This window comes from Salminus brasiliensis, chromosome 9, assembly GCF_030463535.1.
Source record: "Salminus brasiliensis chromosome 9, fSalBra1.hap2, whole genome shotgun sequence".
Lineage (NCBI taxonomy): Eukaryota > Metazoa > Chordata > Actinopteri > Characiformes > Bryconidae > Salminus > Salminus brasiliensis.
Window position 1 is genome coordinate 21,624,217 of NC_132886.1, and position 71,364 is coordinate 21,695,580.

General features: G+C 41.1%; 5 protein-coding genes across 5 annotated transcripts in view; 1 reads left to right on the forward strand and 4 right to left on the reverse strand.

The window, feature by feature from the left end:
- The first annotated feature begins 7,265 nt into the window (after positions 1–7,265).
- Positions 7,266–9,349, forward strand: LOC140562294 (stabilizer of axonemal microtubules 1-like). The gene is made up of 4 exons (XM_072687823.1): positions 7,266–7,382; positions 7,553–7,712; positions 7,797–7,999; positions 8,259–9,349. Exons 2-4 carry the CDS (start codon positions 7,690–7,692, stop codon positions 9,257–9,259), a joined length of 1,227 nt encoding a protein of 408 aa, XP_072543924.1. The 5' UTR covers positions 7,266–7,382; positions 7,553–7,689; the 3' UTR covers positions 9,260–9,349.
- Positions 9,350–9,776: 427 nt separating this feature from the next.
- larp7 (La ribonucleoprotein 7, transcriptional regulator) lies at positions 9,777–15,982 on the reverse strand. Its single transcript, XM_072686848.1, has 13 exons — positions 15,692–15,982; positions 13,937–14,146; positions 13,649–13,749; positions 13,472–13,555; positions 13,207–13,371; positions 12,996–13,101; positions 12,565–12,873; positions 12,035–12,191; positions 11,302–11,441; positions 11,066–11,172; positions 10,791–10,950; positions 10,481–10,572; positions 9,777–10,347 (listed from the first exon to the last, which is right to left on the reverse strand). Exons 2-13 carry the CDS (start codon positions 14,142–14,144, stop codon positions 10,273–10,275), a joined length of 1,704 nt encoding a protein of 567 aa, XP_072542949.1. The 5' UTR covers positions 14,145–14,146; positions 15,692–15,982; the 3' UTR covers positions 9,777–10,272.
- Positions 15,983–17,048: 1,066 nt separating this feature from the next.
- Positions 17,049–23,557, reverse strand: LOC140562295 (protein NLRC3-like). Its single transcript, XM_072687824.1, has 6 exons — positions 23,227–23,557; positions 21,330–23,043; positions 18,642–18,725; positions 18,451–18,534; positions 17,939–18,016; positions 17,049–17,824 (listed from the first exon to the last, which is right to left on the reverse strand). Exons 1-6 carry the CDS (start codon positions 23,528–23,530, stop codon positions 17,497–17,499), a joined length of 2,592 nt encoding a protein of 863 aa, XP_072543925.1. The 5' UTR covers positions 23,531–23,557; the 3' UTR covers positions 17,049–17,496.
- A 2,608-nt stretch (positions 23,558–26,165) lies between these two features.
- LOC140562297 (ADAMTS-like protein 1) lies at positions 26,166–40,526 on the reverse strand. The gene is made up of 12 exons (XM_072687825.1): positions 40,187–40,526; positions 36,858–36,987; positions 34,836–35,046; positions 33,553–33,732; positions 32,768–32,921; positions 31,193–32,231; positions 30,936–31,063; positions 29,144–29,240; positions 28,367–28,553; positions 27,333–27,442; positions 26,994–27,214; positions 26,166–26,287 (listed from the first exon to the last, which is right to left on the reverse strand). The coding sequence occupies exons 2-12, from the start codon at positions 36,983–36,985 to the stop codon at positions 26,181–26,183; spliced, it is 2,562 nt and encodes an 853-aa protein (XP_072543926.1). The 5' UTR covers positions 36,986–36,987; positions 40,187–40,526; the 3' UTR covers positions 26,166–26,180.
- Positions 40,527–45,461: 4,935 nt separating this feature from the next.
- LOC140562298 (ADAMTS-like protein 1) overlaps positions 45,462–71,364 on the reverse strand; it is a 32,635-nt gene continuing 6,732 nt past the window's right edge. Inside the window, exons 3-13 of the mRNA XM_072687826.1 lie at positions 62,411–62,456; positions 62,037–62,273; positions 60,753–60,879; positions 59,217–59,291; positions 56,960–57,117; positions 52,395–52,506; positions 52,115–52,253; positions 51,119–51,169; positions 48,840–49,044; positions 46,193–46,340; positions 45,462–45,550 (exon numbers count right to left, since the gene is read on the reverse strand). Of these exons, the coding sequence (XP_072543927.1) occupies positions 45,462–45,550; positions 46,193–46,340; positions 48,840–49,044; positions 51,119–51,169; positions 52,115–52,253; positions 52,395–52,506; positions 56,960–57,117; positions 59,217–59,291; positions 60,753–60,879; positions 62,037–62,273; positions 62,411–62,456 (1,387 nt within the window). The remainder of the gene's footprint in view (positions 45,551–46,192; positions 46,341–48,839; positions 49,045–51,118; positions 51,170–52,114; positions 52,254–52,394; positions 52,507–56,959; positions 57,118–59,216; positions 59,292–60,752; positions 60,880–62,036; positions 62,274–62,410; positions 62,457–71,364) is intronic.

Genomic DNA, 71,364 nt, shown 5'->3' on the forward strand with positions numbered 1-71,364 from the left:
TTTTACTCTATTGTATCACCACATAGATGTTACTCAAGATTTTATGGGCCACACCATTCAGAGTGGATAGTGAATACTACAAGCTGGAATTCTACCAAGTTACACTGCCAAGCAAAGAGCTTGGAGCTCTGAACGTCCCAGGAGCAACATGGGCCTTGCTCAAGAGTCCAACAGTGGTCATGGAGAGGGTGCAGTGACCTTCCATTGTAATGATATTCTATTTCATCACAGCCGCCTTTAGACTATGATCACATGATGTGGACTATGATCCTATGCACACGTTTTTTATTGAGTCATTAAATCGCTAGTGTCATTTCCATGAGTATAAGGATGACATAATATCATATTGCTCTTCTAAGAATAAAGAAGAAGCAAAAAAGGAGTCATTTGCAGAAAGAGATCAAAAGATTAGATCAGCTGGCGACTCAAATGCCTACAGACCAGACTTTTTAAACATCGTAGTCTAGAACATTTAAATTCTGTAATTAATCAGGGTCGTTTTTAGCAAAAAAATGTATTATCTCTGTATTAACCAACGTTTTAGGAAAGAATGCTCAAGACTCAAGAAAACAAACCAAGTTTTTAGATCTTTTTATTCAAACCTTTATGCTCCACAAAACAATGTCACAGTAGACTATACATGTAGTATTGACACTTTCTAAAGACTTTATACATTGCTTATAGGTTCAGGCCAACCATATCTCCTTTACTTATGCAAATAATATCAGAAAAATGTAATAGTGCATCTACGCTGCAACAATTTAAGTATACAACCCTCTTTACTGTAATCTTAAAATCAAACAAAGAGCCTATCAAATACAGACACTATACAGACACTGTTTCCTTCGCTAGCTTATTTTGACCAAACTGGCTTTATTATAGGAAGACATTCTTCAGAGAAAATGCTAAGTGATACACCTTTGTAACAATACTGCTTCTCCTCCTACAGATCTCTTACTATAATTGTATTCTTGATGCTCGATGTCTGATCTGATGGAGTATACTGACCTGGATTTAGTGAGTATTTCATCAATTAGATTAAATTACTCTACAGCTCACGTTCTGGTCAGTAACAAATGAGGGTTATACCTGTCTTTGCAGCTACACATTGGTGCAAGACAACACTTTTTTACATTGTTTATTGAACCACTTTCTGCCTCAGTTTGAGAAAAGTGTATCATTAAAGGAATCAAGACTAAACCCCACCACCACAGAGTAAATCTTCATGATATACTGAATTATTGTTCATAACCAATCCTTCAACCAACTGATTTGACTACAACTTTAGCTACTTGTCAGACTACTCCATACATTTGTCATTTTTCTGCTTAATTGTGTGTGATATAAAACTAGCAACACAATCTCCAGATACCAAAGACTTACTATAACTAGTAAGTAGTAGAGTATAACATACCTGTACACTTGGTCCCATTTTTTGACTCCTCTTAATAATTTCAAAGATAATTTAATAATGTAATATTCAAAGATAATAATAAACATCACTTTTGTGAATATACCATACAGTACTGCATACAACTGCAGTTAACATATTCTGTTTACCTTAACTATTATTGCCCTACAATATTACTATGCACCCATGTAACCCAGTGAGGTAAGCCCTGTATTGAACCTTGTCAGAAAAGGACAAAGAACAGAGCAAAGTGCGCTCTGACAGCTTCATCATGACATCATGCTTTATTGCATGATGTCATCTAAATGTAATGAGGAGTTATGCATGTTTTAAGCGAAGCTCATTCAATTTGAGTTCCATTTTGATTGTTCAGTGTTTCATCCATTATTTAGTCAAATGATAGATAATAATCGTTGATCGAGCAAACAGTGTCATTGTCAAAACTGGTCCTTGTATGTACTACAGCGTGAGGAGATCCAAATTCTGATCCTCCTCATTTGCTAACTTATTTTAAGATACTCTCAAGCCATTAAATCTTTATATAAATATTTGCTCTCTTTGCAGTTCGACTGACACTGCTGATAAGCAACAATGGCATTTTATTGGTTGCACCACATAGGCTGTTGCAGCTGCTAGGGTTCAGTGTCCACAAGTGAACTTTCTGTCCTTATGCAGAACCTTCCTGTTTTAAATCTTCACACACCATACACACAGGAACACACTGCCCTGTCTGGAGTCAGTAGATAATGCTACCATACTTTACAGTCAAATGCAATATTTGTTAAATCTGTTTACATAAAAGCTGCAAGGGTCCAAGGTACGTATGAATTAAATCAATAAATGATAGACAACAGAGTGTTCACCACCACTACAGAACTCTACATACAGAACTATTCATGTGTAAAAGTTAGGACACCTCATGAAAACCTTCATCTTTTAAAAAAGATTTATTTTAACATATTCAGATATGGTGCATTCAGATATAATAAGATAATAAGATATAATAAGATAAATAAAAATAAATAATAAATAAAACAGAAATGTCTTCCAAAAATAATTTGTAACATATAACCAATTTTCTTGTGAGGATAGTTGGGATACCCCCACAGCTACTTAAAACGCCTAAAATTAGAATAAGATAAAAAGGCACCACCCTGTAACATGACATGTATTACAAGTCAATAATAATTCTGTAACAAAAATATCATTGACACGCTTTTTTTTCTTCAATCCTAAAGACATAAAGCATTAGAATTAGATGTGTAGTCATCCTGCCCTAGACCAGTTTGTATGTGAGATTTGCAGCTTAGCAGAATCCACAGCTCATTTATTCTGTCATGTGCAAGAACTGTTTTTAGAGAAATGCGTTAAAGAATCTCAAACATGCTTTGTACTCAAACAGGATAAGCTAGTATAATAGCCTGGAATCCTTCATTGTTCAATCCCAGACAGCCAAACAGTTTATCTGGTATAAAGAACTGAGGTTCTCAACTTTTTGCAGCCAAGAAGGTTTATTTTATTAATACATTTCCACACCAACCGGCACATCTTAGAGCAGTCAGCACACCAACCGGCACATCTTAGAGCAGTCAGCACACCAACCGGCACATCTTAGAGCAGTCAGCACACCAACTGGCACATCTTAGAGCAGTCAGCACACCACCCGGCACATCTTAGAGCAGTCAGCACACCACCCGGCACATCTTAGAGCAGCCAGCACACCAACTGGCACATCTTAGAGCAGTCAGCACACCACCCGGCACATCTTAGAGCAGTCAGCACACCAACTGGCACATCTTAGATCAGTCAGCACACCAACTGGCACATCTTAGAGCAGTCAGCACACCACCCGGCACATCTTAGAGCAGTCAGCACACCACCCGGCACATCTTAGAGCAGCCAGCACACCAACTGGCACATCTTAGAGCAGTCAGCACACCACCCGGCACATCTTAGAGCAGCCAGCACACCAACTGGCACATCTTAGATCAGTCAGCACACCACCCGGCACATCTTAGAGCAGTCAGCACACCACCCGGCACATCTTAGAGCAGTCAGCACACCAACTGGCACATCTTGAAGCAACTGGAACACCACCCAACATGTTCTAAATCTGCCGGCACACCACCTGGCAAAATTTAGAGAAGTCAGCACACCAGCCAGCACATCCTAAAGCAGCCAGCACACCAACCGGCACATCTTAGAGCAGCCAGCACACCAACCGGCACATCTTAGAGCAGCCAGCACACCAACCGGCCCATCTTAGATCAGTCAGCACACCAACCGGCACATCTTAGAGCAGTCAGCACATCAACCGGCACATCTTAGAGCAGTCAGCACACCAACTGGCACATCTTAGAGCAGTCAGCACACCACCCGGCACATCTTAGAGCAGTCAGCACACCAACCGGCACATCTTAGAGCAGTCAGCACACCACCCGGCACATCTTAGAGCAGTCAGCACACCACCCGGCACATCTTAGAGCAGTCAGCACATCAACTGGCACATCTTAGAGCAGTCAGCACACCAACCGGCACATCTTAGAGCAGTCAGCACACCACCCGGCACATCTTAGAGAAGTCAACACACCAGCCAGCACATCCTAAAGCAGCCAGCACACCTACCGGCACATCTTGAAGAAACTGGAACACCACCCAACATGTCCTAAATCTGCCGGCACACCACCTGGCACAATTTCGAGCAGCCAGCACACCAACCAGCACATCAGAAAACAGCCGGCAGACCATGTAGCACACAGATGTACGCACGGTGCTGAGTATTAAACTTGAGCTTTACGCACGGCGCGCGTTTTAACAAAGCTTGTGTCTGGTGCGTATTTACGCGGGTTTATCCATCTGGATCTGGTTTGGATATGAGGAATTTGCCGCGGAGCTGAGCTGCACGCAAACCAAAGTATTGAAATAACTCTAACAAGCCAAACTCTCTAACGCTAATATGTCACCCATTAGTACGGAGTCTTAACAGTGTGCCGGATGGTGTGTGGGCTGTTTTAGGACACCTCTTCACTCTTCGCAACTCTTTGCTGTTTTGGCTCTGATTATTTCCCTGACTTTTCTCAGCTTCGGCTTAGTTTTCTCCCATAAAACCAAGAGTAGACATTCAGAGTCAACAACTGTTCAAACAGTCAGTCTATCAGAGCACACCTGGGCAACGACAATCACCTTTCAATCACATGTTCTGATCCTTTTGCTAACTTTAAAATGGGTTAGTTTAAACAAGAGGTGTCATGTCCCAACTGGTTGAACTCATCTGGAGGTAAAAATCAGGGACAAAAGCTGATCTGTCGTCTCATATTCATATTTTAATCTCAAACCCAAACGCGGTCAGTGTTTACGCGATCAGGCTTTACACTCCCCCACCACACACACACACACACACACACACACACACACAACCTGAGCTGAGCCTACAGTTAAAGGCATCCCTGTTAACAGGAGGGAAAACGTGGACGCTGCGGCTAAGCCAGCCAGCCCACAACACGGTAAACTAGCCACAGGTCAGATTTGTGATGCGCGGCTAATAGTGACTCACTGGTAAGAGTCACAGCACATGAAGACCTGAAGAAAAAGCCTCAGTTACAAAACATAATTTACCTTCATCATCATCATCATCATCATCATCATCATCATCATCATCATTTGTCATGTCAAATAAGTTGTCTAAAAAGTGTTTATCATACGATGCTCATATGAATTATTAAGTGATAACACCGCAGGTTTTGAGTAAATGACATCAAACCTCCCCACATCAATTATGAGTGAAATTAAACACAGTGAAATGGCCATTTCTAACCAAAAGACCAAAAGACATCAGTCAAAAGACCAAAAGATTTAAATCAGTGTTTAGCATACTGTGTATATATGAATTATGAGAGATTCTACTGCATACTTTTCAATAAATGTCATCATTAACATAACACTACCAGTAAAACAATAGTCATTTATAGTTAACCTTTAATCTAAATTGGAAGATTGAGAGTGTATTGAACAATAACAGGACGTTAAGGGGTTGAGGAACTTTATGAGAGAAAGCTGGATTTATGAACCATATATATATATATTTATTAGAAATGAACATGTAATGTGTCCCTGTATAAACTGTACAGTAGAATCACTACATAATAAGAAACACGTTTAGCACGAGTTCTAATGCTGATGGTGCCATCTTGTGGAGAAACCTCAGTGGAACACTCCCAGTATTCACTTGAAGGATTTCTGACCTTCCAGCGTCTTGGTAACAGAGCATTATGGCGTCACAGTTCCGTCTCGACTATGACTCGTTATGAATGGATGTTCTGTAATAGCTGCGTCAATACAGTCTATACTGAACACAGCAGAAACGATTCATCACACCGGGGAAACTAGAAGCGCTGTCAAAGCGTACAGAAAGTCTGAGGATGGCACATATGCCACGCAAGGACACTAAAGAGGATTGGACTTTTTAATTGAACCGGCAAAGAATGATTTACCCTGTGATTGAAGTTTCCCCTGTAGCGCAGTACTGAATACTGGAGATTCAGGATGATGTACTTTAGCAGGTGCCGGTTGGTGTGCCAGCTGCTTTTGGATTTGCCGGAAGGTGTGCCGGCTCCTTCCAGATGAGCCGCATGGGGTGCCGGCTCCTTCCAGATGAGCTGCCTGGTGTGCCGGCTCCTTCCAGAGGAGCCGCCTGGTGTGCCGGCTCCTTCCAGATGAGCCGCCTGGGGTGCCGGCTCCTTCCAGATGAGCCGCCTGGTGTGCCGGCTCCTTCCAGATGAGCCGCCTGGGGTGCCGGCTCCTTCCAGATGAGCCGCATGGGGTGCCGGCTCCTTCCAGATGAGCCGCCTGGTGTGCCGGCTCCTTCCAGATGAGCCGCCTGGTGTGCCGGCTCCTTCCAGATGAGCCGTCAGGTGTGCCGGCTCCTTCCAGAGGAGCCGCCTGGTGTGCCGGCTCCTTCTAGATGAGCCGCCTGGTGTGCCGGCTCCTTCCAGATGAGCCGCCTGGTGTGCCGGCTCCTTCCAGATGAGCCGCCTGGTGTGCCGGCTCCTTCCAGATGAGCCGTCTGGTGTGCCAGCTGCTTCAGGATTTGCCAATTGATGTGCTGACTGATATCAAATATTCTGGTTGACGTGCAGGCCCCTTTAGCATGTGCTGGTTGGTGTGCCTGCTGCTTCTGGATTTTCATGTTGGTGTCCCAGCTAGTTTTGTGTGTGCCGTTCAGTGTGCCAGATGATGTGCCAGCTGGTGTATCGGCTGCTTTAAGATGTTCTGGTTGGTGTGCTGCCTGCTTTAAAATATTTCAGTTTGTGTGCTGCCTGCATTAAGATGTGCCATTTGATGTGTTTGTCATTAATAATTTATAAGTGGTTTTGTCCAGAGGAGACTGGGTCCCCCATGTGAGTCTTTGTTCTTTTTTGGTTCTTTAAGGTGTTTCCTTGCCACTGTTGCCTTTGGCTTGCTCACCGGGTGTTCATGTTACATTGATCTTTTGTTTGTGTTGAGTAATTAAATAATTCATAATAGGTTCATAATAAGGTTGACTTTGAACTAGGATTAGATTTTTTAGAACTTGGTTGATGTCAAATTCTATAGAACTAATTATATATTACATCAGATTACATTTCTGATATCAGCTAAAGAAGGGTTCCGTTGCTTCCCATTGTTTCAATCACAACAACTATGTGTAGCTTATCACAGTGTGTGTTTGCTGCTCTTTCATACTCCCTCACTTTTACATCTCTCTAGAGAAGTGAGTGCCACACGGGTTTATTTTTAGCCAGCCACCTCCGCTGCCGTACTGCTCCAGTACAGACGTAAATGCTATCTGTTCAATTATTCAGTCTGTGGTGGGAAAGAAGGCTACTACTCAGTGCAGAGCTGCAGCTCCGGGTGCATCTGTAGTTATATATGTCATATATAATAGCATGTGATACAAATGGGACTAATTTGCCCTTTTGGCTCGTTAAATGAGGTAAGAGTTATTTGATTTTTTTTATATTTGTGTGCGTGGGCACTGACAACAGGCCATAAATCATCATACAGCATTCCTCCTCCACTAGTTTGTGGGCATGTATTTTGAATGTTTCGTATGAACGTTCTTATTTCATATGAGTAAAATATCTGAAACTATGCAAACTTCAGCCTCCAAATGTAGAGGCAGCCTACACTGGCTGTCTGCTAACTGAATAGCAGGAGAATTTCCTTGCTGGCTGTACAACAGCAACCGGTGCTGCTATAAAACCACAGAATAAGCAGACAGGCAGCCGCTGGAAGGCAAGATGGAAAACACAACCACGTTCAGGTAAGAGGGGCTACATATATAAATGGAAAGTGAAATTAGGCTAAAACCACTGTTTGTAAAGCAGAAGTGAACTGTATCTTTCAGACTGGACTTCATGCCCCATGATGTGATCAGAAGAACCCCCAAAGCGGCAATGAGTTACATTCCTCCTGATGGCACCATGATGTTGACTAGCACATATGCAGAGGACTACAAACAACATCCCATGCGGAACTTACCGGTGCACAAACCAACAGAGAAAAACTGCCTCCAAACTACAAAGATGGTTCCTATGTCTCTATATAAAGGTTGGTACTTTGTGTTCAAGACAGTTGGATATTTGGATCCATTGCAGATTTCCTTTTTGGTTGTTGTTTTTGTTAGTGATTGTACTTGTCTTTAAAACAACATACTTGGCCTAATCATTCCCAAACACATCTTTTTGTAAACTCTGCCTAAGCTCATAATATTCTGCAGCCTATTTCCTGTATTGTTAAAATGTATAAATGGTCTGACCATCATTTGGAGCTAGCTGATTGGACTACCATCTCTCTTTCCCAATCACAGCTGAATTTAAGCCATGGTGTGTAGAAAGACATCAGCCTTTTAAAACTACTGCTAACCTAAAATTGAGTCTAGGCAAGTTTGCGAACACCACAACTTTCAAAGAAGATTATTATCCCAAGAGTTTAACCTCACCTAAAAGGAACTTCAAACCAATTCCACAAAAAACGAAGTCTATGCCCTTCGATGGAACCACCAACTACAAACTGCACTTTGTTACTCACCCTCTACAGTCAAGGCAGCTTAGGACAGAGAAGTACACACCTCCCAGTGCCTCCTTCTGTGGAATGTCCACCTACAAACAGGATTTCAAGGGCCTTCCCTCAAAGGAACCTGTGCCTATAAAAGCAAATGTGGCTTGGAAGAGCAACTGTACCTCCTTTCAAGATAGCACAGAATTTCGTGACCAGTACAAGCCCTGGTCTCTGCAACCAAATCAGTCACACAGAGCAGAGAATTACAGAGCACCAGTAGGTAACACAGCCTTCCTCTCCACTACACATGCAGATTACGTGGCACACAAGTACCAACACATTCAACGTGTTCGGCCGCCTATCCATGTCTGGGTCAAAGACAAGGAACCATTTAAAGGAATGTCTGTCATGAAAGAGGATTACCAGCCATGGGATGTGGCACATCAGCCATCCATAATGCATGTCCCGAAAACTGCCAAGCCACTAGAACCTTATGAGAAGACCACTTTCAGCTACCACTACAGGCACAAGGCAAGAGACCATCTCAAAGCCTGCATGAGTCGGTGTATACAGAACATTGAGCCAATGTTAAAAGACTCCATCACGGACACAGGGAAGCCACTAAACCTCTGCCCTGCACTTGTTGCACAGTCACCAGGTTTTGAACACCCTTGCACTAAAGCAGGCCATAAACCAGCTCACTCTTTGGGAGAGGTCTCTTTGGATCAAGAAACTTTTAGCAAAGAGTTGATGTTTTCTCTGAGGCAGAAGAACTGTCCAAGCAGTATCAAAGACAGGAGAGGACATTAGACTCAAAGTCTGCAGCGATTCACCTCATTATTCTGCACTGATGCTTGAATAAATGTAGATTTGATAACACTCTGGTTTTCTGACCTCAGTCTGTGCATTAATAAAGGATTAAGATTAAACAGACTTTGTTAAAGTAATCGCACAGCAGTACACTGAATCTTAACCTCTGCACTCTGTGGCAGTGAACACACACACACTCACTCACTCACTAGTGAGTAAAAAAAAAAAAAAAACATTTACCCAACCAAAAACCAAAAAACTCTTTCTGAAATCACTAGGTAATCAATGGCCACCCCTGGCAATTAGGATTTTCAGAAAAACAAGTGTTTGTGATTTTGTAATTTTGGTTAAAAATACAACACTTCAATGGATGTTCAACCAGGCCCAAAGACTGAAATTTCCTCAACTGTTAAGCACCTATTCTTAAGTTACTAAACAAGAAGTTAAAAAAAGTTGTAGTAAAAATGTGCAATGAAATTAAACATTACAGTGAACCATCAGTGTCATAAAACCCATGTATTATCAATAATAATTTACAGTATTCAAACACAGATCCAATCCTGAGAAACCTACTTATGTATTGTGCGTGTATAAAAATCACATTAATGGTAAATTACAAATGCCAGGACTAGAAAAAATAATTTATTAAAAAAAAAAGGACCAATCTATATTTGCATTTAATTTGGAAATTTTTAGTAATCCAAACATGTTCACTCTTGCTTGCCGAACTATATGGAAAACAGTGCAGCACACGTTATGTACAGTACCATCACAACTGCATATTTACAGAAATAATTTCATTTGAACCTAAAAATTGTTTTTAAAACATTTGAAGAAAATAAATGAACACAAAAAAACCTGTGAACATCATTTACTAGTCCTAATATTAAAACCTAATCCTAATAACTGAAGAACGTCATTAAATCCAGTAGGCAATGAACAAAATGTTTACACACAGACAGGAAAAAAAAAAATGTATCAGTTGAACGCTTATTAAACAGTCACTCAGACCATTAGTCATCAAAAAAGATGTGCTTATTCGCTTCTTTGGCCCGAGCAATGATGATTTTCTCAGCCTTAGAAATAAGCTGGTGAAAAGAGAAGCATCAGAGGCAAAGTTAATGTGATCAATTAAATACTGAATGAGTTCAAGAACATAACCATTCATATCCTGATTTTAGACCATTATTCAATATTTCAGTGGTCTAAAACTTAGCTTACCTTCTCAGTGCCTCGTCTTTTGTCCCTCGACCGATTTAGTTTTGCCTGTCGATCCACCAATATCTTCTGCCAGTACCTTTGCTCATGGTCACCTTTTAAAAGAAACATCAACTCAGTTACTACCTCAGACAGAAAGAACAGTAGTATATTCCACTGCCACACAGATGGTGTGGCACCTTTTTTTTTTTTTTAAATCTTGCTTGGTTACAGTATCATTTTGTTTAGTCACTTGCAACAACTGTACCAAAAACAGGGTAAAAACCAAGAGACTGGGATTTTAGTGTTTCTAGCATTTATTTAGCATCCTAACCAGTCAAGATCTCCAGTTTCCAGTTGTGCTTCTTCTGGAGTTCAGAACGAACTGCAATCACAGCTTTCGCATCCTCAGGTGTACTGAAGCGGATATAACCCTCAGCGTCTCCTTCCAGAATGTCCACATAGGTCACTGTAGACACTTCAGACAGGGTGTCCTGTAGAGTTGAAAAGAACTTCATCTAATCAAATAACTCATGACACCAGAATATCTTTAAACTCCAAAAGATTTAGAACAACCTCACCAATGAATACAGTGTTCTAATGCTGTACCTTGACACATTTCCTGCTAGGCAAAGGCTGGCTGTGGGTGATTTTGACAATGACTCCACTCTCAAACTTGGGGCCAGATGTTACTGTTTTAGGTTCATTTTCATCCCCTTCATTAAAAAAATAAAGCGAATGCAAGTACACTCTTAGTAGCACATCACGACATACATTAATGGGGTAGCTAAAGGCTACTGTTCTTACAGTGGAAAATGGCAATTAACCCTCAGTGGGATACTTACAGGTTTTCTCATTGTTTTCAGCAACTGGGTTGTCACATTCCATTGTTTTCTGATTGATATTAGAGATGTTTTTCTTCAGTGTTCCCATGCAATGCTTCTGCAGTGTCAAATACTCATGCTTCAGGTCCAACCATTCTTTCCTTCGTTAACGAACATAAAAAAACAAAGCAACAATACTGAACAAATAACATTATAAAACAATAGGTCATCTACCAACAGAAGAACTAATAATAATAATAATAATAATAATAATAATAATAATTCGGTGAAGACCACAAGCACTAGATGTGCCACATCCTTTAGCCTGCATGGACTTTAAATCAGTTCCATCCCCTCTCAGTCTACAATAATACGGAGCACTAACTCCCATTTTCATAACCCACAGCTTGCTCTCACACCAGTCATTGTTCTCCGTTATTTTATTTTTTAACCCAACAGCCTCCTTGTAATTAGACTTGCTTTCTTATATTTTTGTTGTGCTTGTTTCCCCATGGTCTTTGTTTCTCAAAGTACCTTCATTCACACAGCATCCCACTTTGCAGTACTGCCTTAACTGGACTGCAGTGCATGGAGTGATACCACATACTGTGCAGAGGAAAAGGTGGTTTCCAGTCCTTCACCTTCCAGTTTTCATTTATACAATGTTTGTGATTTAGGCACTTGAGCAATACCGTACTGCTGTTCCTTGCAGTTTCTAGTGAAAGCCAATTATTAGGCACTCTTAATAACTTACTTTGAGAGCACTCGGAGAGGAATGACCTCTTCCTCAATCTTCAGTCTCTCCTTATGCTTTTTCTTTCTCTTCCTCTTGGCCTTCAGTAAGGCATCATCCTTCTCTGCCTTTTTTTCATCTTCCTCCTGTTTTTCTTTACTGCTCTCAGACAATCTCTCTGAAACACAGATAAAGACTTATTAGTGCCAACTTTATGTAATATAAGCAGAAAAGCGGTCACTGCAAAACATCACTGCAATGTCAGTGATGCCAATAGATTTGACCAACTCCTTTTCCCCAGACAAATTTATAATTATTATCATCATCATCAGTTACAAAAACCCTTAAATGAATGAGAACAGTTTTGGTTTTGGTTAACCAAAACGTTTACTATAGTAGCACTAGAACCTATTGCCAAGCCATGCAGTTGCAGAGTAAAGGAGATGTGCATGCATGACTGTGATTCCCTTTTTCCACCCCCTTACTGGTAATAAGTAAGCATACATGATACCATCATCATCATCACTTCTGTCACCTGTAAGAGTTCTTACCCTTCTTGTCACTTTTCTCTTCATCCATTTTCCTTATTTTGGCTGGCATCTCTACTTGCCCTTCTAACCCAGACATTTCTGAGCCGTGTGATCGTCGTCTTTTCTTCTCTGCTCTCTTGGCCTCCTTGGTACTCTCTTTCTCAGTGCCCTCTGAAGAAGGTTTCCTTTTCTTACTGGCCACCTCGGCTTCAGCAACGTGCTCTTTGTCTTTTCCCTTCTCAGTCACCATTTCCTCAATGGGCTCGTCTTTCAATTCACTGCGCGATTTCTTTTTCTTCTTCTTCTTTTTCTTTCCATCCTCATCTTCATCTAAAGGAGGAGAAATGAATTAAACATTCAGAACATTCAGTGAGTAGGAGGCAAGTATGTAGAGTAGGGAAAAGTGTAGAAATAATAAAGGCAGGCAGTTTGTGTTTTGTATGGAAGGGTACCTTGTGTGCCATCCTGGACTGTATTTAAAGGGATAGACTTTCCTGCAAATGATGCTGGGAAAATGCCTGCCTTCCTAGGAGCATCCTCTGGGGGGTTATTCAACATCTGTGACATGGTACACATGTGTAAATGAATGGAATGCACAAAAAAAAGCAACCAAGAAATACAAGTGTAACCCAATAATTCATCATTGCAAGTGGAATCAGATACCTCGATGGCTTTTTGTGCTTGGGCTTCGGTCTCAAACTCCACAAAGGCAAAACCCTTCGGAACCTCTGACAACTTGTACCTGGGTATACTGATGTACACCACATTCCCACACTTGTTAAACACTCGTTCTATCCAAACATGGGTCACATCTTTTGGTAGGAGTTCCTAAACAGACAAACAAGGAAAAAAAAAACAATTTTAAACCATTCCAGCAGAACATTTAAAGGCCAACAAATAAACCAAGATAATTTCAAGCAATGTTTACCACATATACTGTTCGGCTGTCTACATCTTTGGGCGTCTCCCCCAGTCGTTTCTTTCGCCTTATTTGAGTTCCTTCGAGATTAACCTGACAAATAAAAAAGCAAAAAAAATTATCAAGTGATGGCAGAAGCATTACCCTTACTCTTACTGTTACCTCAACACACACAGTAAATCTTACCTCCACCACTGATGAATTTTTGAGGGCTCTAGCTATTAGTTTAACATCTGTGGTCAACTTTTTCATTCGGTTGAAGGATGTTAGAAGAGATATATCAACATCTACAAAACAAGAACAAAAGGTGCAGTTAATCCATTTTTTACCAATCAAAGATTTGAGCATGTGATCTTGTCAATGCTACGGATACAGAGAAAGACACTGCATAGATACACGTTTTCATTAATACTGCATTATATAAAAAATAAAAAAGAAAGCAGCTGATGCCAGCCTGAAGTAATCTCAACTTACAGCCATCTCTTGACTGAGTAATGACATTCTTCAAAAATTTGTCCTTGTGAAGGTTCACATCATCAAACCAGAATTCCACTTGTTTCTTCACATCTGCCAGCAACTGTTTCACCCGAGATCTCTTCTTTTTCTCACTGTCTTGCTTCTTCTCACTGAGCTCCTTGGCTTGCAGATTACCTCTAGACGACATATTTTCCCTGGCAGTCATATCTGTAATAGGGAACAGACACACTGTAAGCCTAAACAAGAGCTATTTCCCCAGATCTGGTGGTGATCACTACACACCATTCAAAAGGGTTGATTGCATTCAGTCACAAGAGAATGCGCACCTGCAGTGAGGTCAGGTAAGTATGTTGGCTGATTAGTTCTGAATCACAAGCAGCACTGATACACATCTCAACGTTACTGGACAGAGACTGCTTTACTGCTTACTTTACTGCTAAAACTGCTTTAAAGGCCTTTATTTAGAGTTTGGCAATGTGATAATACTTGTTACTGTAATAAATTACATCATGGTAGAGCTGGGCAATATGACAATATCTTATCGTATTGTGATCAATTTTGTTATCCTGGTACACAATATGCTTTAATGAGTGTATCATGGATATCATCAGTGCTTAAAGAGCACTGATTAACTGAACGCTTCATTACAAAGAGTGTAATCAGTCTTCTTTAACTGAATGGAGTGCAGCATATTTTGGGTAAAAAAAAATCAAAAAAAAATCACAGTACTCAGTATGGGAGTGTATTTGGATAGCAGTTGCCTTTTTTTTTTTTATTTTTTATATCATGATATACATTTTTTCCATATCGCCCAGCTCTACGTCACAGTATGCTTTTCTGAGCGTGTTGTGGATTTCCTCAGGTCACGGACTATGCTTGTTTCTGTAATAAATTTAGTTAGTCCTGCTTGACTAATAAGTAATAAATAATTGAAGCTCATACTTTGAACAATAATTTAACCCCATAAACCCTAAAAGTTGCCATATGGGTCCACATTATACATCCAAATGTTTCTCCTCTAGTGTTTGTTCTGAAATTAAGAGTTTTAGCAGGGAGTTTCTCCTCGTTTGCTGCAGGACTTGGTTGCGGGAGTATTACTGAGGTCAGGTACTAATGTTGGATTCTCAGTTCTTCCATTCCCATTCCCATTCCTCCCAAAGGTACTGGATGGAGCTCCACCACTCTAATCCATGCTCAGCATTGGGCACCGTGAACTTAGGTAGTCAGTGTTTTTCTATAGAGATTACACAAGGGTGCTCTTTAAACAACCATCAGCGAGAGATAGTCCTAAATGGGGAACCATTCAACCAGGCAGATTTATTGCAGGATATAAATATTTCTGGACGCAGTGTGATCTGACATTTATGAATCTTAACCAAGCTCTACTTTAGACCTCGACACCTGGCTCAGGACATACTGGACATGACTGTAGGCTCGTTTACGGCGGCGTCCCGTTGGACTGGACATGGTTTTCTATGGTAGTTAGTTACTCACTAAACACATGGATACAATACAAAGCGTGTCTGGACACACGGTCGACTTCCGGACGCGGATTATAGCTAAGCCTTCCCCACTGGAATATCCGTGCAGTCCAGGACGGACTTCCCTGTCCAGGAAACCCCACGATAGTCTTCTGGTGTTTTCTCTGCAACGCGCCCTCCTGAACGGGGTGTGTGAGAGCACTAACACAGTACAGAGTGCAGTGCAGGGGCTGCTGCAGGACCACGGCTAGGAAACACTGCTTTTTCTTACCTGTCTGTGGAGGAGAAGCGCGAAACTCAAACCACCACCACCATCATCATCATCATCATCTTCATCATCATCATCATCATCAACACGACAGAGAGCCTCTGCTCACCGGAGACGTTTCAGTCTAAGCGCTGAGTACAAACACTCAAACTGGCCCTAAACCCGATTTTCTGTTGGGCTGGGGTTATCCTGTCTGCTGCTGAGTGCTCGAGTGCTCAAACGACCTCTGTTTTCTTCTCCACTTCAATAAAAACAAACCCCAAACTTCAGCAAGTTAGCTAAGCGTGCAGGAGTCCGGGCGCACACAGATGACGTAGCACAGAGGTTCCCTGTTTTACCCTCCTTTTTCACTTAAACACTTTTTTTTTCTCGACAGATCTGCAGCTGTTCTTCACAAGCAGCTAGCCGACGTTTACTTTAACGTTTTGTGGGCAAACAGGGAAAGAATAGGTGACTGGCTACGTGTTTGTTTACATACATGCAACGTTACACATCTCTATTAATTTGTGAGCATTTCTAATTCATTTAGCTACCAGAAAACTGACACAATGTAGAAATGTAGAAAGAAAAAAAAAAGTGTATTATATATATATATATATATATATATATATATATATATATATATATATATATATATATAACAATAATAAATAATAATAAACAGTAATAAAATAGTGTTAAATATGCTACGTTGAGGACTAGGATATTTTTCTGGCTAAACCGCATCATGATCAGCACAAATATAACAAAAATGAAAAAGTGACTGACTTCTATTCCAGAAGCCTCTAATACCGCTATCACTAATCTATAATCCAAAAATATAGTTTTTAATAGTTTAATAAAGTTTTTTTTGTAGTTAGAACTAAGAAGTAAGCAGTAATAAGACAAATAAGATCAGTGCTTTACTTTTTCATTAAATGTATAGCAATATATTGCAGCAAATTGATGTTTTTATAATTATGTAATAGTATATAATATAACTATGATTTTATATATGGCAGAAATGTTCTCTCTTTATGTCTATTTTGCCAGTAGAATAAAGGTTTGTAGAACTGTTTTTAAACACAGGCATCGTGGGGCACAGTAGAACATCTAGAGAAATGTTTAGGGCAACTTTAAAATACATAAAATATAATACTTTAAGTCAAATTTGCCTAACACATATAATAATAATAATAATAATAATAATCTGACACTTGGTCTGGAGAGGGTGGAGAACATGCAGAGAAACTATAAAAGGGAAGGCAGTACAATACTGGAGTAAAAAAGAAAATTAGGAAAATTCAGAAAAGTCCCTGATGTGAATGAGGAAGGACTGTCCTGAATGCACAGTAAAGCCAGTCTGAAAGTTTTGCTTTGAAATGTGACTTTTATTTTCACAGAAAGTCAGGAAAATACACTGAATAAAGTGATACAGGTCAGATGTTTATTTATAAGCCATGAGAAGCAGCATACTCTGACACTGGGTTTTATGTGGTGCGTAACTACTACCACATCCCTTGGTGTTGTTATAGAACAGATCAAAAACCAAACGGATCTTACCTTTAGCAGATAAGTGAATCTTCTATAGCTAAAATGTTTGCACACAGAATAACACGACTACAAAATAAATACACTAAAATATAATAATATGAATTTTCATAATGTCAGCTATAAATAAATAATATATACAATAAACATGCAATAGCGTATGACCAAAAACATAACAAAATCAGCACCACTGAGTCATTTATAAATCACGAACACTGCATTGCTATAAAAAAACAACAACTGGAAAATACACCAAACCTCCTGCAGTTAAAGAACCACTATGAGGTCAGAATTGCCTCAAACTTCTTAAGTTTCCGCTGCACATCCTCCTCCAAGCACTGCTCGATTCGAGTTTTTATCATCTGCGTCAAGCTGCTGTAGAAGGCCTTGGCCCAGGTGCTTTCCAGACTGTGGATCGAGATGTCACACACTTTGTGCAGAAACGTCACCAACTTCTCACTACTGCTGACTTCGCATCTCTGAAGAACCCATTTGGCCCAGTCTTCCCACATACTGTCGTCTGTGAAGGACACGCTGAAGCACTGGCCAGAACTGAGCCGGTTGAGCCGTTCTTCTTCATCATCATTTACATTGTTCCAAATGGCACTGGATTAATGGATGGACAGACAGACAGACAGAGACAGACAGACATATATCTTAAATCTGAATCATATAGCCTTATTAATATCACTGAATTGACAGACCATGTTCATCACTTACACGACTCTCTTCAGAGGAGCGGGAGTTAAGGGACATAATGATGACAGGCCTGCAAAGCTGATTCTGTTCCCCTCCATCCTGAGCGAAAATGGTTACAGGCTTATTGTATGTACAGTACCGTATGTGCTGATACTGCACCTAGCTTCCATACTGTTATACAGCAATTAATGACCTAAAGCAAGGTTTAATGTGGGCCCTTAAATAGAAGCTGAACCTACATTTTATAACTTAATAAGTATTCAATTATTTACATTTGAATTGATATAGTCTTCAGACTTCTTTTAGTGTTTTTAAAAAAAATCATGTGACATATTGAATAACATGAGGTGATTTGTCTGAATTAGGAGGCTAATATGTTGCTATGGGTGGAGGTAACTTTGAAGAGTGTTTTCATTATCAGGTGTTACTGCAAATGTAGTCTAAAAATACACTTTATAAATACAGCTTCTAAATGTCAGCTTCTGAAACTAAAGCTAATATAATGGATGATCCGACCAAAGTGTGACCCTCACCATAGCTCTCTCAGTGTCTGCTTGCTCTTGATAGCATTTGTGAGCAAGGAAAGCTCTTCATCACCAATACCAGTCCATCCCAAGCTGTGTATGTGTAAGGTAAGCATATAGCGAATTATTCCAACATAAGGATACAGTAGATGGTAAGTATTTAAGTAATTATATAAATGGCCAGGAAGTGAATCACTCACCCTAGCTCCTTTAAAGTGTCCGATGCTTCTACTACCTCAGCCACTACCTTAACAGCATCCATGTCCAGATTGTTTTCTCCCAGCCTGTAGAGAAGAAAAGGTAAACGGTAGAGAAATGGGCAAAATCTTAAATGTGGTCAGTGAGCAAGGCTTGTTTAGTGTCTGCAGTTGAGCTCAGAAGTTATCATACAAGTAATCACAAATACTTGTTTAAGGGTGTGGAAAATACTTGAGTAATTGTACTGTATTACTGTTTTAAAGTAGTGTATTATTTTTACAGGTATGTACTTTACCACATGTACTTTTATTCAGTTACTTTTCCAATACTTTTCACATTGTCATTTTTCTCATATTGTCATCGACCTGTTGCATCACACTCCATCAAATAAAGAAAACAAATGAATATGTAAATTCATGTACATTTTACTTTTAGATACTTCAGTATGTTTACATATCAATATTTTTACTTTCACTCAAGTATATCTTTATCTTCATATTTTTAATTGTGTTTATTCTATTCTTATACTGTTGTCCAAACCTGGCCCAGCTGTAGCTGTAGACACATTTAAAGTTTGCACGGGCATTTGAAATGTTACCAGTGTCTACCATGTGTCTAGTATTTCTATTCTGGCCCAAACTGGCCCAACTTTAGCCAACTGTGGCTGTGGTTTTGGGCACCCAGATTCATCACTGCCATTCCACATTAGTATGTGCAGTGGATAATAGTTTAATTGTGTACCAGAACAAAGCCAAGACTCATTTACTACCTGGGTACGTTCACTGAAGATTCTCAGTACTTTTTCCACCTTGCTTGTTTTCCCTGATTGTTCTTGTTTAGGTGCTGTTTTACTTTTACGGTTTTGTTGAACTAGGTCTGTATGTAACATGATTCCACACAACAGCTTCCTATTACTAATACAGCATGAGACATAGTCTTCCTTGCCCAACTATTTCTAAAATCACCCTTTGTTGCACAGCAGAAAACATTAGAAGTGGCCATCTTAAAAAAAGAATTGTATGCCATACAGCATCAAGGGACCACATACAGTGGGGAAAAAAAGTATTTAGTCAGTCACCAATTGTGCAAGTTCTCCCACTTAAAAAGATGAGAGAGGCCTGTAATTGAAATCATAGGTAGACCTCAACTATGAGAAACAAAATGAGAAAAAAAAATCAGAAAAATCACATTGTCTGATTTTTTTTGAATTTATTTGCAAATAATGGTGGAAAATAAGTATTTGGTCAATAACAAAAGTTCATCTCAATACTTTGTTATATATTCTTTGTTGGCAATGACAGAGGTCAAATGTTTTCTGTAAGTCTTCACAAGGTTGGCACACAGCGTTGCTGGCATGTTGGCTCATTCCTCCATGCAGATCTCCTCTAGAGCAGTGATGTTTTGGGGCTGTTTGCGGGCAACACAGACTTTCAACTCCCTCCAAAGGTTTTCTACTCCTAGTCCCTTGGCAGAGAAACAGCCCCAAAGCATGATGTTGCCACCCCCATGCTTCACAGTTGGTATGGTGTTCTTTGGATGCAACTCAGCATTCACTCTCCTCCAAACACAATGAGTTGTTTGTACCAAACAGTTCTACTTTGGTTTCATCTGACCATAAGACATTCTCCCAATACTCTTCCAGAACATCCAAATGCTCTCTAGCAAACTTCAGACGCGACCGGATATGTACTGGCTTAAGCAGGGGAACACGTCTGGCACTGCAAGATCTGAGTCCCTGGCGGCGTAGTGTGTTACTGACGGTAGCCCTTGTAACGTTGGTCCCAGCTTTCTGCAGGTCATTCACTAGGTCCCCCCGTGTGGTTCTGGGATTTTTGCTCACCGTTCTTGTGATAATTTTGACCCCACGGGCTGAGATCTTGCGTGGAGCTCCTGATCGAGGGAGGTTAGCAGTGGTCTTGTAGGTCTCCCATTTTCTGATTATTGCTCCCACAGTAGATTTCTTCACACCAAGCTGCTTGCCTATTGCAGATTCAGTCTTCCCAGCCTGGTGCAGGTCTACAATTTTGTTTCTGGTGTCCTACGACAGCTCTTTGGTCTTCACCATAGTGGAGTTTGGAGTGTGACTGTTTGAGGTTGTGGGCAGGTGTCTTTTTTACTGTTAACAAGTTCAAACAGGTGCCATTAATACAGGTAATGAGTGGAGGACAGAGAAGCCTCTTAAAGAAGAAGTTACAGGTCTGTGACAGCCAGAAATCTTGCTTGTTTGTAGGTGTCCAAATACTTATTTTCCACCATTATTTGTAAATAAATTCTTTAAAAATCAGACAATGTGATTTTCTGAATTTTTTCCCTCATTTTGTCTCTCATAGTTGAGGTCTACCTATGATGTCAATTACAGGCCTCTCTAATTTTTTTAAGTGGGAGAACTTGCACAATTGGTGACTGACTAAATACTTTTTTCCCCACTGTAAGTCAGTCTATTTGGGTGTATTGATTTTGGCACCACACACTTCAATGTGTAGGAGCTTTTAAGAACCAAACACATCTTAGCTGACCAGCTGTATTACAGGAATTATTCCTTTAACCCCTTGAACATTAATGAAGATTCCCCTGGACAAGGTAGTCCAGGACTAAGCTTAATTCCTGTCTGGAAAGATATCATTTATTAGATCAATACTAAGCCTAATACTAAGGATTCAAGGGCTGAGTCATACGAGTAGTGAACTCACCATAGCTTCTCACATCTTAGCAAGTAGGGCTGTAGTTCTCTTAGGGTTTCAGCATTTATGTTTGTCCCAGTCAGATCTAGCTCTGAGACAGTGATCTGGATTTCGTTGAGAAAGTGTTTCACAGCATTGTAGTCCATGGTTGAGAGAGTAACGTCACTGAGGTTAATGCGCAGAAGTTGCAGCTGGAGCTCCTGCAGTAGTAGAACGTCCTGTTGCTCTAGAACACAGTGCAAGTGTGTAAGTATGTAAGCTCCGTTCTCGCACAAGGCTTGAATATCTGCTAGAAGTCGTGCTCGGAAGAACTGCACTTTGTCCTCCTGTGGTCTAAAGCCAACATTTCTAGAGAGCAAAGCTTGGTTCCTCTCTGAGAGGAGACCAGAGAGGAATGTGGTAAACAGATCCAGGTTCCCTGGCAAGCTTTTAATACTGTATTCAGTGTTGGAACCTAACGTGTCAGATAAGGGTACATCCGCCATGGCAGAGTAAAATGCTGCAAAAAACTCCTGGATTGTGAGATGTGCAAAGGAGTAAACATCTTCTGTGCAGCCTGGTTCCTGAACGGATGTCTTGTCCAGAAAGGCGCTTACTAGGGCGCAGCTTACTATTTCGTCATCACTACTATAAAACAAAGTCTCTTGATTCATTAGTTTCTGAAATGCTAATCTGCCTAGCTTTAACAGGACCTTTTGCAGACACCCTTGCTGCTCCATGCTGTCGCAGTCATTCACCGATTCAACTCGATTCTTGGTGTGTGATTTGACCAGTGCCAGCAGGTACTGCACATAAATGTCTGCCATTGTCCTGGGGCTAGATGTGGACAGACAGTTGTTCTCTTTCAGAATGCTACATACAATGTGGCAGAAGGCTGGGATGTAGCATAGAGTGAGCATTAGTTCGTTTGCCGCCACAGTGTCAAACATCTCAGTGGCCAGGGTGTCATCTTGGAAGAAGCGCTGGAAGAAGTCCTGTATCTCTGCAGTGGAGAACCCAGTGATTACGACAAAGACATCGATGGCTCCCACAGGGATGTGACTAACAGCCATGGGCCTGCTGGTCACCAGCACGGAAGCACCAGGGAGGAGTTCGCCCAGCATTAAGCTGGATAAAACCTCCACCACCTCACCCTCCTCATCAAGCTCGGTCAAAAAGACATCCACATCGCACCCCTTGTAGTGCTTGAATTCATCAAAGCCATCCAGAATGATCAAGAGTTTGCTGTCGTTCTCTGTGATGGTGTCTAGATGTTTAGCAAGGTGTCCGTTCTTACGCAGAATCAGCTCTCGAAGGCTGACTGGCTTGTTAATGAGGTTCAAGTCCCTAAAGGTTAGGTGGATAATGAAGTCAAAAGACTGGTGCTCCTTGTTGTTGCTGAAGTCATGAAGGATCTTCTGAACGAGCACGGTTTTGCCTATACCTGCCACTCCAGTTACCAAGATCCTCCTTGTTTCTTGAACACCTGCTTCATTAGAAAACAGCTGAGCTGGTTTTATCAGTCTTTGCTCTGTAGCTTTTTGCTGAAGAGAAATACGCTGCTGTCCAAAGGTCAGAAGTTCATGCCTTTTGATCTCTAAACTATGGTGGCCCTTCACAATCAGCAGATTGACATAGTGTTCAGAAAAGGGGATCTTCTCTCCATGCCTTGTGTTATAGTAGAGCATGCTCTCGCTCCTGCGTTTCAGGACGGCTTTGTGCTTTGCTATCAGCTTTTGGTATTCTGAAACACATTAAACATACAGCAGAACAACAAGCATTAAATAGAACTTGTGTTCTCAGGTACAGCAGTGGTGGTCAGTAGATTTGGATAAAACACACTCCTGATTTTTGAACAGGAGGGAATAAAATACAAAATGACAAAAGATGAAATGCTTGTAAGAGATAGTTTTTTTATATCACTTACCTGTTGTCTGTTTTGGAGCCTGATCGACAGCCTTGAGGACAGGTTCTTTAAGGTGACTACTGGCAGAAATGAAGATTCTAGCTGCCTCTTCTCCCTTGCAATCCAGTATATCCAATACCTTGCGAACTTTTCCACGAGGCCCCTTTTCGTAGTGTATCTCCTCCTGATCATCTCTGGTGAAGACATTTTGTGCAGACAGTAGATCTACAAGAGAATCAATGTGCCACTCAAGCTTGTCGACAAGAGACACCCGAAGCTGCCTGAGGGTCCGCAGGCAGGTTTCAGACGTCTCAGGCAGTGTCATAACAAAAGAACGTCTCCAGAAAAAAAAGTTGAGTTGCCTTCCTTGTCAATTTTCTAAAAACAAACTACAAAATAACGTAATTTCTTATCCCATGTGTCCACACTGCATGTCTGAGCTGAAGAAAGGCAAAATAATACGGAAGGGTAAGAGATGGCATTACTTGCTCAACAAGTTCCTAAATAGAAACAACCAAAACGAGGAAGTCAGCTCTTCTACACTGACAGGGAGGCAATGACTATACTGTTTAATAGCACTCATGTCACTATGATACAACACATTGTAGCTGTTGGTATGGTTTGAGTAAGATATTGCTACACTGCTCTTCTGAGTGTCAAGGACGTATTGTTTATTCTTTATTCAGAAAACAGAACTGAAACTGTAACTGCTCTCTTTAGCATGCAAACATTCCTCCCATCACAGAGCTGAACCAAATGGAGCAGTGAAAGAGTGTAATGTACTTTATTATTTGAAAGGCGACCTGTTACGAACAATGAACGCTGGCACAGGCCGTCTTGGCTGGGACACTTGCATGCACTTATTTTTCTACAATTTGAACAGATAAAAAAAAAGTGCATAAAACAACATCACAATCTCTCCATTTACAGACCAATTGCACTTGTACAAATGAAACACAGTAATAAATAGTTCTATAAGACAGCTAGCAGTATAAAAATGTACAAAAATAAAAATCACTCGCTCCTCCCAAGAAGAAGTATTTTCAGCAGTATTTACAGGTCGCGGATGAGTGTTTGCCTACAGGGCTCATATCATATAAAAACAAATACTTCACTTTTTTAAAGAAAAGAATCTGGAAGTACATAAAATGAAGTTAATACAGTTCATAGATGGAAACTAAACTGCAAAAACATTAATAACATTTGTGCTTTAATCAGCATTATAGCACAAAAACAATAAACTGTCTTCTGGGTGGATAATTCTGTTAACAGCCTGTACCTCTAAGTATTCAGACTTTGACCTTTTAGATGCTCTTTATGCCCTTGTTGGTATTTGTGAACCTGGCACTTCCACTGAAAATGAGAAAAACCCAATCCATTATCTACTTGAGTACATATGTTGTTACCACCCCAAACACTACAAGACTGAACCATTTTCACCAGTGTTCTGTGGAATCCATCAGCAATACAGCTCATTGAACATCAGCGCCCCCTGCTGTGTCTGCCAGAGAACTGAATAGATCAGTTTAGTTTCAGTCTGCGTCATTCAGACTTACCACTATATTAAAATAAGCTGTTCATCCACTGATCGAGTGTGAGCTATGTATCTGGAAGTACCACTATCCTGTTCACAAACACACTGATTTGGTCTATATTCACTCTTTCTATATCGCCGACTGACTCCGAAGTTGTTAGGAGTGATAGAGTCTGTGCTGTGTTTGAAACATGGCACAATACAGACCTGCTAATGAGACTGGATACAATTTACATTTACCAGTCAACAACAAAATGTCCTTTAAATTCAAAAGGATGATGAGAGGCTAGAAAACAGTCATTTAAAATGAATTACTACTGTTTTTGATACATAATCTCACATAAACCTCATAAGTGAACCTCAGGGACAAAAACAATCAAATGCAACAAAATGTAGGATATGGCCCCTTTAAACATTCAAAATTTCAGATGTAATTTTCAACAAAAACACTTCAAGGTGACATTTAGTGATGTTTGGTAAGTGACATTTAGTAAGAAGGAGGACCTTCCTCTTTTAATAGTGTAAATCACTTTTGGTGTAACGAAACAACGTGTCTGACTTCACATATTACGCAATAGCAATACTTACATGGGGAAGAGGAATACTAGAAGAACCGTGCTATACTGAAAAGTGGTTAATTCTTGGGTGGAAAAATGGAGGAAATATTGACAATCACAAGAATCTGTAAAAGAATGACACAGAAATACAACCAAATAATAATAATAATAATAATAATAATAATAATAATAACAATAATAATAATCAAGCCACATTTGAACATGAACCTCGAAGGCATGAGTGCAAAACTAAAAGGGTTCTCATCCACTACTAAGTGAAATCTCATTTGTAATACTGGGCCATGAGATCATTTGCTCTCTAATAAGACTACTATGACTGCAAGTATCAACACTGATGTTTTAAACGCAGCACTACCTAAGCATTAGTACATGAAGTGCAGAGAGAGTTTCCACTGTAGTTATAAATGTTGTATGATGCCCATTTTTGGGGAACCATGACGGAGCACAATGAAGTCCTAGCCTTCAGCAAACCTTCTTGTACATTTCTTTGTGACTAGAGTCAACGTTGTTTTTTTGGGGGATGGATTGCAATCCAGTGATTTTCAACGTGTCTCACATCTCTCTGGACCATCAGAAAGGCAGTCAATGCAAAAAAAGAAAGGGGCCTTCACTGAAGTCAAATTAAGGTCAATGTTTATGATTAATAATTTGCGTCCAGGCTAGTCCCCATGTGTTCCCTTTATAGGGCTGGTAAATGGATCTAATCCCTGCTAGTCTCTGACAGCCTTCAATCCCAGTAACCAAACCCTTCAGATCCCGGCCCTTGGAGACAGGTCATGTGTTTGGGTTGTGCAGTGGGCATGGAGGGGTTATTTAGTCTCTGGATTAGTCTCCATCTCTGTCCTTTTGTCAGGTTAAGAGTCTCAGGTGTCTCTGCAGGACCGGCAGCAGCGTGCTTTAAACTGGGGTAGAGGACACAACTCCAGCTGTCGGACCTTTTCGCAATACCTGGTGCTGTCCCTGCATTCACCTGTGGAACAATGCAATAACTACTGCATTACATGCTCATTTTTAAAGCCACTGTTAAAAATAAAAAAAATAATTTGTTTACATTGAATGCATAGTTTTAGAAGTGGTAGAAGTAACGGGTAGATTTCCTGCTGGGCCACAGCATAGTGGAAAATGCCGCTGCTATGCAGGCTGAAAAAGACTGGATTTGTTCAGTAGCAACTAGAGCTCAACTCTTAAGACACCTTGCCTGATACTGTAAGTCACTCTGGCAAAGAGTGTCTGCAACATACATTTGTAAATAGGCTTGTTGGCATGGAGGTATGCTATCCAACCAATTGTAGTTAGGTTGGATAGCACAGTGGATAACATTGTTGCCCTGTGCGCAGACGGTTGAATCCCTGTCTGGTTAAGAATATGATTGGCTATAGCATTGTAAGCTGATATAGATAAGACTGCTAAATACATGTAATGTAAAATGTCTGGGTTGTTGCAAATATATGACATTTATAGTGTACACATCTGCAAATGCAGATGCCAATGCATATACATTTATGAAATTAGACTAATTAGCATTACAGTTAGCATTACACTATCCATCACCCTCACAATTTCAGAAAATGCCAGTGTATAAACTGATTTACAAGCGTGTGTGTGATTTGCTGGGATGGGGATTTTGTGGCTGCAGAAAGATCTTTGGCTGGTAAACATCAACAGACTGGCCATACCTCTCCCACAGGACAGAAGGTTGCAGCGCTGCCAGCTTGCAGGCCGAGGCCTCCAGGCACAGTGAAACTCTCGAGCTGGTTTACCGCTACGCCGGTGCACACACATCACGTGGCGTGACTGGAAACCATGGCGACCGCAGGTGGCAGTGCACTGCGTCCATGGGCCAACTCTCCAGTGCAGAGCACAGGCCTCCGTAGTGCAGTTTCGGTGAGAGGAGGGCCTGGAAAGTAACAACAAAAGTTAGCAAAAATAACCCAAAAATATCATGGATGCAATGAAACTTCAAGTCACAATATAGAAATACTGGAGTTACTGGAAATTCTTGGGGATAAACTTGCCTTGGCTGATTGCTGCACATGCGATGCGCCACTCTGGTGCTGTTCTTGTCCTGGCAGAACACATGTCTGTGCTGGACTGCCTGCTGTGGTCCAACACAGTGGCCATTACACTAAAAAAAGCACATTGTTAATATCAACACAGATTATCAGATCACGTTTCTGTCTTTTATTTATTTATTTATTTATCATCTAAAAAAAAGACAAACAAAATAGAAAAGAGAACAACCATGTAGGGGATTTTTTGGGATCCTTCCTCTTTAACAAGGGATTTTAACGGGTTTTTTTCAAGAAGGTACTGTCATATCTCTGGTTCCTCAATAAGTTAGTTTTACTTGTTTAACCAGACAGACTATCTGGGTCTCCAGGTCAGTTGCCTACCCTCCACGCACCAACACTTTGATATATGATGGGACTGATGCAGCATTAACATTACTACTGCTTAGCACAACAATCATCATATCAAGACACCAGAGCATAATAATGGACTTATGTGGTGTTATGGTGACCTTGTACCATTTATTAGTCATTTATAAGTGGTTTCATGTAGAGGAGGATGGGTCTCTCCCTTGTGAGTCTTGGCTCCGTACAAGGTTTCTTCGTCCAGCCCTTTTTGGGTGGGGGGGTGTGGGGGGGTGATTCCTTGCCATTTTTGCATTTGGCATTTCATATTTCATAAGCTGCGTTCTGACAATAGCAGTTTCTAAAAACCGACATACAAACAAATGTGACAAATGATGTTATTTGTTTTAAAATAATGATTCAATTATTAATGTGTATAATAATCAAGTATGAAATCTGTGATGCTATAATGAAAAACCAATTTCTTTTCAAAGACACTTTGCTTTTGAAAGACATCTTTGCTACTTTGTGTCTGAAAGCTTTCCTGACCTCACTGTAGGAGCAGATCTTTGCTTTTTAACACGTCAACAAGTGAAACCTGAGATTATGTCTATTGTTGCTCAATGGCAGAGCATGTGCCTCTTATTCATCAGAAATCATGCGACCGACACTCCCTGGCTTTACGTCATACTCACAGGGCCCCATGATGTAGTTGCCCAGGCAATGCAGGGTTGAATGTTACAGGCCCTGGTTTCAGCTGGCCTCCTACCAGCACCCATACACGTCTCTGCTCCTTCTGCAACACCTAAACACGTCACACTGCGGCTCTGTAGTCCACCACCACAGTTAGCAGAGCAGGATGACCAGGAGGACACTTGCCATCTGATTCCAGGGACAAATGTAAGAGGGCAGTCATGAAGAAACGCCTTCATTGTGAAAAACTGAGCTATCTTTTATCAACAAACACACTGTACAGAATGTGCAGAATTGTACTCTCACATAAGCACGCACTTACACACACACACACACGTCACAGATGAATGAAAACTGGCTATTTGGTTACTGCAGTAGGAAAGTAATGACTGGACTGACTAGACAGGAAGCTCATCAGAGGAACAGTGGAAATCTCAATAAAACTGGACTCTGTGAACTTCATCACTCTACAAATCATTGCCCTTCATCTAGTCCTCTCAGGCACTCACAGCAAAGAAGACAGAACGCAGGCTGCACCTGCTGAACAACAACCAACCTGACAGAGTACATTCATCTATGGATTGAAAGCTGAACAAGTGAGGATGTCTTGCAAATACTGTCCTGCCTTTCTATTTAATGAAACCAGGAGCTGTCATCCTGTACTCTGTATATCCTGTTTGGAATATCTGTAGTACTTGTTTGCATTGAACAGAAAAAGGTGCAACAGCAGCTCAATCTAAACTTCTTAGCAATAACATTATGCAGTACCGCATTTGTACCTGTGGCGGCAGTGTTGTCCACGGCAGGAGTGAGACTGCAAGTTGTCTGTGCACAAGGAGGTGTTTTTTTCATCAGCACCACTTGTGCAGCCATTTCCTGTGACACAAACAAATAGAAACATTGCTGTTTACAAAGTGTTGCAGTCAATAAATATGCAGAACACTACGAACATATTCTGCTTCTTAAATGTGTTTCATTAAGTTCTGATCTCAGGAGGCCAAAGTGCTCTCTTAACAGTCCCTGCTGTTACATTTTATACACATTTGTAAAAGCAGCTTCATTTTTTCCATACATGTTTTTCACACACTTGTATCGTCCACATACCGAATGTGTGTGTAACAGAACATAAGCTGCTATCTCAATTTTCACTGATTCCATTTGTCATAAAACATCAACAACTTTCCAACAAAGTGTGAAGACCCTTTTAAAGATCTAAAGAACCATCACAATCTTTTCCCATCAGTTTCATCATCTCTTTTATGATTATTGTTCTTCTATGATCAGTGGTTCTTCTACAGCATCACACATTTATAGAGGAATTTATAGAAGAACCATTTGCAGCACATTTCTTTTTTATTTTCACCTCTGTAACGTAATTTTGATGTGTCATGTTTCACAAGAACATTCAGGAGTGGTTTCAATACCTTTTAAGACTTTAAGCTTCTTATCCATGCTATTGTGATTACAGGAGAACGTCCACTCCCTTAACCTTCTTTAAAATACCGCCTGGATTTGCTAATTGCTGACGGATGTTGGGAGAAAGTACAGTGCATCAGGCATGGGCTTTGGCAGTGCTTTGTTCTACACTCATGAGGTCAGCAACTAATCACAAAGTTGCCACAGCTCATAGGTTACATAGGTTACATAAGTAATGTGGGACTACTAGTATTTTACTTTGTGATATTGACAGAAGTTAGGAAATTTCCTTTCAGCATCACTTGATATCTTGATATCTGTATCTGAATCTGTGGATGTGGAGATTTATCGTCGAGAAGGTGGTCACTTATCCTACTAGTTACCCTAAGAAATCCCTTTATTCTGTTAAACCCAAGGCTTAAATCGGAGGAAATAAGAGGAACTGAAGTACATGACATGGCCAAAAAGTATTGAGACACCTGCTTATTCATTGTTTCTTCTGAAATCAAGGGTATTAAAAAGAGGAAGACCAGAGCTTTATTGAGGTCAGGATGCTGGATGATCACCACTCCCCAGCTCATCACAAAAGTATTGGATGGAGCACCATTATTCCAGAGAACACAGTTCCACTGCTCCACAGCTCAGTATTAGGGGCTTGATGCCAATAGGTTCATGTTTATCTGCTCCAGAGAGTTCTATTCTGTTGGCAATAGTTCTCTACAGGGACCAGACAATCTGAAGGTGTTCATTTGCACATCTGTGTCCGCAATGAGTGCAACATAAAGTAGCTAAATGCGTTGATTAGAAGGGATGTCCACAAACATTTCAACATTTAGGTGAATGTACCCATTAACTTCAAAAGTAAGGAGTACAAGTGGCCTTGTTATTTATGAAGGCTAAAATTTTACTGGTGAAGCAGAGAACGTGATTTATTGACTGACATCAGCTGAAATATATCTGCTGTTTTTGCATCAGAGTGATTTAAGCTAATTAAGTGTGAAGCAAAGCTTATCAACTGCTTCTACTTTGTGCACTCACAGCATCAGCTCTCAAGCTGATTTATTCAAACCAATCCCTCATGCCAGACACGCCTAGGCCAAAATATATTGAACCCTTCTCAGTGTTGACAGGTCTAGTGTGTAAGATCTATTTCACCTGTTATTTGCACTTGAGATGACAGTGAAGTGGAGCCCAGATGATTTGTGGCTTTGCATGTGTAGAGTCCAGAGTCTGTCTCCCTTGGAGCTTCAATGTGCAGGGAGCCATCTGGCATTAGGCCTACTCTGCCACGACAGAGAACACAAAACTACTGAAAGAAACACAAACGCTTAGACTGCCTTACAATACATTTGCTGACTGTGTATGTGCTACTTTTGTATCATGGACAGACTGGGCAGACAGACCACACCTACCTGCTGCTGTTTGTCAACTCGACCCCATCCTTTGTCCAAATGACAACTGGTTGTGGGTTTCCTTGTGTTTGACATTTAAGTTCCACCCTGATTACCTGCCTTGGGACTAAAACACGACTACCAACATGAGCCACTATTTCATTAGGGAACTTGTAGCCTCTTGAAGGTTTCTGTAGAATAACAGGGCTTCGGAGCCTCCAGTATCTGCTGGAATGGGATGCTAGTCGTGAACCGGTTCTTTGAGAAGTGTATCCCTGAGTTGAGAATTCTTGTCTATCACTGGGTTCCAGTGTGGATTCATTATTCTCCCCAATGTCCTTGGACAGTTCATCTAAGAACTGAATAATAAGCTCATCCTTCTGTGGGCTCAGGAGACCACCAGACAAGTTCCGAATGATCTCATCAAGTTTTGGCATGTCTGCCACCAGCACCTGTGGACCCTGGGGATCCAGAAGTGTATCCTCTTCCAGAATGGAAGCATTCTTCTCAGCAGAATCCAGCAGTTCCTTAGAGACATGGCCCTCCTGAGTTAAAGCCTTTATGTCAAGCAGGTGCTGCACCACAGCATCATAGTGATTGAAAGACAGCACCTCTTTGGCTTTCTCCTCAGATATGGATGACATTTGATGAGTCTTTGGTGAGCTGTTAACACCTTCATTGATCCAGAAGTCAGCTTCTGGAACCGACACCTTCTGTTTGCTGCCAATAAGTTTCAAGACAAAGTTTTCCTGTGCTTGGCCAGCAACACAAGTATACATCCCTACGTCTGAGGCGCGCACCTGCTGGATCTTGATGTAGCCCATGTGAGATATAGAAACATGAGGCAGAAGAGCCAATGGCTTTCCATCCTTTAGCCAGCGGACATGGCCCTTGCGAAAGTGACGGGTCGGGCAACGGAGCACGACGGATGTCCATGGAAGTAAGTAGGCATATCCACCCACCACAAAATGCAGTTTCGGGCCCTTCCTCCACTGAATATAGACCTTCTTCTGGACCAGGATGGTAGGATCTGGTTTTGCAGCTACTGGCTTGAAAGTCTCTGTAAAGAAATATGTTCTGTTACTGTAAGCCAAAATATCATCTGTTGATTCACTGATTCACCCCTACCAATCATGACTAAATGAAGAAGCAAAATCCCAAAAGTGCAATTGAAACATGGAGTTGAGAGGCCATGGTGGAGGTGTTTGCTCCTTTGGCAAAATCCATTTGGCCCTGCTCTTCTACAGCTCCATTTCCTGTATCAGTCCTTCGGATTGTGCTCAGATTGCTCCCTCACTGCTCTCTCTAGCCTTGCGCTTTATGCACGTCTCCAGCTATCTACTCCCTCGCTTTCAGAAAGCTAATGAATAACATGTTTATATGCCTTGTAGATCTGCTTTTGGCTTGTAACATGGATTACAAAATAAACAATTTAAGACATGAAAAAGTGTTAAAGACAATAGAGCAATAAATAACATTTCATGAGCTATAACCTAGACATGTGAGGATTCATCACAGTCAGGCAGGAATGTCTTAAAGGGTGCTGGGTTTTGCTGTCTGTAAATGTTGCTGGCTTTGAGCAGAACGTTTGCTTACTCTCACAGGGTCCAGCGGCGCACGATCGAACAGTAGAGGGCTTTGGGATAGACGAACAGGCCTCTGGAACTAAAGTTCGGTACTGTCCATTCTGCTCCTTCCTCCTGCACACCACGAGCAGCCTCTGGGTCCCTTCTCCGCAGGTTGCTGAACACTGGACAAGCAACAGATACCCCTACTCATTCACCATGCACAGATGACTGCATTCAGTAACTGTGCTGTGGATAGCTTGTGGCCAGGAGCTGTTATGCTAACCCCACCGTGAACTGCGCTCTGGTTCACCGAGGGCTGTGAGCATTCCTCGAGCCTGATGAACAACTAGGAGTTCACATACATCAGCAGTACAAATTTGTCTTGAAGGGGAAAAGTGGAGAAAGATGCTACTGGCGTTGGATCTGCCACTTAAACAAACTACATCACAACAGTGTAACAGGTGGCAGACAAATATATACTCAGGTAACATTCAAACACTGCTTTCTCACTTTGAATGTGATGGGAAAAGAGAAGGGAAAAGTGGGTCATGTTTGGACAAACCTGTGCTTTATATTAATGTTACTTAACCTTGTTCGGGCCAGTGAGGTCATCCTAAAGCCAGAACAAATTATTCAACAACAGCTTTGCCAAGAGCTTTTAAGTGTGACAAAGTACACAAAACACACAATAAAACAGCCTGAGTCCTGTAGCCGCACAAAAAGTATGAACAGCAATAACAGGGTAGACAGAATTTTGAACCCTGACCAGGAAAATGAGTTTGTTTGCTCAACAAGAGAATATATGTGTCCGACCTGTGTCCAATCTGTGAAGACCCACTGGGCAGGGCAGTCTGTTTGGCTGCAGGGCTGCAGCGTGGCCAAGCTTGGAGAGGGACAGAAGGTTTCAGGTAACTCCAGCACACTGCCATCTGCCATTCGCTGCTTACAGAAAACCTCCCTCTTCTGACTGCCACCTCCACATGTATGAGAACACTGTGTGGAGACGAAGCAAAAACTTCTAATTGATCTCACTCTGCCTTGGCTTCCATGGCCATTGCAAAGTGAAGAGCCAACAATTTAGCATAGAGTGAACTCAGGGAACCTAAAACAAGCCTGTGGGGACTTCTCTTTTAAATGATTCTTGATACTCATACGGGGTCAATTAGAGTTTGACCAGAAAAGTGTATATAGTTGCTGTCATGAGAGAACTTTATAGTTTGTTTTTAATATTCAATTTGAAATTTCATGACAAATAGCCCAGGAATTTTTTGAAAAGGAACACCTTTTCAAAATAGTTTATACAACTTACATAAACTCCCATGTTATCATCTCAAAGATGGGACTTTTTTTAACCATTTGTTCTCTGCAATAAGTGTGTTTTTGCTTGTAAAACAGCATATCACATAAGAACAGATGCACATAAATATATATACAGTAAAAAGTAAGAAGAACCTCTAATTTTCAGTAAAATCAGTAAGTAGTTGACATCTTGTGAGATTTGTTCAATTCTTATCTTCTAAGTTTGTTGAAATGTTCCCTTTTTCTTCTAATGTGGTACTGCCAATTAACCTCAAATTACTCCGATGCGGCATCACTGAGCAGCCAGTATGCTCGGAGCAAAGCATCTCTATCAGCCAACATCGCTTAAGGGTAACGAGGGGATAGAGTGCCATCTACCCATCTGGAGAGAGCATGGCCAATTGTGCTCTCTTAGACTCTGGCCACTGATGGCAAAGTGATCTGTTCAAATCCTTAGCTCACCTGATTTAACAGCATAAATCATTTATTTGCCAAACTAGGCACTGGATGATAACTAGTAATAATAATAGACTCCCATGAGGAGAGTTTTGGAGATGTTTTAATGAACACAGTGATGTACACTTTTTTTTCACAGGTGCCGAATACTTTTGAACAGTAATTCACCCATTGGGACATGCTATATAATGCATGAAAAAGTATTTGTGTTTAGTCTTAGATGATTGAATAAAACAACAGAAGGCATTAGTATTTTATCATGATGTTAGATTCTCAACAGGATGAAAAAAATAAACAATTTAACACTGTTCTTTCATGTCTAAGAAACGTTCATATCTTACCGTACTCCATTCTCTGGCATCCCACATGGGTGGGCAGTCAAATCGGTTACAGGCTTGTACTGAGGAAGGCTTGAGCTGTCGACACTTCTCATCTTTGACCTTCTCTGTGTGGTTGCTGTGTGCTTTCCCTTTCAGCACACAGGTAACGGCACGTGTTTGAAGGCCAACCCCACATGTTGTTGAACAAGAGCTCCAAGCCTCCACCTTCCACCTGGAAAGCATAACATGGACTTAGTTATCCCATTAAAGTTTCATATGCTGAGGCTTGTTATACAGCAACAACATGAAAAACAATGCAAGATGAGCTATTATTAAATAATAAAAACAGAAGTGAGAAACAGTCTAGTCTAGTCTAAAGTCTAGAAATGCTAATGGGTTCATCACACCCACTCTTAAAAATATGTGAGTGATGTCATTGAAGAACAAACCTTTCAACAAATGGTTCTTTGAAAAATCAGTTTTGAACACTAGATATATACGTGTAAAGAACCATTTTAAAGTTTATGTAACAGTTTAAAAGCTCTATACCACTTTTTCATAAAAAAGCCCATAAACTAAGCAACAGTTTAAATAAAAATGTATATATTTTTACACAGGCTGAGAAAACCACAAGAAAACACTGCCACAGCTCATCAAAAGATAGCAATGAGGTTTCCAGGGATGTGATCAAATAGCCACATGGTCACAGCATTGCGGATATTACAGCCCCACTGGTGCCTATGACCCGAGGGCAGCCTCTTCAACTTTGATTGTGGCAGCAGCTGAGGCTGGAGCAGGCCAGCGCCTCTAACCTTCCAGGACCACCAGCAGTCAGGCTGAGCCCAGCTGGAGACTCCTGCTGCCTGGCAGCCAGTTTGGGTCTCCCCCAATGATATGACAGTTCAGGCTGGAGGAAAAAGCTGCAGATTCCCTTTACAAGGGAAGCAACCCAAAAACTGGAGGGCTTTTGAGGCCCTGTGGAGGACTAGGCAGCGGCCAAGGGAAACAAGCAGAACACAAAGTTTGTTGTGCTTAAAAACAAACGTAACACTTGGAAAAACAGGCCGGAGAAAGGCAGAATGCCTCTGGGTTTTTTATGTCTGTGGCGTGAGGTGTGGAACATCAGCACAACAGGGTATGGGATGGGTGGGTGTGTGGAGGGGGGCTGATTTTCCAGCCACAGGCCACCGCAATTGCTACTTTACATTCTGTGAATGGTTTGGATATTTTAACACCGGGACCTCGAAAGCCTTAATATATCTTTTCACACAACAACTGCAAAATGCATGAGACAGTAATTCAAGACTCAGAAAATAGTGTCTCATTATCCGTTATTTATGGTTCTCCGTGACTTTTTAATCTTGCTCTTACACACAGAGGTCTTAACAGTAATGTGCTTTAAACACATAGACATACACCCTCTCTCTCCCTTTAGCTCAATCACTCTCTCACCCTTTCTTCTTTTCATCCTCTCAACCTGCCACTTGGAAACGCAGGACGTGTTGCTAGATTGAGTGGTGGACTCAGAAAATGTGTCTGACAGATGAGCCTCTGAAACTGAAACTTCTCTCTTCCGTGCAAGGCTCATAATTGTGTGGAGGATGAACGGCCCTGACATCCCAGCAGCCTCTTTAGAGCACTGCAACCTGACACTGATAGTGTCTGTCCCAGCCTGCCCTGCTTTAAAGGGGGGGGGGGGGTACAGCCTTCATTTCCTGGCCTTGGAGGGGAGCTCCATTTATTCCGACTAAGCTAGCGTGAGAGTGGTTTTCAGCCATGTACACCCAGAGAGCAAAGTACATTAGAACAAAGGATTTAAATTATCTGCAAAGCTTTGCCATCAAGGAAACAAGTTTGAGTTATTTATGAGTTAAAAATGGCTGTTTTGAATCCTTTAAACTCTGAAGACCCACATCACTTACATATTAGTGTCATTGTAGGAGCAGAATAATGAATAATCCCAAAAATTCAAACCTAGATTAATAAAATCTCTCTCTAAATCTTAAGTGTTGCACATGTATTCTAGCTGTTAAATGTCCTTACCGGGGTGGACAGGGCTCAGTGTTGCAGGTCTTCAGAAGCTGAGGAGGTCGACGTGCACTCACACACTCGCTTTCATCTGTGGCTTCCCTGGTCTGCTTGTTTAGACAGATCACCACTGCCTCCTTCATCCCTGAGGAGCAAAATTGGAAAGTCAATAATACATAACACACAGCACATAATACTATTAACTCCTCAAGTGACACTTCCATCACTATGGAACGCACAAGTACAGAAATCATAAGATGAGATGTTTTATCAGTTCAATCATTTCATAAACTGTCACTGTGCATCACTACCAGTTCACAAATCCAATTTAAAGCCACCCAACAATTGCAACGGGAACAGCAATTTCTGCTGGTGGGCATCAAAAACTTCCCTATATGCCCTATAGGAGCTTAACAGTCACTATAACAAGTAAAATAAGGCACTTTGATGTGATGTAAACTGATCCTAGACATGGGCACATTTGGCCCTTAGTGAAATCCTAACCTTCCTGCACTAAACTACAACATATGCAGCCCCAGAACTGACTTCAGATCGCCATAAAGGGGGCTCTGACCAACACCACAGTCAGATCAGGTCTCCTGATAAGAATATTACAAAGGCAAGAGGGTGATAATGTGTTAGATAGAGGGTTAGCTGTGAGAAAAGGAGGCTGTTATTAAGGGAGGAGGTCATAAATTTATACGGCGAGGGTGTTAAGAGAGATACGGAGACAGGATAGGAAAGGCCTGACGTTTACAGGGCCCAAGATAACAGCCATATATCTCCATGTGTCAGAAAAGGAAGACGAAGCACCACGGGGTGCTTTCTCTTCTCAAGTGCTGAGCTCTTAAGGCAGCTGCAGATGTGGATGAGTGTGTGCCATGATGCAGTCAGGACTGAGCACGTATATCAGTGCATGTACATTAGGGCTGCCATGATTAATCGATTAAAGTCGATTATTAAATTTAAAAGAAGTTTCTGGGTTGGCATGTAGCAGGATGATAACAAATATTTTAAATTCTTCTACTTATCTCTCCTACAGACAGAAACAGAGCCTGATTGAAATGCACACATTTTATTCTGTCATATTATGTGCTTCAGTATTTAAGGATAATTTGTGCAAACCACACTTGCTTGGCTGAGACAAGGAAGGAGAACTCAAGAAACTTGGGCTGGAGTTCTGGGGGCTTCGAGTTGATGGGACCCGAAGCCAGACCACCTTCTGGCCAGGCAGTGGCAGAGCATAATTGGACCATCAGGAGGAGCAGGGGTGGTGGTGGGGTGCACATTTTCATCACTAAAAGGAGAGGGGAGAGGAGTAATGTGCAATATGTGTAATATAGTGTGTTGTAATGGAGAGAACTTACATAACCCAATTAAAATTATTTTATAGTAATAGTATAGTAATACTCTTTTTTCCAATAAGGTGTTTTGAGATCTAGGCATAGACTTGGGTTGTAAGTATGAGTGTGTGTTAAATGTCTTCTTTAAATGATGGTCCCTTTTTTAAATGATGGTCTTCTTGAAGGGGACCCATTACTGAGAATGACGCTCCTGGTCAGGGTCGGGGTGGGTGCTACCTGGAACCATTGGTTGCTAGGCAGAAATATCCCCTGGACAGGTTGCCAGTCCATTGCAGTGTACCACACACACACACAAACACACTAGACATCTAGTGGCAATTAAGCATGGTAAATTTACCCACCATTACTGTTTTTGGAAGGAACCCACATGGATACAAGGAGAAAACATGGAATGAAGTAACCTAAGTTACTTGAGTACTAATATTTTCAACAATTACAGCCCTAATTCACATCGACACAAAGGTGCACACATATATACACACACAACAATCAATGCTTTCTTTTGCAAACACAATCATGACCCACACCCACAGTGATGAAACATCATTAGTAGTGCGCATAAAATGACTCATTGAGCTGTAATCTAAACAGCCTCTGATTACACTCAATGAGCCAAATTAACTTCAAAACAAGCAAGATTCGGTGACAGCTAATTACGAGTCCTACAAAGTCCTAGCTTTTTAGACTTCCCGGACGTTGTGTGAGCCCCACTCGAATGACTTATAAACCGCTAGTGCTGTCAGTGATGTCAGAATCCATAATGAAGCTGAGAACTGGTGTCTCCCACATCAAAGGGCCTGTTAGTGTTGTACTACACAGGACCCCAGACCCGCAGGGTGTGCATGTGCAAGGAATACACCAGAAAACGAAAATAGGCCTTTTGATCATTGTGCAATCAAATATGAAAAAGAACAGTGTCAGGAAAGTATTTACTTTAACAACAACACAAAATGACAAGAGGTTCAGGGTGTAGAACTAGGGTGGTACTAATTCTGCTCCCACACAGTCCTTTTTTTTGTTGTTTTGGCTCTGTCCTCCAGCACATTTGATTTAAAATGAAACAGTGACTATAATGTTTAAGTGTACAATCTTAGCGTTAATGGAAAAGGTATGTACGCTTGCACCCTTTCCTTTCTCCATCTGGAATTTGTTGCTGTTGATTCCCCAACACGAGGACCAAAAAAGTGTCAGTGCCAGTAAAGCCATCATAAAAGTAAAAAAATCAGAAACCTTGCCACAACAGTACTTCTGCCAAAATCAACTGTTTGACACACTGGTAAACAAAGCAATAGCAAATCTGACAACCCAGGGAAGACCAGGATACAGTTCTGGATGATGCAAGAAGACTTTCAGTCATTATAAAAACGTGTTTACCAGATCAAGAACTCCATCCAAGATGTAGGCATCGATTAGAAAGAAGAAATGACCACAGAGTGAAAGCCCTAAGAACAAAATGGGCAGAGAGCTTTCTGTGGGTAAGCTGGTTTGAGGTGCAATATGACTGCTGTCCTATCCTGAAATGTACATCTCAACTGCTGAGATCCAACCAAATGCATCAAAACTCACTGACCTCAGCACTGCCACAGTTTTTGAGGAGCCAAAAAGTGAAATGTTCTTGACTGGGCAAGTCAATCACTCAACCCCAGTAAAAGCCACATAATCGAGCAGGAGCTGAAAAGAGCTGCATTATGGGCCTGGCAGACTATCAGTAGTGTAGATACCCAACCTCTGGTGATGGCTATAGTTTACAGACATTAGGCAGCCATAAAATGCTGTAGATTTGCAACTAGTGCCAGTATGCCAGATAAAATTTCTTTCTTGATTGATTGACAAATTCCACCTCAACCTTATAGTTTTTGAGTAAAAATATTTATTTAATAGAGCCATATTTCTTTTGGAAACGGACAAAAAACCATTACACAAGCCTTTCAAAGGGTGCTGTGGCCAAGAGATTAGAATGTAACCAACCAAATCACTCACCTCCACCGCACGTCTCAGAGCACTCAGTGAAGCCCTCATACTCCCAGTCATGTAGCTCCTCTCTCTCTAAAGTCGTGCTCCTAACTCTCTCGCTGTCCTGCTCGGCCCTCACTCCAGGGCAGGGTGTGCGGTAACAGGGCTGACTATCCACAGGCTTCTGCCCCTCACACTCATCATCTGGGAGGTCAGCCACTGTCTGGGAGAAGGACAGCAACACCTGGCATTTCACCGTCCGCCACTGTGTGCCAGCACCACATGTTCTGCTGCAGGGACCCCAGGCTCCTCTGATGAACCTAGAAAGCAAATGTATGTGCAAGCACACACACACACACCTTTTCAGGACATTGTTTATATATATATATATGAACAGTCCGAGCAGCTCAGTGCAGATCCGAGAAGGATGATGATCGTGGTCACATAAGTCAGGAATGTCTCTTGGAGCTATTTCTAAACAACTGCAGATTTCAAGAGCATCATTTTAAACAATTACACGCAAATACAAATTATTGGGAATGTAGCCACTTTACCTAGGTCTGGAAGAAATTATCACCCACACTCTCACCCTCAGCTGAGAGGGAATAAGTTTGGATGGTCAGGGACAATCAAGAACCACTACGGCACAGGCCTGCCATGACCTGGAAGCTGCTGGAACACCAATTGTCACTGTCCACAGTCAACTGAGTTTTACATTGCCATGGACTGAGATGCTGCTGTCCCATCCATGGTGATAAAAACTGATACCTTTAAGCTTCAAGTTTGCAGCTGATCACATGGATGAAGAAAAAGCATTCTGGAGGAAGGTTGTATGGTCAGATAAAGCAAAGAGACAATGTTTGGGGGGAAGTAAAGGTGAGTCATTCAATCCCAAGAACACTATACCAACTTTTAATCATGGTGGTGGTAGCATTACTCTGGGGCTGTTTTGTTGTTCAGCCTAATCTCAAACCATCAGTTGAATGGTTAAAACGTGAACGCTGAAACTTAGAAACACGAGTGTGGAATGGATAGAGTAGGCTTTTGTAATGCCCTGACCTCTGCCTGGTGTCAGGAAGCCAACAAATGTAGCTGAGCAATCTACAAACTCTGCCCCCCCCCAAAAAAAAAAAACCCGGAAAAGTAAGAAAGAACTTTAAATAAATAATAATAATTCACATGGAATAAATAATTATTAAAAAAAAAAAATGTAGCATCATTTTCTAAAGCATAATAATAAGATTAGTTCTAACCTTTACTGACAAAAAAGGCTTTTACCAACTTAGGCTTTAGTATACACTGTATTCTGTTTTCCTACAAATTGAAGAGATTTTTGTTGCACAAAAACAAACATTTGCACACACACATGGAAATGTATGAAATCATAATGAAAATTGACACTAATAAAAAAAAAAACCTATTTGAAAAGCTGTGTCGTTTCTGGCAATAGCTTCTTCCTCACACATTTTAGTCATTTGCAGCTAAGTTCATAAAGTGCACAACTATTTCTGAAATCCAGCCGTTCCTGCAGTTCATTCAACAGCTGTGAGGCATTAAGGCCCAACACTCTAGAATAAATTGCTTTGATGCATCTTTCCTCATTGTTGAGAATGAAGAGGAGAAGGAGTGTGCTGATGGTATGAAAAGTGAGCCTTACTTATTGTCAGCCTGAGAAAAAGAACAGCAGCAGTTTTCATTTAATAAAAGCTTTAGAGGAGTTATACTAAGAAGTTATACTAATCTGTCCTGTAACAGCCTCCCTTGGTTAAGGATAACAGTTAAAAATAATGTCATCTAACCCCTGACTTGCCTATAACTAGAAGAGCAGTGTGGCAGAAAGACAAGCCCAGGCCATAAAAGTGACCAGTAATTCAAAGAAGGAGATGTCTTTGACAGCTTAAGTCCCAGCCCACAGTGACATCATCTGCACTCCACCTATGAAATAATGAACACAATCTACTGTGTGGCAGCAATGAAACACAGAGAAAGACTTTTTTGCTTGTGCTGAGGTGATCTAATCAATTTATTACTACACTGTCGAGAAGCCCTGAAAGCTAGGGTAGCTTCTCCTTCTTTGTGTAAGAAAAAAGTTTATATATGTCCTATATGTACAATTTTGACCCAGTGATATTTTCACAAACAAACAAACAAACAAATAAATGATAAAACAAACTTAACATTGTGTATCTTACCGTATCTACCATTATAACTGTCTCTGAAGTACTGATTCAGCATGTATATGCCTGCATACTGGCTGTTGCATAATGGCTGTATATTGCCTGCATTCTACTACTATACCGATTAGAGTCTCTCTAAAAATCACAGTGCTGTGATTAAAATTGTCACAAATAAAAACGGTTGCTGGGGTGTTCAGGTGCAGTTTCCAGCTGAGCTATGTGCAGATCATGGTCAGGAACATTAGTTGCTTCATTCTTACTAAGAGAAGAACGGCAGCGTCTTCCCAGTCTAGCGACTGTACGGTCGCATTATAGGGGAAATTGCATTATTGAAAACATCATCTTAGGCCCGACTTTAGTTGTTCTCCTGCTGACTCCCTTTGATGTCAACTAGAGCTCTTTCCCAATAAAGTCTGAAAACAGTCTGGGTTTGTGTCCCACAGGCCTTGAGTCAACTGCATCCAAATCAGACTCAGCTCTGTGATATAAAAATACTGTGAGAGGATGATGAGAGCACTTTAACTGTCATCAGCTGCTTAAGGCACATGGCAGTGCCTTGCCATCTGTAGGAAATCTGCGATCCTGTGGAGCTCTAATAGGGTCGGGGACTGGACTCGTTTTCTGATGCTCCTTTAGTCTATCGCTTTGAGTCACTGCTGTAGCCTCAGCCACTGGCAGCCTGCGAGTGTGATCGTGCCTCTGAAGCTGTGCTGCACATTTTTCTCCGACTGAACTGTGAAACCACAGCATAAGCATGCTTCCCTTCTTTATGGTCCGGCACAATGAGAAACCAATAACTAGGCTCTGCTGGCCCTAAACAAGCGCCCGAGCAGGCTTATTACGACATTCCCGCAGATGCATCCTAAGCTTTGGCTGATGCATCGCCATCAAAACAACATATTGATGACTCCCCTTTTTTAGCGGAAATGTATCAAGGCATGCAATTCCCCTCATACACGTGGGTTTCTTTGTCATCTCTCCACAGACGCACTTCCAGCTGCTATGATTCATACATCGAGATACGTGGGATCGTACTCTGTTTGAGTTCTTTCGAGCGTCAGTGTCATGGCAACCAACAGCAAGACCTGTTGTTGGGTCAGAGGCGTGAAAGTGCATGGTCAAACCTCTGAACTAAGGCAATATGTTTCCCCCTTGATCTTTGCAAGTAATTGCTACAGTGGTTTTGAGTGTATCTGAAGGAACGGCAGGCTTAAATCTTGGCAGCGAAGGTGCAATAAGTCTAACACAGGAATTTCCTTCTCGTTTCTCTCGCATCCGTATGCCTGCACCCATATGGCAGGCAGATATTGTTGTTGGCTTCTGGGCGACAGCATATTATACGCTGTTATTTATGCGCTTTTTTGGGGAAGACATGCCTTTTGCAAAGAACAAAATCATATGCTTTGGCGTTATAAAGCTCTCTCACACTGCATTGCTCTCCAAAACTCTGAACGACACAGATTAGCAATGATAAAATATACGTGTGTTCGTAACAGTGGCAGTTCATGCAGTCTGACTATTCATTTAAAAATTATTATTTAAATCCAGTCTTAGAGGTCTACGGTCCGTAGAATTTAATAGCAGAGACATAAACCAAGTAATTCAGACTGTTTTTATGATAAATGGTGCTTTAAAGAAAAACATACTAACCGAGATTTTCTTTCTTTCTTTTCTTTCTTTCCTTGTAGTGATAAGAACTACTACTTGTGGTAGCTACAACGCAATACCTAGCATCACCATTGTTAAAATTATAATAAACTCCATTGCATCTTCAGGCCTATTATTCAATGGTTACTCTGAAAGCCAGGCATATTCACATGTCATGTCACATTTTGAAAATGTATACACGTCTTTTAAAGATGTCTAACTAAAAAAAATGAGTGGAAATTTATGGGAGTTATGGATATGCTTTTTAGCCCTGTTTGCAGAGCACAGATGGCAAAAAGTGCGCCAGACTTGGTGTGAAGGTTCCACTACGTTAAGAATCACATCCTGTTTTTTTTTATACAAAAAAAATCATACTTGGTGTGACTAGGAGTCAGGAACAAAAGCCTGGGTTTAGAGTAAAGAAGCTAATTTGTCAGGTTTGGTTGGTAAACAGCAGAGAAATAAGGTAATCTGTCACTCCAGGACACAAATGGATGGCTCTTGCTTTAGATGTTCCTCGTTAAATGTTTCTTTCTCTGTAAAATATATGCAAACAAAGCAAGTTTTAATAATCTGCACTAATAATGTGCATCTAATACTGATAAAAGTGTTGAATCTGATGTTAAAAATACTTATACCTGCTCCTGAACTAGAATGCAGAACCAGTGTTTTCTTGTGGGTTGAAGAATGTCCTTCTATCACAGGAGTTACTGCATCACCAGTGCAGCTCTTTGAAACAAACTGAACAACTTTAAACTTCTAAGAGCAATATAAATCATTCTTTACCTCAAAATGTCATGAAGTCATACAATAACAATGATCACCGTCAGATTCTAGCATTTCAGCCAACCTCTACAACTCCTGTGGTTTTCACCTTAAACAATGTACATTAGCAGCAGCACACACACAAATTCTACCTCTGCTTCAGATCTGAGTGCTATCCTGGACTGAGCTTGAAAACTGCTTAGACCGTGCACTCACCCCTACTCTCTCCCCACAATTCAATGGATATTTAGTACTGTAAATCACCACGTTTGTGTAGTGGGTCTGCAGACGCTGTCATTGGGCTTCATTCTTCTGTATAAATCATCACCTGACCCAAAAAGCCAGTGATGGTTTCAACAGAACATCTGCTCACAAAGAACTATGGGCTACCCTTACCCACTCTTTTCTTTCAGTTCGCAATGTTTCTACCAATCTCATCCTTAATAAGGATCAGCCAGCTTGGGGAGACCCTTTGTGAGATCAGATTTTCCATCTGAAGGCTGGAGAGCATTCGTGAGATTTTTCTTCCTTTAAATCTGCGCTAAGGAAATAACATAGGCCTCTTTAGCTGATGTCAGACTCTTTTAAGGGATTCTTAAAGTCATGAGCAGTCTTATTCTCCCTGGAGTCAGTGAGAAACCACAGAGCCAACTACTGCAGGACCCAAACACCTCCAGACCCACAGTTTATGGTTCTTTTAGATATAGAAGCACTTACGTAGGCTCCTCAGACACAGCTGTATCTTCTTCCAGTTCTATGGCTTGTTTGTACCAAGGTGGCTTTGCTTCAACAGGGAGTTTTTCTGTACAGAACACAAATAACAGCAAATTTGTGACAACTGCAGAGCTAATGTGATCACAAATAGGACTTCACTATCAATCATATTAGTAACACAGTAACTGATTCACAAAAGAACAATCAACTCAAATCGATTTAACAGAACAATTACAAATCCAGCACAGCCTTACATTACTGGAAAAACACAAGCTTAAATGCTTTTTAAAAGGCTGAATATCTTTGCTGTCACGCAACACATTTTTCAGTTTTTGACAGTTTTTTCTGAATGGGAATCTGGCAGATGTTCTTTACATTGTGTCAGAGTTTCATACTGAATGGACCAGTAGAAATGCTCCAAAATGACTTGGAATATAATCTTTTTGTATTCCAAGCCATTTTGTAGGTTTTTTGCCTCGTGTAAAACTGCTATGTTGGAGATATCTAAAATATGCATTGTCATCACGCAAACTGCCAATGAATCACTGCTGAGTAATCAAGAAGGTTAACTATTACCAGGTCACTGTGTTTAATCGATTAATTATCAGCCCTAATCATGCTGTTGTTTTTGCCGTTTGATACACAAACAGACTCGTGTGAATGAGCTGAATCATTGGCAGAGCTTTTTTAATCAAATAGAACATCAACAGCTGTTTAAATAAGTGCCTACCTATGGGCTTGTAACAAGGAACAGTAACCAGGCACTCTTCCTTTATGTGCGGCTTTGTGGTGGGATTGCATCCTCCAGCATGCAGGCCTCTGTGGTCGATGCATAAGACCACTCTGTAGCGCAGGCCTTGTCCACAAGTCACTGTGCACTAGGAAGAACACGCTTTCATGAAATGTACAGCACATACAGTGATCTTTTCTATTTTATGTCTGGTTCTGGGCTACAAAACAGCAAAGGAAGTCAATAGAACTAAACTCTATTAACGTACACTTACATTTTTTACCACCAAAAAAACCCAACCAACTTACAGCATTTAGCTGACACTCTTATTCAGAGCGACTTACAAGGGTACTCATATTACAGAGATGGACCAATGTAGTGTTAGGAGTCTTTGGGCAATTAAAGTCTTTGGGCAAGTGCATAGTCACTCAGACAGGGAATTGAACCCTAGTCTTCCACATGGTGTGGTAGCTCACTGGCTGGTAGGGGTGTTATCTGTTGCGCCACACCAACCAACTTGATCTTCAGTCTCCAAAGCAGTGGGACACCAAAACACAGTTTGTCTAAAAATGACTACTTCTTCTATGTTACATCTGTAGATGCATAGCCTGGATGCACAGTGGTAGCTGATTGGATTTTTCTGCCATCTTGGCTGCTTCTTTGAACTGTGGCTGTTTTGACTGGATTTAACTATTGCTTCGGGGTGAGTGGAGCTCAGCTGTTTGGCATTTTGTGAGCGTGATCATCTAAGAAAATGTGACATTCCACCCTTTTAAGAAGTCAATCAATTAGTATTTAGGTATTCAGTTGTAACACAGATTGTACAAGCAAAATTTACCCCTTAGATGGGTTCCTCCAGCATTCCTTAGTGAAAGCAATAGTTCTATACAGAAGTATGGCAACTCAAAAAAAACAATTAAATGCATAAAAGGATCTTTGCCTGGTTAAATGGCTCTTCTTTATAGTTATAGAGGTTCACAAGGTTAAACACCCTAACCATCATTCCCAATAAGGGTTCCACTGTTCTGTCCTGAGTCAAAGAACCTGTTTCCTGTGCTATACAGGGCCCCTTTTCCTTAGAGTACAGATAAAGTTTGCATCATATACAGTATAAAGTAAAGAGTGACATCACCACAGAGAGAATACATACCGATCTGCAAAATTTACTCAGAATGGTCTGATTCTTTACTGACAATGTCTCCCTGGAAGCATTTGCTCTGAGTCTCACGTCAAAACGAAAAGGAAGAAGACAAAAACCTCTGGCTGCCTACAAAGAGCTTTTTCAGTTTGTTCTGCCAATACAAGCATTTAACAGAGGTTTAGAGCAAGGAATGCTCAAGGTAAACAAAGTCCCAGGATTTCACATTTTTCATAAGGCCACAAATCTGGGTCCTCTTTTCAAACACAAAATAAATTTCCTTTTAAGATCAAAAGTCACAAGAGACACTACTTTTGTACTATTTAGGTGGAGAGAACCAAACAGTGCATGTCATGTTGCATAATCTGAATGTAAATGTTTTTAAGCCTATCAAGCTCAAATTTTTTACTTATTTTCAACTTTTAGGTGATAGAGGATTAGTATGGCTCTTCATTTGTTCCCGCTTGAAACTAAAGCTTTATGTGTTTTGGAAGTTGCAGTGTTATCAGAGACAAGAACTCCATCCTGCTACTGCTAATAAAACAGTAGAGTGTAAAGTTTAGTGTCTATTTGTTTTACTGGACGCTTCAAGTCTGCAATGCCAGGAACGCCACTTGCGGTGAGGCGAGCTGTTGGAGAAGTCGTGCAGCGCTATTCAGTCCAGAAGATTAATTGGCATGTTTTTTTTTTCACCTCCTTTCGCTAATTAACACGTCGTTAGTGCTGGAGAGCTGTGCGGGATCAGAGATAGCAGAGATTAATGAGCTACTCACTGATGCATGATTATGGGTTAAGTGCTAACAGCTAACAGAGTACAAAAAGACGGGGCACAAGACATTTCTGGTACAAAGATCTGAGCAGAGGTTTGGAGATGTTTCTCTGTTACCATGAGGCCCAGGGCAATTATGGGTTTTTAACAGGGAGCACCCAAGGGTGAGCAATTAAGTTCTAGGTACACACAAACTCTAAATTAGGATGACTATTTCTGTAGAAGACAGAACGCTAGAGCTTGGGGTTATGCCAGTATCATAAAACAGCTCCTTGGAGATGCAAACTTCTCGCATTACGGCAAAAGAATGCACAAGACACAGTACCTCGGGGTTGGACTCCTTGCCGGGTACATTATACATGTTGGCTATGCATTTGACATGTTGCAAATGGTTCAGGTGTAATTGTGTTAATTGCTTTTAATGGGAGTTCACCACAAGTTCAACCAAGAGACCTACCATTAATCGGGAGCTTGCCATATAGTTTCTTTCCAATGAGATTCCAACAAAAACAAGGTTTCTAAGTGTGGCCCTCATGAAACTGAAAATAAGCTGTATATCTCGTAAGCATAAAAGGACTTAGCGAGGTCTTGCAAATATGAATAAAGCAAAGTCTTGCCTAGAACAACAAACTCACTAAGAGTCTAGACAAATCACAAAGCATTTGGCATTAATAGAAAAGCTATTTAAAAAAATAACTCAAAAATAGTTTTGAACAAAGAACTAAATAAATCACAATTACCGGTGACCACTCCTGCGCGAGCCATGTTGGGCAGTCAAACATGTTACATGGCTGTAGGATGGAGGTCTTGGATGCATAGAGACATTTCCATTCATCTGCGGGAGTGATGTTTCCCTGCATGTCTTCTTCCACGCAAGATACTGAGCGGCTCTGGACTCCTCCACCGCAGGACGTGGAACAGGCCGTCCATGGGCTACTCTCCCACCTGACATCATTGATTTAGACTGGTTGAAAACATTCTCCATTTAAGGTAGAAAACAATGCTTCTGACATGAGTCATAAACCAAACACATCAATCAAAGTGTTCTGTCCACAAATGTGCTCCTTTGTAGTTACTGCCGAGAGATTGGACAAGCTTTACAGAACATTGGCAAAAATCCCATTCAACCTAATGAGAAATTGCAGCACAACAACTCAATTGTGTTTTGTAGACACTGAACATTGTGGTGAGCACTATCTAACATTAAGGTCCAAAACTTCAAGTAGGTCTTCAGCTGGATTGTGATCTGGTGGCTGGTGACAGTGTACAATCTAAACCCTTTTCATACTCATAAAACAGTGTCATACTCAGTGAGCCCTCGTTTCCTGTATACAGGTGCATCATCACTGTAGAGGAGACCGCCCTCATCAAGAGGGATGCATTTCATCATAGGGTAAAATAGATCAGTCAGAATAACTTGCTAAACCCTATCAGCAAATTTGCCCCCACGCATAACAGAGGCACTGTACCTGTCTTGTACTGTTCAACAGATCATTAACTGCGGCCTAACTATAATATCCATCTCTATGTAGTTAAGGACGGACCGTTCTTGCTGACTGTGTGACCGCATCCTGCACTGATGTTCTCAGTCACTTCGGGAACAACTGCTCTTCTGTTTTCACTCACATACCAGAGTAATGCACGAGCCTCACGCTCATTTAACGTGTGCTTTCCATCACAATTTCCAAGCCTATTTACTGATGCCTTTCCCAATATATCTAAATGCAGATGAGATTTTAGTTACTGTTCCTATTAAAACACAAGCCAACTGAGCTAAACACTCTATGTGAGCTCCTGCCATCTGTGCCCTGGTCATGAACCCTGTTTCTAAGTCATTTAAATCTTTTTCCTCTTGTGTCTTCTTGATCCAAAATCGAGGTCAACTTGGTCTGTTCAGTTGAAATCAAGGTCAACTGGGCTTGCTTTACTTTTATACATGCCTCAGAGCATGGAAGGATATTAACTGCTGTACTGTATCATTTAATACTCATGTGTGGAAGCATCTGTGCTTGATATGTTTCTTCACTTAAGTTTTCAGGTGTTTCCTTTAATCTGTCACCCATCTGCAAGAAGTTGTCAGGAACTTCCATAGAATAACTTCAACCGTTCTGAAGTTGCTAGTGTTGCAGGTTTTTACATTAAAACAGTTAGTCTGTTAAAACAGTTTGCTATCAATCAAACAATTGCGCTGCTCATTACAATTTCTTAAGGTTAAAGGGGATTTTTGCCAGCATTCTGTAAAGCTTGTCAAACCTTGAAACAATAGCGAATGAGCTATGTATAGGTTAGTTCAAATAACTGTTTGGGTATATGACATTTAAAAGCATTAAAAGGGGGTCTGAGTGGCTCAGTGGTAAAATACACTGCCACTATGGCCCAGGAGGGTCATAGTGGAGGGTCACAGTCATAGGTGAGTTTGAATCCCGAGCCATGCAGCTTTGCCATCAGCGGCCAGAGTCCAAGAGAGCACAATTGGCCATGCTCTCTCCAGGTGGATAGATGGCGCTCTCTCCTCTTATCTCTCCTCTCAAGCGATGTTGGCCGCCACAGGTGCCTGTTAGGTGCCTTACGCTCCTAGTGTCGGGAGCACTGTTAGTGCTAGGGGAGCTATGAACGGGTAGGTTAACTGCTAGTACCAAATTGGGAGAAAAAAGGAAAACATTTGACAAAGAAAAAGAAAAAAAGTATTCATAAGAACAAGTCTAAGTTCCTCAACCAGTTAATTTCTCTCTGCCTCATACTCATACACAGACCCATTTGCTTGCTTAAAGTATCTGTACTGACTACCTCATGAGGACTGAAAGCCTTCACTGTCTTAGCCTGGCTCTGAGCCCATCCCGTGCTTCACTGGAATAGAATCTGAAACCTCTGGCTCTCTGCTATTGTGGAAGGGAACTTGAAATGTTACTCGGCAAAGGCAGTCTCAGGTGGACTGGAAAGCTGGACGGGACATAGTGGTTAGCAGCAGGCCAAGGAAAAAGTGCAGCATAAGGTCTAGAAGTGAGGTTGAGATACATACCGAGGCAGCGGGTGGTAGAGGTCATAGGGCATTATTTGCTTGTAGCCATCACTGGGAATCGGACATTGGAAATATGTAAGCATCATATACAAAGATATATGTTCTCAAACCTATGACAACACTTGGATCATATCTATTATATGGACAATAGTATTGGGACTTCTGCTCATTCATGGTTTCTTCTGAAATCAAGGGTAATAAAAAAAGAATCCAACCTGCTTTTGATGGAATAACTCTAGGACAGTCTCTGCTGTCCAGGGAAGGCTTTCTACTAGATTTTGGAACATTGCTGTGAGGATTTGGTTGCATTCAGCAACAAGAGCATTAATGAGATCAGGAAGTTGGATGATCACTACCCCACCTCGCAACTCAATCCAAAAGTACTGGATTTAGCACCATCATTCCAGAGACCACAGTTCCAATGTTATACCCCTCTAGCCCACATCTGCTATTAGGCATGGTGCCAACTGGTTAATTTTTAACAGCTTTAGAGAAACCTATTCTGTTGGCAATACCTTTTTGCAGGGACTAGACAAGCTGTATGTGTCATGTATATATGTCAGCAACAGGTGCGACTTAAAGTAGCTGAATGCATTCATCAGAAGTGATATCCACAAACATTTGGACATACAGTGTATGACCCATCTTTTAATGACATTTTAGAGAGAATCTACCTTCAGAAAGATGCACTTTTGACACAGTTTAACTCTTTCAACTTCTTAAATACAATGGAGGCCTACACTTCTTACATAACAAGCAAAAATAACTAGCAAAATGAACAGTGTCTGCTAGACTCCAATATATCACAGTGTCAGAAACCACCTCACATAAGATCTATTTAAGATTACCTTGCAACTTAGTGTGGTTTGAGCCAAACTATAACTGGCCTAGTTATGCAGTTTGCACAATGTTGTTGACATAAGATTCCAATACTATCCAGTTCAAAACTAAAGAAGTGAGGAAGTGGACAATTGTGTATATGGGTTAACTACCCACCTGGCAGGGCAGGGGTCCATGTTGCACTCCTGTAATTTGGGTTTGGGTTTGACATTTTCAGGATAATAATGGCAATACTGGTCCACCACCACACGACCGCTGCGCAGGTCAAAGCATTCAGCTGAAGTCAGCTGATACCCTGGATCCAATAAAAAGAAGAAAATTTATATGCATGCGATGTAGAAAAGATATGAAGCATACCATCAATATTTTTATTTAAAAAAAAGGCCCAAAGGCCTGCACAGGGACTATATAAATTAAAGGTTTTTATTGTTTTTACCTCCACCACAGGTTACAGAACAGGGGAAGAAGTCAGTCTCTCTCCAGCGGTGGACAATTGGCTGGTAGAAGATAAACTGTACCACGCTGTCCACGCCACTGGCATAATAGACCTGCCATATTAGACAGGACATTAGACAGGTTCATTAAAAGAATGGAAGGTTTTTAGGAAGCTACAGTTCGACACACCATCACAATCCTCCTGAAATCTCATAATTGTAGAATTTGGATTTAGAGGCAAATAAAAAATAAGGAACAGCAAGAAATCAAGAAAATAGTTAATTAACCCTTCACAGGCCCATAAAGATGTTACTGGCAAATGACTTCAGTCAGTGGACGGGAACCGCCGGTGTGTGCCTGTTTTCCATGATGTGCAGCCATACTGAATCCATTTAGCTGTGAAGACCTGGATGCCAGTTCTATGATTTTGTAAACAGAGGATAATGATCAAAGTCTCTGCTTGCCACTCTACCATCAATTAAACCACCCTGACAGGACCTGTGAGAAAAAGCATAACCCTGCTCCGATTCTTGAGGACTTGTTTGTTTCATGCAATTGTGTTTGACTTTGGAAAAACTCATCCAGGACTAATTGGAAGAAGAAGGATTGGGTTATAAATCACTGTATGCAGAAGAAAAAGTGGAACATTTTAGGACAAAATACTTATATAATATACAATATGCAAAGTTAAATGACCTGAAATAAATCAACTAAAACTGGTATCACTTTATTTGAATGGTCCATTGTAGATGTAGACATTCAACTAACATTCAACTGAATATGTATTAAAAGTCATTTACTAAATGTAAATGACTGTCTATTGAATGTAATTACATCTAACCCTACCATTCAGCTCTGAAAACTAACCCTAACCTTAATCTAAACCAGAAATCAAACCCTAAACCTAACCCTACCAGGGTAATTTAAGGTTAGGGTTAGGCGTAGGGTTACCTGTTTAGTATGCAAAATGTGTAGTTAAATACATTAAAACATGCCATACCAACATTTACACACAGCTGGGGTAGTGGGACAGTGGGGGAATGTTCTGTTGTCTCAGGACCTGGACAACTTGTTATTTGTAAAGAAGCCATAAATGATGTTCTGTAAGAGAGAATTTTATAGTCTGTTCAACTGTACATGAGCTGAAGCTGAAATATAATCGGGCTATGCAGCAAGACAATGATCCAAAACAAAAAAAAAATCTAATTTGCATCTGAATAGTTCAAAACAATCTGATGTTTTGGAATGGTCTATTCAAAGTCTTGACCTGAAGCTAGTAGAAATGCTGTGGCAGGACATCAAACAAGTGATGGTTGAAATCCCATTGGTTTATCTGAGTTAAAGCAGTTCTGCAAAGAAGAGTGGGTTCACGTTTCTTAAAAATAATGTTAGAGGCTGATTAGAAATTATAGGGAATGGTGGCTGTAGTTACTGCTGCTAAAGGTCAGGCACCACGTAACAGTAAGGGGGTAATTATTTTCTTCACATAGGTGATTTACAAGTTGGACAGATTTGCTCTATCACTAATTTCCATAAATTTGCAGTTACAAATGGAATCAGGAAGGGAAAAAATACTTTTTCACAACACTTCTATGAAAAGAAATGCAGTAAAACATTACAAGCATCTACAGTGCATCTACAGTGAGCCATTAATATAAAGCATTTTCAAAAAATCCCACAAAAAGAGGCACCAAGCCACTTTATGAGGAGACATTACGAAACTAGTATCATCCTGAGAGCAGTTGTGATCAGTCAAAAGAGCAAGCATATCAACCTATCACTAGATTCAGTGAGGGGGATTATGGACGTGATGCTGCTTTGACAGACTAATGCCTCATGAAGATTGGGATAGGGCACACAGCCAGCAAGACCACAGCCTCTACACACAGCCTCTACACACACACTCTCCTTCCTTACGTCACAGCTGTAATGGTAGCGGCTACAATGCCCTTACTCTTCTTAAGCTGCCTGGCATCACTTTAACTTTATAGCTAACAGACATCCAATGAAGACACGGAACACTTGAATCCCATTATCCCTGAAAACAAAACACGGCTGAACTCAGGCTGACCCTTTCACACTCTTGCAGCATCTCACAAGTTTGTCCACACCTCTACCACACTTATGAGAGCAGGAGAACAGGGTTGCAGTGTCCACTGCAAATGAAGGGTTACATGTTTCCTCTAGGAGAAACGTGACACTTCAAAGAAGCTTCACAGATCCAGAGATTTTGTTCTTTCTCTTCACAGCTGAGTTTGGATCAAGGCTCTGGGACGAAGCCTTGCCCAAATAAACCTAGGAGACTCGTCGCATTCCTTGGCGGTGACAAAAGTGTTTCATAGTATGGTAAGATATCGCTCCCCACGCGTCCTCGCTGAGCCAGGCCTGGAGTTGGGTGAAAACACCCACCACCTCTAGACCTTCATCTACTAATAAAGCCATCTATTGAAAACATTCACTTGCGAAACCTCCTGCTCAAAAACATAAGCTTCCTCTCTGACTCCCTGTTGGTCCCAGACGGACTGTGCGACAACCCGTTTGAGGGTTTTTGGATCCTAATCATTCATCGGGCGAGAAGAATGAAACTCAATCCATCTAAGGGATTTAGAAAGTTGTTTCAATATGTGGCCAATATGAGTTCCTCAGAGCCAGAAATGATAAAGCACGGTGCAGTGCAGATGCGGTTATATACTGAAGATGACCAGTTATTTGTATATGCATAACCAGTACACCAGGACACTTGCTCATTTATTATTTTGTCTGAAATTAAGGTTATTAAAAAAAGAGTTTTACCTCTTGTTGGAGTAACTGTCTCTACTGTCCATGGAAAGTTTTCGACTAGATTTCGGATCATTGGTGTGAGGATGTGATTGCATTCAATAACAAGAGTTAGTTAGTGAGGTCAGGATCCAGTCTTATCCCCAACTCCACTCCTCATCACAATAGTACTGGATGGAGTACCATTGTTCCAGAGAAAACAATCCCACTGCTCCACAGCTCAATGCTGGGCGGGGAGGGGGCTTTAAACCTCTCTAGCCCATGACTGGCATTAGGCATGGTGCCAATAGGCTCATGTTTATCTGCTGCAGAGAGTCCTATTCTATTGGCAATACTTCTCTACAGGGTCTGGCAAGCAGTGTGTGTGCATTGGCACATCTGTTTTTAGCAATGGGTGCAACTTAAAGTTGCTGAATGCATTCATTAGATGGGATGTCCTTTAACAGCTCGACATATAGTGAATATAGTATTAATAGCTAAGAAAAATATGGATATTTTGTGCTATTAACTGACAAATGCATAGACATGGGATTCCATTAAGGTTCAAGGCCTGGTATGTAAATATTGGGAAACGGGTCATAGGAACAGAACAATTCACACGTTTATTTACAATGGAACAACTGTCTGACTTGTTTTAATGAGTTTTTCCACTTTGCTAAACCTCTCCAAAAACTGAGATATGAATTGGCCAACTTCCTGGTACCAGATTAGAAAATTAGGCATTTACTACTTCTCAGATTTCTGTCTCCGACCGTTCCTATTTATTGTGCTATTTGGATGTGTTTTAGGAGGATGAGGGTTGTTTTTACTGGCATTTTCCATCTGTGGGCTGCTTTGCTTTGAATGGCTATTTCCATTTAACTTATGATGGCCAGCACATTAATCTAAGGAGCTACTCAATGGATTGGGTATAAAGTAGAGGAGAAATAATTGGTATGTGGCTTTTAGCCAGGAATCTAATTAACGTTTGTAAGGAGTAAGAGGTGAGATGCTGTGCATGCAAGTTGACCTGCTTCGAGAGCTACGAAAGCCACCAGGGGACTCCCGGGTGCTGAGTGGAGTCCATAATTATTCATGGTTTCGTATCCCTACCTCCTACCTGACACCTAGTGAGTGCCCCAGCCTGGCAGAGAATATAAGTGTGTGAGAAGTTATGTGTGAGAAAGGGAATGAAAAGGGTGGACACAGGGGATTTCCATGTACATTACCACACAGTCTAAATTCATTTACTTTTCTGAAGCAATGTTGATCCTGGTAGTAAACTTTGAATACGCTTTGCTGAATGAGAAGAAGCAGTTACACATCTGCACTATGGTGAAACTTTCTCTACACATATAGAACAGACCAGCAAAGAACTGTTTATACAAGGTGAGAGCGAGTAAGTTAAATGCCTCATAGTTGTGAAAAAGACTAAATGCATGGGAGGTTATTCAAAAGCAGTGCCCATAAGCTACGGACACAATACATGTCTCAGCTTTAATAAGAGGCAAAGTAGTTAAAATCGTACATACACTATCCATGCTCCAAAAATATCCCAGAAGAGCAAGAAAAAATATGGACAGTACATTCCAACATGAAGAGAAGCTCATTTACTTAAACCACGTTGAAAATGTACAAATGGTCAATCACTAATTTCCAAATATCAGAGAAGATCTAACTTCAGGACCTGAATCAGATTGGCAAACAGCCTTAAATAAAATGATTTCCTCATGCTTAGAACAATAACGTCTGAAAAATAGGAGGGATTCAAATGTTTCCCTAGTCGAGCACATAATGGATTTGGCTTACTTTGACAGTAATGTCGGCTTCTAGTGGTCCAGTGATTCGCAGGACCTCCTTGTCTGAGAGCTTCTGGAAGTCAACGGTTGTGTTCTCCAGGATGTATTGCTTAGTTCCATCTAGAGAAAGGTCCCCTTTTACCCCCTGCAGCGTCTTACTCTCCAAATCTGTAAGGGACAAAAACAACATTCTAGTGATTCTTACAGTGCATTATGTAAAATATCAAAAGTGACATGAGTCTTTATGCAGTATTCTGTGCTCATTTCTGGTGGTGTCATGGCTCAAAAGTACCTTGAATTTGGGGTCTATTGACACTAACTTTGGATGTTCTGAGTGAATGACTAAGCACTTTTGTTAGTTACTATGGATAAGAGCATCTGATGAATACCATAAATGCAAATGGATCAGTGTATAATGCCTTTGTATCATTCAAGTTAAGCATCAGAACACTGAACCATCGGTTCTAAGCAATGCACACAATCAAAATACTCCCTGACACTTGTTACTTACTCTGCTGCCTTTACTTGTGCTTGCTCTAGTGAAAGGACAACGGCAAACCTCTTACTGCTCATATCGCCTAGCTCTTTCCACAATGTGCCCTGGAGTCAACCTTCGACTAATGGGGTTCTGTCTTTATCCAGTAAGGACATTTACACAGCAACAAAGGGAGAATGTGAACACATTAAAGAGTGTCAGTCATTGCCAGCAGCCAGCTGGTTACTATTTTGCTGCCCTTGGTTAGAGAACTGCCAAATTTGTGTCCATGAGAAAAGTTACTACAAGGCATCTTCAGGAAAAAGGGCTTTTTAACTGGCTGCGAAGAGAAAAGGATAGAACATTTGTCTTAGATTTTACCCCATATTACGCGGATGGTTGCCAACGGCTTGACATCATTGATACTATCCCTGGAGGTGTCTGGATCTTAGTACACTGCAAAGTAAGGTTGGAAAATATGTCTCCACTAATTTGGTCTCCAATTTCAGGGGTCTAGTACTTAGACTGTTGGCACACTACAGGATAAACTTATCATTAATGGTCATTATCGTAAAAAAACTTTTCTGTTGGAAAAATCCTTGCCAAGCACCCCCCCTGGAGGTATCAATGAGATGAGAGACTGTTCCCCTGCTTTACTGTTAATAGGATAATAGAGTACAAACAGAGTGCTGATTCAGTATGACTTTGACCTTGAGCAGCTGTATTTAAACCACCACCATCTATAATAAGATTAGTTTCCTCTGGAGCCATCAGTGATATCTAATCATCAAATGCTTAACCCTTTAATGCAGAGAACATTCTCTATCCTTTTCACAAAAACAAAACTGACAACCTGTAGATTTCTTTAAAAAAAACATCTGAACAGAAATATTATTAGGACCACCTACCCACTAACAGTGGGAACAACCACCCTTGGCTCGGATGACACTAGCAAAACATCATGGCATGGATTGTATTGGTGTTCATTATAGAGGTGAACTGGTCCACAGTGGCCATGAGGCACCACTGTGAGGCACTCAGTATGTGAGAAGTCTTTTCTTACTACACTCTCTAGAACATCCTATGAAGTTATTAGTTTCTGAGATGCTACCACTCTTTGCCCACTGTCACAGTCATATCAGAATATCATGACCACCCCTGGTTTGTGAAGAGCTCGGGCCGAGACATCATAGATGCTACGTGACAAGGTTTGCTGCATGTAGAAATAAGCAAGCACACCAGTCAGTTGTTGCAGAGTGCAAAATGATCTTCATGGGCAAAGGACTCAATTTGACTGATAACCAAAAGGGCATTTTGATAGGGTACTGGACAAAGAGTGGAAACTGCTAACCTTGTGGGATGTTTGAGAGCTGCTGTAGTGAAGGTGTACTGAGAATGGACTTCTCACACATTGAGTGCCTCCCAATGGCAGAACAGTGGTGCCCCATTGGCCACTGATGCCAGAGCGGTACAGAGAAATCAATGTGCCACTGTGGACCAGTTAACCTCTTCCGTCACCTAATAGAGTCCATGCCAGTCCAAGCTCTGATTTCACATCCTGATTAATTTTACTATACCCACTATGGGCAAGCATGTAGTCCAACTAGCACATATAATGAGCTAAAGGGGTTGAAGCCTAAGTCCTGGGTTTATTTAGAGTATGTCTACTTTTTAAGACTATGTGCTCTTAGGCTCTCTATATAAGCAATACATGTATAGAAAAACGAACAGTATAACCCACTCCTCATCTTCTCAGTTCTGAATGGAAGCCCCTGGACATACCAAGACTTACACAAGTGATCCGGGCCTTTCAGAACAAGCCGCACATGCCGGCTTCCATAGGGAATAACAATCACAGTGTCTTCAGCTGGGGACAGAAAGAAAAAGCAGGAGACAATGATTAAAGAGAAAGAGAAGACTTTCATTGAAGTCAGATGTGATCATTAAAGTGATGTAAGCTGTGCAGAAACAAGTGAGCTAAAACCAAGAACAATAGAAAACAAAACCCGCGCTATGTGCGATGAGTGGAATATGGCTTACTTAGGACGTGTTTCGAAGCTTGCTGTTTAATAGGGTCAGCTTGGCTTAGGGATCTGTCCCGAACACTCTCTTGGATTTTCTAGTCATAGTCATTCAACCCTCATAAAAATGCTAATGACAGACCGTTCTGGCTGCAGCTTTGGCTGTGTTCGGATCGTTTGCTATACCCTGCATGCAATAATGCAGTACAAACGGTAGATATCAAAGGTGGACCACTCCATGGGAATGAAATTAATGTGCGCTTTGGAACCTAACCCGCAACACTAAACCAAAAGTGACGTAGCTCCAGCTAGCAGAGGAAGGTATGGGCACTAATTATTGTGGAGTTTGTGTGGGGCTGTGCTGGGCTTAAAACTCATTTCCTTTGATGAAGCAGTACAGGGCAGAATTTGCTTGATGGCAGTTCCAGTGTAGCACAGGTGCTCAAGGGTTTAAATGAATCACAGGTGGCTGATGTAGCAGGCAAGCAAAGTGCCACTGAGAAAAGCCAGATCTGTGCAACCAAAGCTGTTATTTGGATGGCTTGACAAGGCCATTCAAACATTCAATGGGAAAGATGGAACTATTTATACATGGCCAGTTTTAAATTATTATTTTTTTCAATTTCAAAAGCTGCTCTTTTAATCTAATGTCAATCACCACTACTCAAAAGTTTATAGAAACACATGTTTTAAAACCTGAATGAGAGCTACAGCTACAGTATTAAGGCCCTATTTTTGCTATCGTAACGACAGGAAAAGTATACCTTGCATGGCTCGAAGCAAAAAACATGAACTATGGTCTGGGAAAGCAGTGGAGCGCCTCGCCTCAACAATAATGTTTTTTTATTTTGTATTCTGTTTATTGCTGATGTAAAAGTATTAGTAGCTGCCAACTGGCATGCGCTATGGGTTTGTGTGCCGCTGTGTGTCCATGTGTGCGTAACAAGCGGGGGTGTACGCACTTTGGCACGTGCCTGTGACAGTTTACTGCCAAGATAGTTTTGTTTTCAGTCTGTGGTGCATCTGTGTTTTCCATTGCCAAGATAGCAATATGCCAGAAATTGACCTGAACACACCTACTTTCGAGACCACCACGCCCATCGGCATACATATGGCACCGTTGCTATTTAAACAGTGCAGACGGAAGGCGTGAAAATAGACTGTTGGCGGGGTGATAAGATAAGATAAGCAATAAGCGGGGTGTAAGTTAGGGCCCTAAGTTAGATCTTATCACCGCTTGCAAAAGCAGCTTAACATGAATTTTAATAACAAGAAACACTTTAAAGATTGAAACATTTTGTCCTTACTCTTTCCACTGGCATGCTGGGATTTGTAGTGCCCTCTCACAAGCCTGCAAGAGGAGCCGTCTCCGTTGCAAATACCGCAGTTGTCCTCTTTGGCGGTGCTCCCTAACTCATGGTCACAGCCAACAATCTGCCAAAAGGAAAGGAGAATTCTCATAGGTGGGAATTTAACAAGAGTTCTGGTACACTTTCTACTGCTCGGTTAAGAAACGAATTGTGATCCGGACCCATTCCATAATTCTGCCTGGTTTCAATCAGGAGAGCATAATCTTAATGAAAATCAGTGGCTTGAGTCACTGTTTGGATCTTAGGTCAGCGGAATGCTAGTGGTTTACAGCACTCTACACGCTACAGCGTGCAGCTTCAACTGAGGCACTGTGAGGCTGTCGCGGGTGTGTGTTCTGTGATGTGGACACATAACATTTCATAACTGTGAAAATGCTTAAAACTGTGAAAGTATATCCAAACTTTCTCTGAACAAAAATAGGAGAAAATCTCCATGCTTGTGTCGTATTGGCAAAGACACAGAAACCACATCCCAACAGTTACCACTAACTGCATTACTGCAAACAGGCATGAAGCACTGAAGAAGAAACTCAAGACGTCTCGAGTTATGCTGCCTTGACATGCTCATCAAATAGTTTCTAATGGTTAAATTATAGGGTTTTTTTTCAAGGATGATGCTGATAACAGTGCTTTTTCAGATTTATTAGACACATCATTTCCAAATACTGTAATGATGCTGGATTGCTACACAGGAGAGCCACTGGAGCCTCTGATTGGCACAACTGTCCCTATTGGCCCTTTCACCAGGAGAACATGAGTAATCCAGGAGTCCAAGAGAGCCCTTGTATAACTGGCAGTTAGGACTCTCCTCCAAGTGGGTTGTGTTGGGGGCAATGACGCTTATTAGCGGCTGGATTCATGTGACTTAAGGGAAGTGCTTGCTACTGGATGCAAATAAAATTGAGGATAGAACTGCTTTTCTAAATAAAGCTGTTTATTGGCCCTGTTTTTTGGCTGACCAGTGTATCAGCCAATCACTACACAATTCCCAAGCTGTTTTTGTGCTCAAGTGCTTTGTAGTTAAAAACATGGTTAACTACTTAGCTAAAGTAATCTACTTTTCTCACTCTACCTGGTTATTGTACATATAAGCAAATACTGGGCGTCTAAGGCAGCTAAGCGTAAGCTACAAACGGTGAAGGTCAATAACGTCACAGCTTGAAGGGATGCTCATGTTTAACTTTTTTAACAGCAGATAAAAGCAATATAACTGTCACAAACCTGACAGGCTCCACTGATGCACATATCCAAAGACTCCGTGTAGCAGCGAGTGCCATCCAATACCTTGGGCGCCAGCTCTACCACCAGCTCTGTGCCTTTAGCTCTGCACTTCAAGGCACACGGGTTTTCAGGGTCATTATCCACTGGCAGCCACTCATAGTAGCGGCCCTGGTAGTGCACGTCAGCATGGGCTGAGCACTGCTGAGCACGGAAGTCTCCAGATTCTGGAGGGCAATCCTGAGGAAGGGTTCAATACATAATAATAAAACAAAACTAATTAGCTGCAAATGTTGCCTCTGCATACTGACAGGTTGCCTGTGTAAGAGCTGCTACTTCATATCATAAAAACACATTAGCAATCAAGGCACTCTTACCACATTACTGCATGTGCGGTATTTAATATTCTGCCCCTCACAGGCCCTGTGTAGGTGAGAACATAATTCAATTCAGATGGATGCTTAAATATGAAATGGTTTATTCACTGCAGTTAGCACTGATGACAACAAAAGCTGGTATATTTTATATGAACTGTTTCTGCTGTGTAGCTCATTGAAAGTAGCAGAGCAATTTCCTCTCAGTCAATAACGCATTTATATCAAAGGAATTTGAAGGGTGTGTTGTCAAAAAGCACTATTCTTTACTCAAATTAGATATAAAGTTGTGCATTGTCAAAAACCTTGTATCTTTTTATCTATCATTTTGTCACTGCTAATTTATAATCATTGTGTTAAAAGAAACTTTATGATGAACAGAACAACAGACATAATTCAAACTGATGTTTTACATTAACCTCCATAACAGTTAAAGAATGGAATGGGATGGGATGGGATGAAATGGGATAGCATAGGATGGGATGAGATGGGATGGGATGGGCTGTTGGGCTGCTGGGGCAGGGCGCTTAGATGGGCTTCTTGGGTGGAATGGATAGGATGGGCCATGGGTGGAGGGGGCAGTTGGGTGGATTACCTTATATCTGTATGATCATATACAAATGGTGAATTGTGTGATATGTCTAATGAAAGAAAAGGCAAATAAATAAATAAATAAGCAAACAAAAAAATACAGTTAATGTCTCCATTCGTTTTGTTTGATGGTATGGACAAGAAATAATGGCCTGGGCATAAAAAAACCAAAAAACAGTTTTTGGGATATTACGTTTTATTCTCACAATAATAGATTGATATATGATAGGTCATTGATCCAGAAGGAAATTTAGCAGCAGTTACACAATACAATAATAATAACAAAAAATTAAATAAATGTAAAAAATAAAATAATTATATGCATTTGAACCTATGAGATAAAAGGCAGTACAGTAATAAAGAATGAATAATGTGCCAGAGGAGCGGGTGTCAGCAGATAAATGACAATACTGACAATAATAACATATTGAGCTGAAAAATTCAGAAGAATTCTTTCACGTTTTAGTTTGTCCACCATTTGCCTTTATTTCATATTTCCAGTTGCTCTGATATATATAGAAGCTATGCTTTCTACAGGGGAAGGGTGGATAGAAAGGATAGACTTGTGGCTATTTTGAAATCTGAATTGAGAGAGGAACTTGATTTCTCCTCTCCCTCTCACAAATGAAAGCTTTAAGTAATGTTTGTATTCTCTGATGGAGGCACTTAGGTGGTCTACCAGGTCCTGCAGGGTTTTAGGGGTGCCAGTTTTTTTTTTACCCTCAGTTTTGGAAACTTTTGTTTTTGGAGGTGCCTAATTTCACTATTTTATATCTGTGTCTTGAAATAAAGCCCCCCCATGCTTTAAAGCTTGGGGGCTATACGTGCTAGATGAGGAGCACAGGCCATTTCAGGTACAGAGGAGGTACAGAATTTAAACAAAGGCAGTGCTTTCACTTCGGTAACATTTGTGAGATTCCAGTGTCATAAGGCCTTAGCTAATCTGGAGTTGCGATTAGAGCTAACATGGCAATATTATGAGTCACAGACTCACAAGGGATCAATGTCTTTATGATATTATTTCAGAGGAGACCACGGAGGAGACTATATATAAGTCAAACAGCTTGGCAAATGCATTAAACCTATGACATATCCAGACTGGCCTCTATGCCAAGTCAAACAGTCGTGGGGCCTCAAACAACTTTGATGGAGGATGGCTGAGCGACAGACAGCGAGGAGAGGGACTGGCATGTAAAAACAATGCTCAGGTGATTTATTCCAAGTCTGTCTTGAGTGTGGGGATACACTCAGCTACTGAGCTCACGATTCAGTTCAGTTCTTGAATATTGGGATGTTGTGTCATGATACCTTATATGGACAAGTATTGGGACACCTGCTCATTTATTGTTTTTTTTTTTTAAATCAAGGGTATTAAAAAAGAGTATATTTTGCTTTTCTTTGGAGTAACTGTCTACTGTCCAGGGAAGGCTTCCTAGATTTCGTAGCATTGATGTGAGGATCTGACTGCATTCAGCAAAATGAGCTAATGTGACATCAGGATGCTGAATGATCAGCACTCCAACTAATGCCAAAAAGTTTTAAGGTGGCAATAGGTTTATGTTTATCTGCTTTAGAGAGTTCTCTTCTATTGGCAATACATCTCTATAGGGACTAGACAAGATGTGTGTATGCCTTTTAAATTAGCAATAGGTCAATAGGTACTAACAAAATCATTGTTGTCAAACATTCAGACATAGAGTTTTAGTTTGAACGTATGACTGAATGTGCAGGTGTGGGTTAAGTTGGGTGGGTCACGTATGACTGAATGTGCAGGTGTGGGTTAAGTTGGGTGGGTCACGTATGACTGAACATGTAGGTGTGGGTTATGTTGGGTGGGTCACATATGACTGAACGTGTTGGTATGGGTTATGTTGGTTGGGTCACGTATGACTGAAGGTGTTGGTATGGGTTATGTTGGGTGGGTCACGTATGACTGAAGGTGTTGGTGTGGGTTCAATTGAGTGGATCACGTATGACTTAATGTGCTGGTGTGGGTTAAGTTGAGTGGGTCACGTATGACTGAAGGTGTTGGTGTGGGTTCAATTGAGTGGATCACGTATGACTTAATGTGCTGGTGTGGGTTAAGTTGAGTGGGTCACGTATGACTGAAGGTGTTGGTGTGGGTTAAGTTGGGTGGGTCACGTATGACTGAAGGTGTTGGTGTGGATTAAGTTGGGTGGGTCACGTATAACTGAACATGTTGGTGTGGATTAAGTTGGGTGGGTCACATATGACTGAACGTGCTGGTGTGGGTTATGTTGTGTGGGTCAAATATGACTGAACGTGCTGGTGTGGGTTAAGTTGGGTGGGTCACATATGACTGAAGGTGTTGGTGTGGATTAAGTTGGGTGGGTCACGTATAACTGAACATGTTGGTGTGGGTTAAGTTGGGTGGGTCATGTATGACAATGTGCAGGCGTTGGATAAGTTGGGTGGGTCACGTATGACTGAACGTGCTGGTGTGGGTTAAGTTGGGTGGGTCACGTATGACTGAACGTGCTGGTGTGGGTTAAGTGGGCAGTGCGATGGTAATCTGTAAATGTGCTGATGTGGGTTAAATGTGGCCTTTGTGAACACAATGTGGTTTTATCATACAGCCTAAGTAATAGAACACAGTTGATACTGTCTATCTCAACAGTGCCTGACACATTTTACTACTGGAAAAAAGAGAGTCTGTAGCAGCTGAGTGGGAGCAGTGTGGAGTCTATTCCGAGAAGGTGAACATCCAATCATCATGACATCACTATGGTGTAAGAGTAAGGGCGTTTTTGATTCCAGCAGCCCCAGGCAGAGGCAAGACTCCTGAATAGTGACCAACACACACACACATGCAGCTACCACAGCCTCCTTGCTTCCGGCACTCTTAACACAACACCCCCTCTGAAAAGCAGTGCATAACAGATTTTCTCTCTTGCTAAAAGAAAACAGGATCTGACAAAATCATGGATATGTTACAGTGCTGCACTGTAAGCAGTGCTGATCTAAGATCTGTTAAGACCATAAACGACTCCCTCCTGGGTAATTGCCATGCATGCGTGCGCACGAGCAGGCACACAACAAAAAATGTGCATTGAAGTGGCGAGTCGCATACTGAATTAATCACGATAATGATACTGATAGTACTTGTCATCAGTGTGATCATATTGCGAATTACAGATTATATGTAATTGTGGAAATTTCATAAACATTGTCATAATATTGATGTATCTGATATGTACAAGTGCTGTGAAATGCAGCCAATCTGTAATACATGAAATATGTTCACGTTATGAGGTTCTGCTCAGGGAGCATCAGAGGAAGCTAAGAACTGAACCTCTAACCAAATGGGAGGTCAGCAGGAGGCTAAAGGAGAAGGATCCAAGGCTCTTCTAAACCACAAACTGAAAATAGGAAAGAATAATACAGAAGTTATAAATTAAAATTAAAATCTAAACAAAGAAAAGAATGATAAAAACAAAAAAGTGAACCAGAAGAGGCACAAGAAGAATTAGAAGAAGAAAAAGAAAAGGAAGAAGAAGAAGAACCAGAACCAGAGAAGTGGAACCAGATGAAGAAGAAGAATGACAAGAACATAAGAAGGATGACAAGAACAAAAATAAAGAAGAAAAAGAAGAACCAAAACCAGAGAAGGTTCTCTGGTTGAAAATGAAGAAGACGAATGAGGAGAAGAAAAAGAAGGAGAAGAAGAAGTTAAAGAAGAAGAAGAAAGATGAGAACAATATATAGAATAAAAAGAACAGTCAGAACCAGAGATGAAGCACAACCAGAAAAAGAAGAAGGATGACAAAAACAAAAATAAAGAAGAAAAAGAAGAACCAGAACCAATGAAGCAGAACCGGAAAAAGAAGACGAAGAAGAATGAGGTGGGTGAGAAGAAAAAGGGAAAGAAGAACCAGAACTAGAAAAGCAGAACCAGAAAAAGAAGAAGAAGGAGGACAAGAAAAAAGAAGAAAAAGCACAGAAGAAGAAGAAAAAGAAGAAGAAGAAGGATAGAAAAAAATTGAAGGAAGGAAAAGAAGAGTCAGAACCAGAGAAGAACCAGTACCAGAAGAAGGAGAAAGGAAGGGAGAGGTAGCAGGTTTTTGTTTCAGGGCCAGTTATGACATTATAGCACACATGACCCAGCTTCATAACATATATTCAACAGAGAAAACACTTCTCTGAATCTAAACTTACATCTGCTCACACTCACTCACACACACACACTTACTGTATTATTAATTACAGGAACGTGCAACACTCAACTTTCCAATATGGGGTTACCATATGCACAACCTTGTAAATCTATCATTACCATTCATTCCCATTAGGAAATGAACCCAGCGCATGTGAGTACACACTGAGATGGTTTGGAGGAACAGTGGACTTGAAACCGTTCCACTCTGAAATCTCAGTGTGGGATTGTTTTTGGTCTGAATAAAGAACACACACAGGGTGGTCTGACATAGCATGTGTTGTTAGCATGCCTCATTGGGCTGGCCAATGACTAATTGGCATCATATGACCTTGAATTGCATGACCGCTCAACCACAATGTTGGATGCCATTCTGTACAATATTAGAATGTTACCTTACCATTACTGTTGATTAGGGTTTCGCCACTTACTGTAAGTGTTGCACTCAACTTCTAATTCAATTTCTTGGTTTACTGATTGTAAATGTAAGAAATATGTTTTTACTGGAGGATCTGAGCTTGGAATAAACACTTTGTCCAAGAGCGGGCTTTGTAAGTTTGGCAAGGACATGAGGCAAAACCAAAATATACACTTCCAACACGCAACCACAATGTAGGCCTGCTTTCCTCCCCCCATGTAGCACACTACTGCTCTGTCAGACTGATCCATTTTTGTAATCTCTCATTTCTCTGTCGTTTGGACATCTTGTATTTCCAATCGGTTTTTAAACAACGTTTTGGGCCTCAGTTTGATTCTTACAAACTCATTGAAACAGAAGAAGGGAGACCTTCCAGTTTTCTTGCAAGACGGTCATGTTGGCTGACAAAATGCTTCATCACAAAGACATAAACATATCTCAAAGTAAATAAATTGTACGAATTCTTCATCAGAGAGTGAAGGAAACTGCATTCTCCTTTGCTGTTCGCAGATAAGAGTGCATTCCTTAGTATGATTTGTGTTACTTTTTAATTATTGTTTTCCACCATTACACTTAGAATTGAATGTATAATTAGATTAGATTGGAGATGCATCTATAAAAGTCCAAAATTGGTTTTCTAAATGTTAATTGATAGTATTGACAGAACGCAAAATTTGGAACAGAAAGGACGTGGACAAGAGCCATGCTATAAGTATGTGGTGCTAAACTAAACTAAAGAAATTGGAAACACAACAAACATGAGAAGCCGTATTACACAGTTTCCACAGAGCACAGCTGTGCTTGCCACGGAAGTCCTTGGCATTAAAAGTTGTGATCGAGTGTTAGAGTTGGCAGTTAGAGTTAGTCCCCACTATCTGGGGACTATCACTTCTCTAATCACACAATGCTACCAGTGCTGGGACGATGAGGGTTAGCCCATGCTTTCTCTGAGTCACATAAAACCTGCCAACCACCTCTTCATATAATGCTGCTAAAGCAACATTATTGGGCAGCTGTGGAGGAGAACACTAAGCAGTCAGTATGTTTTCTTTATCATTAGCTAACGGACTGAGGGAGGGACATCCTACTCACCAAAAGAAGGAAGGTTAATTGTGCTCTTTGGGACTCGCGGCTACGAATGGTTCAAACCAGTGGTGTCATGAGGATAGAGCCAGCGCTTAGACAGTTGCGCCACTTGGGAGCCCTAAATGACATTTCTAAGCAAGTCGTCAATGTCTTATGCCTCTGTGTCATTTTAAGAAAAGTAAACAAGTTTATTATTTATTCATCAGTGCTCGGGAAGCATGTATTCATTAACTTTATGAATTAATATTTAAATCTTATCTATAGTGATGATATACAAGTTGAATGACACCATGAAATGTCATGATATTGAATCTTTATAGTATCTTTATAGTGGTGATGTAATTGATCACAGATAATCTGTTATCCGCACAGAGTGGAGAGCAGAGTTCTATTAGTGTGAGGTGTGGAAGTCTCATGGACACAGGGTGAGTGTAAAATGGAGAAAACGTCAAGCTACACACTGAACCATTCCATCTCAAACAGACCTTAATGCAAGAGAATAAACGCACCATGTTAAAAAGCTGATTTGACAAATATGTCACACCACTGATTATTAGTATTTCACAGCAGTAGTGACTGAGTAAGAGTGTGTGTGTGTGTGTGTGTGTGTGTGTGTGGTATGAGGGTGTCAACATGTGCTGTTGATTCTGATAATAAGGACTGGTGTACTTGACTGGTGTGATTGGTGTACTTGTCAGTGTATGTGTGTATAATTCACTGGTCCTGCCAATTCTTCCAAACTCGTGTATATGTGTGTATGTGTGCGTGCGCATGTGTGTGCGGGTGTTATTTTGGGGGTTGGAGCTGAGGTGTTGCAGGAATATTTACAGTGCTCCCTCAGTAGCACACAAGGGCCTTGTGTGGTTCTCTTAATAGAGCTTTGATCTGCAACCAAGGCCAGGCTAGCTGATCCCCATTCCCATGCGATGACTGCCCGCTCTAGCCACATTCCAAACTCACACACGCCCCCCCAAGGCCTGTCAGTTCACACAAACACCCCCCTCCTGCACTCAGAAACCCAACCACAGCTCCTCGTAAAGGCCCGAACCTCAAACAACTCTTAACACGAAATCACAGGGGTCAATTTTACTGCCATTTCAACTTGAGGTTTTTACTCAACCGAGCGGCTCTCGCTCACACACTGATGCCTTAATGAAAAGTGCTCTGTATAATCAAACCGCACGGCCGAAATGCTCCATCATTTTTGAAGTGGGCTGGGAAAGCAATTTATGCCAAGCAGACCCGTTTTCAGTTTGTAAAGAAGCACATAGAAAAAATAACAGACTGGGGCAATGTAGAGTGTGATTTCAGCGTACGAGTCCACCTAGGCTAATCCATGTAGCAAAATACTAAATGTATGACTTGGAGATTGTGCTGTAAGGATGTACAAATTGCATTGATGTAATTTTGAAGTTTTTATTCCTACAAATCATAATTAAATTGAACTTGTAAGAGGCCAGGGGTTTAGGCATCTGTCCGCACTGAAGGTTGGTTCTTGGCTTGAAAGTACTGTTCTCGTAAAAAGAACTTGAATTGGTATAGAATCTCTACATTATAATTCATAATTTTTTACAAACCCTTGTCTGTAAATACATGCCTAACACGTCTCTGAACTTTTTAAGAGGATCTGTATACAGTTTGAGCAGGCAAAGACGTGTGTGAGCATTTATTTACAGAAGAGATCTGGGTGACTATTCACTTCTAGTGTTAGTTAGCTTTGCAGCTAAAATGCTACAACTTCAGTGAGCACCAACCATGTCTTGACTGATCGATAACACTTTGTAAGCACAATTAAAGACATCTTTCCAAAGAACTTATGTAGTATATGTAGTATAACATCCCATTTAACCTCAGTATGGATAATGGTCATTGGTTTCTTAGGTCTAGTACAGAGGTCACCAGTCTTACCCACAAGTGGATTATATGGATGCAGGCTTTCACTGTAATCAAGATGAAGCTCCCCTGATTCCACTGGTTTAATCAGCTGCTTTCAGTCTTCAAACTGATGATTAGTTATATGAGGTAAGCTCCTGCTTGGCTCATATGAAAACCTGCAGCCACAACGGCACCTTTGTGGATTAGATTAGTTATCCATGGTCTAGTGCATTGTCTCTGCTTTATGGTCTACGGCATACCTACTGCTTCACGGTGGTGGGACGGCACTATTCTCAAGGCAATAGCGCGACACAGACTTGACCTCTTCTGCAAAGCCTGATGGGTGCTTTTTTTTAAGCATAGTACCATAAAGCATGAAGCATGGAATCCATCAGGACATTGCACAGATATTCCCCAGCCAATAAATGTGACAACATTTAGAAAGCAGCCTCACATGCCACAGCAATCTCTATAATTGGCTTCCTGATTGTGCGCACAACCCCCCGCCTTCTGCAAAATGAAAATCTCGAACCTCCACTGTATGGAGTGGTTTGTGATTTGTTGGATGTGCCTTCTGCACTGTCGATAATCAAGTCTGTTCGTTTTACCAGCCATGTCATCTGCTGAAATACAGGCATCAGCTGAAGCCCATTTGCCTGGGAAACACAAGCTACAGAGGGGCTTTCTTGACCCACAACGAGTCTTTAACAGTCACATAAAATGTATTTTGAGCACTTCTATTACAGCCCTTGGGAGAAGTGTTCATGCAGAGATTTACTCGCGCTATTAGGGGCGCGTCCACATCCATTTGGC

Coding starts and splice junctions, on each gene's coding strand:
- LOC140562297 (XM_072687825.1), bottom strand. CDS start 36,985: ATGAAGGAGGCAGTGGTGATCTGTCTAAACAAGCAGACCAGGGAAGCC. Junction 32,922..33,552: donor TCTTCACAGATTGGACACAG/GTCGGACACATA, acceptor TTGCTTGTCCAG/TGTTCAGCAACCTGCGGAGA. Junction 26,288..26,993: donor CCTTCTGTCCTGTGGGAGAG/GTATGGCCAGTC, acceptor ATTGTTCCACAG/GTGAATGCAGGGACAGCACC.
- LOC140562295 (XM_072687824.1), bottom strand. CDS start 23,530: ATGACACTGCCTGAGACGTCTGAAACCTGCCTGCGGACCCTCAGGCAG. Junction 18,535..18,641: donor GACACTTTAAAGGAGCTAGG/GTGAGTGATTCA, acceptor ACACATACACAG/CTTGGGATGGACTGGTATTG. Junction 17,825..17,938: donor GCTCCTCTGAAGAGAGTCGT/GTAAGTGATGAA, acceptor CCATTAATCCAG/TGCCATTTGGAACAATGTAA.
- LOC140562294 (XM_072687823.1), top strand. CDS start 7,690: ATGGAAAACACAACCACGTTCAG. Junction 7,713..7,796: donor GAAAACACAACCACGTTCAG/GTAAGAGGGGCT, acceptor TGTATCTTTCAG/ACTGGACTTCATGCCCCATG. Junction 8,000..8,258: donor TCCTATGTCTCTATATAAAG/GTTGGTACTTTG, acceptor TCCCAATCACAG/CTGAATTTAAGCCATGGTGT.
- larp7 (XM_072686848.1), bottom strand. CDS start 14,144: ATGACTGCCAGGGAAAATATGTCGTCTAGAGGTAATCTGCAAGCCAAG. Junction 12,874..12,995: donor AGTCCAGGATGGCACACAAG/GTACCCTTCCAT, acceptor CTCCTCCTTTAG/ATGAAGATGAGGATGGAAAG. Junction 11,442..12,034: donor CCTCTCCGAGTGCTCTCAAA/GTAAGTTATTAA, acceptor TCGTTAACGAAG/GAAAGAATGGTTGGACCTGA.